General features: G+C 42.5%; 1 protein-coding gene across 1 annotated transcript; it reads right to left on the reverse strand.

Moving 5' to 3' along the window:
- Nucleotides 1-3,950: 3,950 nt before the first annotated feature.
- On the reverse strand, nucleotides 3,951-42,467 carry Cpo (carboxypeptidase O). The gene is given in 12 exon segments (XM_037210452.1): nucleotides 3,951-4,236; nucleotides 4,239-4,330; nucleotides 5,162-5,246; nucleotides 11,347-11,540; nucleotides 13,249-13,411; nucleotides 14,387-14,390; nucleotides 14,488-14,597; nucleotides 16,170-16,193; nucleotides 16,196-16,276; nucleotides 18,670-18,771; nucleotides 40,919-41,043; nucleotides 42,392-42,467. Coding segments are annotated over 12 exon segments (1,149 nt in total). The 3' UTR covers nucleotides 3,951-4,143.
- Nucleotides 42,468-58,382: the final 15,915 nt, after the last annotated feature.

Below are 58,382 nucleotides of genomic sequence, written 5' to 3' on the forward strand. Positions count from 1 at the left end.
AGAAGCTACTTTTTTTACAATGGGCATTGGTTAATGTAAACACTAATAATTGGTCACTGTGCTGAGAATAAGTCATTCATAGTGTTCAACCCTAAATGTTACAACTATATCACTCCTTCCAAGGCTCAGTGAACATTGTGGAAGAGGAAGCAGAAAGAATATAAGAGCTGGAGGACAGAAATGCGCCACAAACAATGGCTTCTAGATACGCCGTGCCATTTCACTCATGAACTCACCAGAACTGTGGTCACCTGCACAAGACTGGGCCTGTCAACATTTAATCATGTGTAGAGGAAGGGCTTGTGATGTCCCCTGGGGAACTATTAGTGGTTACCAGTCGCTGGGAGAAGGTATCATTTTTCTTTAGTCGTGTAACTGCTGATAAGTTGCCCATGCTTCAGTAAATAACCCCTCGACCCATGCTCATGCAAGCAATCCTAATTAAACTCAGTGGGCCATAAAAAAATTAAGTTTAAAGAAAAAAAAAAAACATGGGAGTAGGAGGGAACTTGTTGAGGATACTTTGAGAGGGGGAGGAGGGAGGATGAAAAGGGGGCATTAGGGAGTAAGAAAAAGAATAATAAAAGAAAGAAGGAAACAAAACAAAATCCTTGTTGGGAGGAGGGATTCTCCCAGAAAGGAACATGTTGACAAGATGGGGATGAACACATCCATAACTAAAGATTTCTTTACATTATTTTAAATGAATTAATCATTAGAAATAAGATTCCTTCTTCAGAAGAGTAAGAAAATACTACACAATCTCAATTACAGGAGAGCAGAAAATTGTGTGTGTGGCTATTATTGTCACATAATACCAATTACTTCAAAAATTCACTAATCCATAAATGTGAACCTTTCTTCCTGACAGTTTGGTGGGAAGAAATAGAAACAGGAAACATGGTACAGTCAAACATCCTAAAAAGAGAGAAGAAAAGTCATTAAGGAAATTGTTTTATTAGCATGGACATGACATTAAGTTGAAATGTGTTCAATTATCAATGCTCAAGTTTTTAAAACCTTTGAAAGCAGTAATTTCCTGTGATTCCATCTGCTGCATGAAGCCTCTTGGGAGACAGTCCTTTACTGACCTCTTTTTCTCTGACATCCTGTTGATGATGCTAAGAATGCTGGGAAGACCACTCCTTACTGGGTCAGCTGTCTGTCTGCAGTAAGCAAGCAACCCGGCAGTTAGTGTGATGAGGAAGGATCTGTGAGATGGAGATCAGACTCACTGGCTGCTTGGACCCAAGCTCAATGTGCCATCCCATAGCAAATCTCTCTGTATATGGCACTGGGCTTCCCTGCATCATCTCGTTGAGACTAGAATGCAAGACATGGATGTAAATATGCCTGTGTCTGTGTTCATGAATGTACTGTGAGAAAAAAAAAATGGCCTTGACTTTGACCCAGGAATTTCATGGTCTCTAACACCCAAGAAAATAACAAAATACTTTAACTGTAAAGTAGGGTCAAAATCAAATCCCAGTGTCAAAAAAAATAACATCGTACAGGCTATTCTTAAGATTATAGATTATCGGCACTAAACTATTGTATAGACCTCTCAATGATTATTTAGAACCAGGAGTCTGAAAACATCCTTAAGAAAAACTTTCTATCATCTCTCCAACCTTATACTTTAGGATCCTTTCACAAGAAGTGAAAAGCTGCAGGGAGAGACAAAAAACAGGCCATGGCCCCTGAGCTCCCCTCTTAGACACAATATCATTTTTTCTAGGCAAGGGATCCTACAGTATGCAGGCGTCCAAATCTTTTTATTTTTAAAAATCCCAGGCACTAACGCATGAGCTACATCTCAGGCAATGACCTGAGATTCTAAGCATGACTGCCTGCTTGCCTCTTGAATGTAGCATTGAGTGGGTCACATCAGCTTCCTTCTTTTCTAGGCTGACCATTGATGAAAACTAACTGGTCCTCCCATCCATCCCCACCCCCCCAACAATGCTGCCATTGTGGAGTTGGCGTTTTTATGTAAATCTCCGCTCCTTGATTCATGCAATGCCATTGCCCCTGACATTTCCTTTCTGACCCTTATCAGCCCCACACTAGGAAAACATGGAGAAATAAAGGAGACAAAGAAGGGTAACAAAGACATTACAACCGGGAAGTGGATTGTGACTGTGGCCAACAAGGAAATTTGGAAACGGGTGACTAAACACGGGGGACATCCTGTCAGCCCAGTCACAGCTGCATTTATTTGTTCAAAGCCTGTCAAATGCTTAGCACCATTTCAAGGTGTCACTTGGAGATACATAGGGAATGACAGTCTTGGAGGCTGCTTAAAGAGCACTTGAAATTTAATAGACGAACCAGGGCAGTTAAGTGCCTGGATAGCCTCAAACATACAAGCTGGCCCTTTTAGCTCTCCACTCTGTTTCTTCATAGCACGTGGAATATTTAGCTTATTTCTTTGTGTTTTTGCTGTATTGCTTCCACTAAGCTGGGATTTGCCCTGGATGAGACAGTGTGTCCATTCCAATTACTCATGGCTGCTATTTAGATCTCACTCACTGTAAAATGAAATCCAAACGCGTGTGGACCATGCCTGTCTTAGCCACCATTGTGAACTCCTCGCCATTCAAAACACACCTAGGAGATTCTAAAATAATAATAATTAATAAATAAACAGAACAATTAGATAAATATTTAAAGCTAGAAGCAACTCTAGAGACAAATTTTATAACCCATTTTCTAGATGCTGCTACTAACCCATGGATAAAAAGTACCAAAGGCACAAGCAGATTTCTAAAGCACTGAGATGGTACCGACTAAGACCAGGCCCAAGGAACTTCCTTGCACTTCCTTTCCTTAGTGAATATTGGGATCATAAATTCAAAATAATAAGAAGAGCACAGACCCTGGTCAGCTGGTTTCTAATTAGATTCCGAGCACAGTGGGGTTCTTCTGTACAGCACACAGAATCGTAAAACTCGGAGTTGAACGCGTCCCCGCTGATCTGTCTTACCTCCAAAGCTAAACAGCGAAGCTCAGGGCTGTGACACTCAGCACCAAGTAGAGTGCTTTCAATGAAGACCCCAGGTTTTCAGCATGCCTCACATTGTACTTGGCTCCACCCATTGACTCTTACTCAGACAAGTAACGTCCTTCATTCAATGGTGTCGTGGTTAGGTTTCTATTGCTGTGATAAAACACATGAGCAGAAGCAATGTTTCCCTCCTCATACTTCCATGTCACAGTCCATCACCGAAGGAAGTCAGAGCAGGAACTCAGGGCAGCAATCTGGAGGCAAGAGCTGGAGCAGAGAGCATAGAGGAATGCTGTTGACTGTCTTGCTTCGCCTAGCATATATATATATATATATATATATATATATATATATATATATATATATATATATTCCTATAGGACCACCTGCCCCAGGACAGCACTGCTCACAATGTCCTGGGCCATCCCCCTCAGTCATCAATCAAGAAAATGCCCTACAGACTTACCTACAGGCCAATCATACAGAGACATTTTCTCGATTAAGATTCCATCTTCTCAGATGACCCTACCATGTGTCTAGTTAACAGAAAAATCTAGCCAGCACAAATAGGATGTTAACAAGTGTGATGTAGTCAGAGGTTTGAATAGTATCTGTAGGCTGGGGCTTGATCCCCTCCTGTAGGTCAGGCCAAATGGGCTGAAAAAAAAAAAAGAAAGAAAGATAGGGGGTATGAATATAGCCCTCATCTAAGTTCAGACTGAGCCTGATCAACCAGCTGCCTGCCACTTAGCTCAGATGCATCAGTGAGCACCACCAGATCAGCAGAATTTTCTCACTGGTGTCCAGGTACACGCACCACTGAATTTTAAAAGGGTTTAGTTTATAGCTTTGTACTTGTAATAGCTAAGTAGTACAATATTCTTCTAGAGCAATAAAAATTAATTACCAGCAAAACAAATGTTTAAAATGCTAACATGACCCTTTATTAGAATAGAGTGTATTTTTAATTTCATGGTTTGGTTTCTGTACAACAACGTACACCTTCACCTCAACCATATTCCCATCACTGAGACTAAGCAGGCCAAGGCAGGCGGCACTTAGGGGAGAGCTGTGAAGAAGTACACCGTGGTCAGTGCCAAGATTGTGGTTGTCGCCTCCCTGGCACTGTGGGTGAGTCAGTAACTCTCACACACACCATCACGAAGTGTGAGCATAGCTTCCATGGTCTCCTCACGTGTGGGCTGGATCAGAGCTTCAGGCAGGAAGAAAACCCCTGGGTCCCATTGTCCCTCAGCTCAAATGTGTGTGCGAAGGGGATCCCAATGTCTCGAGCCCAGTCTTCTGAGGATCCTGACGTAGCATCTGTAAATGAAGAACAGGAGGGAAATGGAGAAATCAGGCTTTGAAAGGGCGGTTCCATCGCCATCCCAGGGAATAAAGGGGTCTTCGTAAAATGAAGGCATTGTCCCTGATCGGGACCCCTCTGTCCTGGGTAAACAGCCTGTATTGTATTTAGCGCCTTGCTTTTCTGTGTGTCTGGAACATAGCAAAGACTTAAAGTTTCTCAACAGATTTAAAATATATATATATATATATATATATATATATATATATATATGGCATCCTCAAATTGCAAGGCAAGAATGAATGGGCTAATTCTCACAAAGGAATTTCAAAAGAAAAACAAAACCCAAATGAATCACAGGAAAATTATGACACAAATATTAGGTAGGTGGACCCCAGGGGCTCCGGGGCTGGGGGAGGGATGCTCTAGGCTGGGAGAAGTACTGCATCCTCCTTCAGCTGAACTTTTTCTTTTGACTTTTTCCCTAGTCTTGCCCTGATCTGCCTTCCTGGCAGGTGGATCCTCTGGGACTGTAATCAACTGACCAAGACTTAAAGGACAATACCCTTCCTGTTAACTCCTGTGCCTTCTAACTAGCCAGCTCTTTTTAACTCAAGCCAGGGAAAAACTCTGGTTTGAGCCAGCGTATCAATTGTTTTTCCTTTGCACTCATACTTTATCCCTAGAGAGTACAGTACTGAATCACACAGTCTTCCTTTGATCCTTGGTCCTTTCGATTCGTCCAGCTCTCTGTGGGTCGCAGGAACTCCTGTTCTTGGGCCCATCTCACCATCTCGACTTCATTGATTTCTTCTGTGCCTTAGATACCATTAAAAAAGTAGTCTTACATAAACTATCTGCACTCGATCCAGCTCTATAATTGGTTCCATGCTTTGCTTTCAATACATCTGCCGCCTTCTGTCCAACTTGAATCTGTAGGTGGGAGATGCCGAGAGAGCTGGTTTTTATTTTAAAATAAACCCGACGATCCAAGGGTTTTGTGTCTCGTACAGATCTATCCCTGAGGTTTTTAGACTGTCTCTCTAACCTCCCATTGGGCATTCATGTCCAGGTAGCCTGTTGGCACCCCACACTAACCACACTCCCATTGCTTTTCCTTATGTCTTCCATCAATGAGGCTGTTGCTATTTCTGGTCTTGCATACGACTACAGCACACATGTAAAGTCCTGTAGATATCTTTGGCTCCTTTATTTCCCCTTCAAAGTCACCAACGTGGATTTTCGCTGCTGTTACTCCTTGTCAGACTCATTACCTCAGAATTGCGGTAATGTTGTGTCTTCTAACACACTTCCCTTCCTCCCACCCGTCTTTATGCCCGTTGATCCCACATGGCTTCCAGACGCATATATCTGTGTTCACCGTCCTGCTGAAAAGCTTTCAGTATCTGCTCATTGCCCTCAGAATGAAACACAGGTTGCCTAGCCTAAATTTTGAGATTCTCTACAATGTGGTCCTAATCTACCTTTCCAATACTCTATCCTACCCCCTTACCCTACATCGTAATGAAATGCGAGCTTCCTAACTGTCCTTTGGATGCGCACCATGTTCCACAGCTTCCCACTCTTTTCTCAAGATGTTCCCTCGACCTAGAATCTCTACCTATTGACCTAACCTTGAGGGACTTGCTCAAACGGCTTTTCTCCAACTTCTCCATCCATCCATCCTTTCCTGATGTCCCTCTACCGGATTCTCTTTCTTCCCGCCTTGTCTCTTCCACGGTCCTTTTTGTTCATAGCCTCTTACGGTTTTACCTCTTTGTTTTTTTTATGGATATTTAATACATCTCTCCACTTTCATGTCTCCTGATTCTACAGGAAACCTTTCCAAACTAGAAGATCTGTCAGGTCTCAGTCTTCCTTTCTGCGAATTTTTTCCTGAGACCAGTCATGATTGAAGGCCAACACTTATTGGACTTCTGCTAAGTCCTGTGTTTACGGTCCTCCTGATAAATCTTTTTAAATAGGTCTGTTGATAGACCTAAGTATTTCTGGTTCCAGACATCCCAACATGACAGTCTGTCCTCCAGGAACCACATCCCACAGCGTCTCCTCAGAGTCTACCCAGACACCACCAAAACCTCTTGTCCCCTGCCAGCACTGTGGCATTGGTCCTAGATATCAGGCTGCACTTAGAGGTGTATCCTGTCCCCTGACTCTCTCAGCTAGTAATGGCCTAATTTTAGACGCCCCCTTTCTCCTTTCCTTTTCTGTAATTCACAGCTGAGTGCTGAAATGCAGCAGAGAGGTGCTTGGACAGAGGTGGGAGGAGCCCGGAGGAATTCCAAAGAATTAACCCGGCAGCAAGTGGTGGTAGTGAGGTCACCGGCAGTATCCTTTAGGTACTTGGGACTTTCTGCATGTGACACACACACACACACACACACACACACACACACACACACACACACTTGAACACATTTGCTTCTTACTTCTCTCCCCTCACTACTGGGAATTCTGCCTCCCCCCCCCCCACTCACTGATTCTTTCTCTTTTCACTCAAAAACAGTTCTGAGTCTGTCTCAGTTCCTGACTTTGTGTGGCCCAGAACAGAGAAAGGGGTCGAAAACCGCTGACAAAATGCAAGGTGTAAAGCAGTCGCATTGTTGACACCAGGAAGAGGACATGGAGAGAGGAAAAGTTCTGCTAAGAAAGCGAGAGTGTCCAGGGGAAGGACTCAGGGAGCCGCTGTGTGTCACCCAGGAAGCTAAGAGCCGTTCTAGGGACAGGGACTTAGCGGCTACACTCACTTGTGAAAATCATCTAGCAAAGAAATAAATTGTTCCTAATCACTTTCAATTCAAATGTGCCCTTGTCCTTCGCTGGATGGAATTCCACGCCAACTGGTCTGAGAGGGTCCTATCCGCTATTTATGTCACATGAATCAGCTTTAAGCCACATTTTTCATCCAAATTACCCCTCATTTTTTTTTTTAATTTCTGAAGCTCACCCCAAACAACTATTTCATGAGTAGCCTTTACTTATTTTATTCTCTGTCATTCATTCTCTTCACATCTGAGCTGTGAGACAGGAAACTCATTTTCCCTAGGAATTTTCCTCACTATTAATTACTGTGAAGAAGTAGAAAAACAGAATTGTGATTCTCAGCTTATAGACAGATTTGGTCCTTTCTGAGAAGATAAAATAGAAATGCCACAGATTTCTTTGTGTTGTTTTGTTTAATTTTTGTTTGTGTGTTTTTATCTTTTTAAACTTTCTTTTTATTTATTCTTTGTGTCTTTCACATCGTTCATCTCCCTGTCCCCTTGTATCCATCCTCTGCCCCAGCAAACTCTCCCCCAAAATAAAATAAATAAAATTTAAGAGAAAAAAAAGAGAAATCTCATCATGGAAGCTGCAGTGTGACACATTGAATCATGCAGTATTCCCTTATATTCATACATCTTCACTTGCAAGTGTTCATTGCAAAGGGTCGTTGGTCTATTTGAGGCCTCTGGTTTCTGCTACTCTATCCATACTGGGTCCTCACTGGGACTCCTCTTGGACATCTTGTTGTTGCCCTGTGTCATGGAGGGAGACCCTGCAGCTCTGGGTCTGCAGGACCGGTCCCTTCACATTTAATATTTCTTTGAGACAGGGTCTTACTGTGTAATTCTAGTTGGCCTGGACTTGATTTATAAACCAAGCTGGCTTTGAACTCACAGAGATCCACCTGGCTCTGCCGCCTGAGTGTTAGAATTAAAGGTATGTGCCACCAGATCCAACCCTCCTTGGATTGCTTCATCTCAGGGTGGAGCTCTGGACCAGACTTTTCTCTTGAACTGCACTGAGGGGCCAGAGAAAGTTGTTATGTTTGTGTCCATCTTTTCTACTTAAAGATGCTCCCTAGGGAAAGTGATAAACCCTACTCCAAGTGGAAGATGATATATTGCTAAAGCTCTCTAGACCGCTCAGCAGCTCTTTCCTTGGGCTGTAAGGACATATTTACAGGCAGATGCACAAATTCTTTGATGGAAGGCCCTGACGTGTGGAAGAAGAGACAGCTTGAGATACAGGTTGATATGAAAGAGTTCGACTGTAAATAGTTCCAGCATGTAAAATAAAACATTAAAATTCTGATAGGTGTTCTAATTTCAAAAGCAGTTTATAAAGTGGATACACACACACACACACACACACACACACACACACACACACACTCCTGCTTCTTCTACATAGTGACTGCCAAGTTGTCCCTCATGCAGTATTATATTTACCATGGCTCTAAAAAGCTTTGGTTTTGTAAATATAGAGTCACTGTAAATAGTTCTAGAAATGGAAATCTCCTTGGATCAAGGGCCTTGGTTCAGTGCAGTGCACAGTGGTACAGCTTCTCCCCAGGAACCTGAAAACACTGCCAAGATTCAATAAAATTAACACAGAGTGCAAATTTTTCATATTTCCTATCAAAAAGTTTGAAGATGAATGCCTATGCTTACTCTTCAGCACCCAAGGCTGCAAAAGACACAGGAAAAGTGTACTGGTTTCTGTGTATGGAACCAATCCTTACCAATATTTTCATGTTAGAATCACTTTCCAGCAGTTCCTAGGCTACTGATCCAAGCCTCTCTCTCATACCCTCTTAGCCTGTGGCCACAGGGCTCTAACATGGGCAATCCACAAGAGACCCTCTGACTTTTGGGTACAGATCATATAATATCTGTATTCCTGCACCAAAGGGAATGACATTCCCATGAAAAAATATTGAGGTATTTATATTGAAAGACAATACCATCCATAAAGACCTTTCCATTGGTGGAAGACACCTTCCCACTAAAGACTTAAAATGTCCTAATGTCCCTGGAGATTCATCTGGCTTTATGACAATTCTCTCAAAGAAAGAAGTCTATAATGACTATCATAGAAGCTGGGGAATGAGTCTAGTTCTGGGCTTCATAACTAACACCCACATCTCTGCAAATTTCTCTATCAAAGGAAAAAGTACCAGGGATTGTGACTGAGGATGAAAGAGCACATGGTTGACTGAAAATCTAAATTGATTAATGGCTTCAAAAAGTCAGAAATCCTTTCTAAGCAGAGAGAGGCTTTGTGGGGATGATAGGAATGCTTCAAGCATGTGGAGGACCAACCCAGACTCCACCATGCTCTCCCGGGGGGGTTCTGGGAATGTAGCTAACTCAAGCTCTATTTATATATTCCCAAAGTGAGTTTATTACATCATCACAAGAATCAAATGAGATAATGGCTTTAAAATCCCTTTGTGAGTTGTAATAATCCAAGCAAATGTTAGGTATTTCTACATATTTCAAAATGATCATATAGTATGAATTTTTCTAACTGTGGAAGGAGAAAATGGCTTCAAGAAAGGTATTTGGGTATTGCTGGGTATTTTTGACTACTGGGGACTCTCTTCAGCAAAGGTCTTTAGGGGGTTATCTTTTAGTTCTTGCCTGTACCTTATGGATTGTGCTCCAGTGGGAAAAGGATAGGAGATGTAAAATAACCAAGAGGTCACCTGGTCTCTTTAATATCAACAGGGTATGACTTGCCCTCATCTACCCTGTCATCTGCACATGATGGGGACCTTCTTTTTAAAAGTAAAAAGTTTTTCTTTAAATAATAATAACAGACATTGGCAAGACTATGGAGCAGTGTGAGCTTGCGCACTGTGGGTAGATATTTTAAAGAGTACAACCAATATGGAAAGCAGTAGATCAAATTTCAAAATCAAAAGTAGAATTACCATGTCAGCCAGAAACTATACTTCTAGATATGTCCAGAAGAGATGACAGTGGTATCTTGGAGAGATACCTGGGCAGCCATATTCTTAGCAGCCCTGGGCAGAAAGGTAGAACAAACCCAAATGCCCACTGATGGGTAGACAAACAGAACATGATATATACCTACAGTGGAATATTACTTGCTCTTAAAAATGAAGGAAATGCTGATCTGGAGAGATGGTTTGGCCGTTAAAGGCTTGCAACCAAAAGGACAAGAAAGGAAAATTTGACATATCCTACAGGAGATGCACACCAAGGATATTGTGCCGAAGTGAATAATCTAGCCCTAAAAAGATAAATCCTTTGCTATTCCATGGATGTGAGGCATCTAATGAGCCATCTTCACAGGTTTGGAAAGAAAACTGGTGTTTGCCACAACTGGGCATAGAGGGAAATGGGGGATGTCATGTGATGGGTACCAGGTATGTGCAATAAGGCAGTCCTGGAGGTTGGTACACAACGCTGAAGATTCAGAACTCCATACCTCAAAATGGCTGCCATTGCACATTTATGCTAAGTGTATTTTACCATAATTAAAATAGAAAAAAACCCACCTCAGTTAATATTAGTCAATATTACAGCAATTCTGCATCCACTCTCCCTTCAATTTGCGACTCTGCTCCTCAGATTCACAAAAGGGCAAAGAGGCTAGTTCCTTGCAGTGAGCCTGCCCACCAGAGCTTCAGGGAAGAACCTGGAAAAAAAAAAACAAAAAACAAAAAACAGAGCACAAGCTCCTTGCCCTGGCTTGCATCCGCACGGCACTTCCTCTTACAAATTTTCCTGGGCAAATGGCGCAAGGAGAGTCGAGAAGAAAACACAGCATTGTGCTTAGTAGAAAAGAGAGCAGATATTATTTGGCCGTGTTATTTTAGACATGCCATATTCCACTAACAGCTGGCAAGTTGTTCAGGCCTGGTTCAAAAGCTGTAATAGCCGAGTGGAGCTTCGACAGAACGCACAGAAAGGAGAGCACAGTTCTGCAGATTATTAACATAATCATCTCATTTATATTATAGCCAAACACCTAAGATGTCTCCCAACTTGACACTTCATGAAACAGGTAGTTAATTAGCGTAGGTAAAGCAGCATTTAACCCAGAGTCTTCCCGGCAGGCATCTGGCAAGGTATGAAAAGCAGGAAAAAGAAAATAAGGATGGTGGGGGTGGGGGGAATGGAGAATGGAGCCAAAAACTCTTGGAAATGAAAATCAGAGGAAGGAAGGCAGTGGCCCTGTGGAGGTTTGTCTAGAGGCCTGGGCACTTTGGACTTACTAGTTCTTCGTCGTTACTTGGTTTATTTTTGGTGTAGCCATATGGTGTGAAGATGAGCTGCCCATAAGAGTGCACGGGATGTCTCTTTTTTTTCTTGCTTTCTCTATGGCTTGAGACTGTTTTAGTCTCTAGTTCTGACACCGGTTCTATCCCACAGAACGTTAAATCTTGGCAGTTTGTGATTGTGTCCATCCCTGGGAAATACAGGAGGTCACAGAAACACATTGCAATCTCAGTTTACAAATGAGCTATTCAGGATGAATAGCAAACCTTGCTCAGGGTATGCGAGGCCTGTCCGTGGCTGTCAAGTCCATCCCATAAGTTAATCAGCTGCATAGTCACTAAAGTGGCCACCTGATGAGGAGCTCAGAAAGGCACGAGGGCTGGCCTGAAGAGCTAGACTCCGACTGTGCAAACTCCATCCTTTCGTGGCTCAGAAGGGAAAATGCAAAATGAAATGGCAGTGTGCTAATCTATTCTTAAACCTGTGGTGAACCAGGGGGCCTCAGGGGCAGGGTGACTAGGAATCAAATATTAGATTTCTGCTGGGCGGTGGTGGCGCAGACCTTTAATCCCAGCACTCGGGAGGCAGAGGCAGGCGGATCTCTGAGTTTGAGGCCACCCTGGTCTACAGAGCGAGATCCAGGACGGGCGCCAAAACTACACAGAGAAACCCTGTCTGGAAAACAAAACAAAACAAAATCAGATTTCTATGGCAGCTTCTCACAGGTTTGTCAGCCACGTCTTCCTTACTGGTTTCTTTCCTGTCAGAGTTATTTTGTACGTACCCAGGCAGTCTGCCCACATTAATAATAGCAAAGTCCTCTACATGCTAGACCAGTGACCCTCCTATGTGGCATCACATTTAACCCACATAATGGACTTTGGTTAAAATGGGATTATGTGGCCAATGTTCTAAATACAACAAACAAACAAACAAACAAAACGCCACTGAGATGAGGCATTTTTTTTCAAGACCACCAAGCAATGGGGACCGCATCTTAATCCTTGCCGTTCAGTGAGGGCCAGTGTTCCTACCCACCCCCTGGTTCTTCATCTGCTTCCAGTGCTTTGAGCATATCTAGATTTGCAGACACAAAAGTGCTGCAAGGAGAAGGAAATGTTTACGCTGCTTGCTGTCTGCCTCCTGCTGTAAAAAATACCCAGAGACTCTGGCTTTAATCTGCTTGATGGTGAGCTATATATCTTAAAACCAAGTGATGGCTTAAAACATATCCTGGCTGTTTATGCTGTCTAGTTTTATGTCAATTTGATCTCAGCTAAAGTCATCTGAGAAGAGGGAACCTCAATTAAGAAAATGTCACCACAGGCTGGAGAGATGGCTCAGCAGTTAAGAAAATGCCTCTATAAGATCAGGCTGTAAGCAATCTTGTCGGGTATTTTCTCAATTAGTAATTGATGTGGAGGGTGCAGCCCATTGTGGGTGGTGTCATCCCTGGGCTGGTGGTCCTGGGTTCTATAAGAAAGCAGGCTGAGCAAGCCATGAGGAGCAAGCCAGTAAGCAGAATCCTTCCATGGCCTCTGCATCAGCTCCTGTTGGAGTTCCTGTTCTGACTTTCTTCCATGATGAACTGTGATATGAGAGCATAAGCCAAATAAACCGTTTCCTCTCCAACTTGCTTTTTTGTCATGGTGTTTCATTACAGCAATAGAAATAGACCTAAGACACTGGTCTAGGTCTCCTCTGTCCTGGTTTAGCCAATCTCATTTGAAGAGAGTTCTGCCCTTGAATACTGTATAGATGATACCATCTCTTTAAAGGAAATAAAAGTAGTCAGAATGCCCAAGAAGCTGTATGGGTTTTTCAAAGATGGTAAGCCACCATGATTCTCAGCCCTTGGTCGTAGCTGTCATCAGTTTATCTGCTGAGCAGGTACTTACCACACCAGGAGACACTGAGATTTCAATTGAGATTTGTTCCAAAGCATGCGCCATTATTACGGAGAGGATCCTGAAACAGAGGCACTGAGAGATGTTGACATGCAGAGGCTTCATAAATCAGTGTCAGTGAGGACAGGTGGCCCTCGAACATAGAAAACACTTCCTAGAACTATCTGGAAAAAAAAAAAAGCTTTTATCATTGTAAAATTTGTGCATAGGTGAATTTTAGTTTTGCAGAGAGGCCAGCAACACCCAATATTAGGAACATCTGTACAAACTGAAGTGAACAGATGTGTAAGCCATCCAACTGAGGGCTAGTTTGCCCTTCCATTTCTGAGTAGATAAGCTAGGTCTATGGACACGATCTTACCCATAGAAGCTTTGGTTACATTTTGAGACTGAGTTGTACCAAATGTCAGGCAAACAGCTTGACCAATGGGAAAGGCATTCCAGGTATAACAGAAATGTTTTTGTTTGTTTGTCTTGTTTTTTTGTTTTTGTTGTTGTTTGCTTTGTTTGCATTTTTAAAGAAGACTGCTAAGTGGAAATGCAGGTAAAGACAAGTGTCACCAGGAAAGTTTATGGGGGCGGGGGGACACTTAATTCACACACAAGGCCAGAATGACTGAAGGGGTCTAGAGAGCTTTGGAGAGGGATGGAGGAGGAGAAAGAGGGAGTGATTTTCTAGAAAGGGGGAACTCTGGGAAGTGATGGAGGAGAGGAAGAAAGTGTTCTCTAGAAAAGAGCTCTCATTCAGAGAGTAACGTGCTTTATCAACGCTGTATGGAGAAATTTTTCCACTATTTACGACATTAGAAGCCTGAGACATTTAACCTTCTGAATGATCACATTGAAAACCACAGGTTAGTTTAGTACTTAGACGCTGTTTGTTCCCCCCTCCTGCTTCTAGAACTGGTCTGAGGTATATGACTTATATATCGATACAATACTAATCAGGTAGTAGGCAAGTCATAAACACTAAGAAGATGCCAGAAGGAAGTCCAAATGGAGAACTGGGTAGATGGGAAACCATAAATGAGACCCAGCCTAGACTCTAATGCTAAGGAGGAATTTTAGGCTTCCACATCCTAACATTGACTTTGATTTAAAAATGATCAGATGGGGCGTCTTTCTATACATGGCTATAAAAGATTTTCATAGCTAGAATGGCTAACATCAGAACAACTGTAGTAGGGCTTCAGTACCTGAACACAGCCCCGGCCCCCACACACTGCTCACCCTGTTGTCCAAGTGTAGATTTAACTGCCAATGCTGAGGAGTGGAGGCACATAGAGGTCCAACTCCTCAAGGAGCCTGATCCTTGTGTTGTCTTTATCATTCTGTAGAATCTGGAAGTTAAAGCAGAAACATCTAGAATGACTCTTGTTGTGGGGTAATCTTTTTGGACACAGTGAAGATGTATCTCTGCTAAGGCACCTTCCGATTGATTTGATAAAGAGCTGAATGGCCAATAGCTAGGCAGGAGAAGATAGACACGGGACTTCCAGGAAGGGATAGGAACTCGGGGAAGTAGAGAGGCAGAAAATTCGACAGCTAGACACAGGGAAGTTGGATGTACAGTATGAAGTAGAGGTAACAGCAGAATGTAGATTAATATAAATGGGTTAATTTAAGTCATAAGAGCTAGTTGGGAACAAGCCTAAGCTAAGGCCAAACTTTCATAATTAATAAGAAGTCTCCAGGTCTTTATTTGGGAGCTGGCGGTCCAAAGAAAGTCCTGAGGGAAAAAAATCTTTATTTTCTAATTTTCTATAAATTTCAACTCAATTACAATAGATGACTTCCATCACAATTTCAGCCTCGAGCTCCTCCTTAACTGTCTTAGTCTTTTATAGTAGCGGCTCTCAAATTTGACTGCAAACAGAATCGCCTGACAGACCTGTTGATGCACTGGTGTGGGTGTGGAGGTACACCTGTAACCCCAGCACTCTGGAGACCGAGTAAGGCTTTTTAAGACCTTGAGTTCATGGACTACACAGTGAGTTTGGAATCACCCTGGGCTAAATAGTGAGACTTTGTCTCAAAACAACAACAAAACACTGACTGGCCTACTCCTCTGTCCTCCTCCCTGGCTCCTTGAAAGTTTATCATTCACTGGGTGTGAGATGGAGTTAATTTGTATTTCTCCCAGTTCACATTTCGGCTGTCGGTCTTAGGAATGACTCCTCCCGGGTTATTTCTTTGTATTTGTGTTTCCCAAAAGACTAACAAATATATATCACTTTTAAAGTTGTCTTATTCCCTAAAGGGAAGAGAAGAAATATATGAAAACTCAAAAACTCACCACACTATGTGTTTTCCATATGGAAATCTCTTGACCCACACAGCAGACACATGGGTTATTATTTCCAAGCTCCCTTAATAGAAGAGAAACTTGGTGAAATGTTTCTCTCAATGTTGGAAATTTTTCCCAATACTATTTGATAGGATTCAGTATTATCTCTGACTTCCAATATGCATCTTCTTCCAATAAAAATAATTTTTTACCTTCCAATAAAAATAATTTTGGAGCCAGGTGGTGGTGGCTCATGCCTTTAATCCCAGCACTCAGGTGGCAGAGCCAGGCAGATCTTTGTGAGTTCGAAGCTAGCCTGGGCTACAGAGTGAGTTCCAGGAAAGGTGCAAAGCTACACAGAGAAACCTTGTCTTGAAAAATAAAAAAATAATAATAGTAAAATAAAATAAATAAAAAATAAAAATAAAAAAATTGGATGCAGCAGAATGGAGTTAAGATATTCGGTTTTTGGCAAGGCTACTCACTAATTCCATTTCACTCAAAGTGAGGGACGGATTCAGTACAGTCAACAGTTAACGGGAAAGAAGCGTTCTGCTAACGAGCTCGGCAGTGACAGGTACTCAATGGCGTGATTTAGCATTATGAGGAAACTAAAGACACTTACCTCTTTCACAAACCACTGGCAAAAGAGCAAAGGGCAATCCATTCTCTGGCATGAATTCCACAGTCCATCCAAACGATCTCCTTGGGACTGTTGGATGGTTTGCTGATCTGGGGTGGGGGGACATTCAGGCTCCAAAACCAAATGATCACTATTGTAAGAAACTGTAAAGCCACCTTGTCTCATCCCCCCACGGTGCCCTTTCTTACTTCCCGCTGGGGTTCGGGGATGGTGGCAAGGATTCTAGTGAAGATACCCACCAGTGTGGTCCTTTCCTCTCCTCCCTTGTTCTCCTGCCCATTGCCTTGATGGTTGTTCTTAGGACTGGACACTGATTCCCCATCCAAAGAATCATTTCCCCCTGCATCCTAAAGTATCCCATGGTTGCAAATAAAAGTGATGTAAATAGTGGTCTCACCTGACAGACACGTTTAAACACTGGGTGTGGTGACACAGGCCCCTAATCCCAGCACTCTGGAGAAAGGACCTCAAGTTCAAGGCAACTGCCCCATAAGCTAAGAGGCTAAATGTATACATGCTTCTACGCTTCTAGGCTTTATACGCATAGTTCACCCAGACAGGCAAAGCATGTATCAGCTGTGATGTTCAAGAATCAAAAGTATTTCTAAATGAATCAAACCTTCACTCAAACTTCCCCAAACTATAGGCAGATCAAAGTTCATGCGCTGTGCTGTGCTTATTAAATTCTCCAGCTACTCCTCCACCCATAGCCACCCCCATCTTCTTCCTTCCCTGCCCATCTGCCCTCTTCCTAGAGGTGGGTGGGGATTACACTGACTATTTTTAGGTTCTCTTTGGCAGAGAAGGGCTCTAAACAGTCCCAGGCTATAACAGCTGTATCTGTCTTGGATTTGTTAATGGCCTACCCCAGGCTATATGTCAGTCTTGGGAACTGAATTGACTTTCCCTCTGTCTGGTGGAAGATCCACCTCAACTTCCCTCCCCCATCTCTTTCCCTAAACCCACCCCTTCAAAGCCCACCAAACACAGCTCTTCCCCAGAGAGGCTCAAGACCACTCCCACAGGGTATATAAGCTGCATCCCGGAAAACAGACATGTGGTTCTTCCATTCTCTCATCCCATCTCCTCTCTGCAGGCCAGGGAATCACCCGGGAACGCCTCACGAATTAAACCAGGCCTTTTCCTAATTTGGTCTGGTTTGGATTGTTGCATCGGTGGAGAGGCCTATCAGGGTGCAAAAACTTGTCACCCTCCACATAAGATACTTACAAGCTGAGGCAAAGGCATGTCTGGGGTTGTCAGAGTCAAGGGACTTTCTTCCTGTGGCCTCCCAAGGTTTCCAGGACACTTCCTGACGGCCCCCTCACCCCCAATTTTCTTCTAAAAGTACCCTTTGAAGACCATTGTTTTGTCAAGGATGATGGCATGGGCATATAGTCCAAGTTATCTGTGAGAATATGTCTGACATAAAACATAGTCAAAAGGGATGGAGATGTAGCTTGGTGGTAGACAGCTTGCTTAGTGTGTAAAAGACGGCAGCTATGTCCCCTGTGTGACAGAAATGGGGGAGGGGAATAAGGGGAGAAGGGGAAAAAGAAAGGTTACTGTTTTCGTGCAGTTAGGCTGACCTGGGAGCTTTCAAAGCATGTCATGCCCTATCTTAGAACAATCAGGCCATCTGCTTGGGAGGGACTGAGATACAGGGGTCATTTGGCCGCACTCCACAGGTGATTTCAATGTCCAGTCAGGATAGAAATTCCCTGGTCCGGACCTAAAAGCTTAGAAATTCTTGCCCTATGAAAGAGTGACAGACCCCAGACATTATTTACTTATTTATTTATATTTATTTATTTTTACCACACAAAGAAGTAAGAGAACTGGGGCACTAACTACCTCTTTGGTTATACAATTATCTGGTTACCGAACCTTGACCTTGTATAAATCACCTTACTTCTGTAGGGTTGTTTCCTCTGTGGTAAAGCCACAGAATAATAAATGAAGGTTTTCTGTGTTTTAAAACATTTTTAGGAGTGGGGGGTGTTTCTCTTTCTAAAACAAAACATTTGGACTAACAAGATGGCTCTGCAGGAAGACACTTGCCCCCCACCCCGATAACCTGTCTGATCTCCAAAACTTACATACATAGGGGAAGAAGAGAACCAGGTCCTGGAAGTTGTCCTTGGTGGTCTACAAGCATGCCCAGGCACATGAAGGGGAGGGGAGGGGAGAGGAGGGGAAGGGAGGGGAGAAGGTAAAAAACTACCACCAACAACAAAGAACAGAGGAGATGAAAAATGAGCCAATTCTAATGAATCCTCATGGGGTGATCTGCTCATGGGTTCTCCTCCGCGTTTGGGTCCCGTCATGCCTCAGAACAGGAGCTTTATGAAGCAGGCATGGGCAAAAGCCCACTTTGGTGGAAAAGGCTCTTTGAACTCTCCCGCAGTTCTGACAGAGCCCCTGCAGTGCCTTCTGACTGGGCAGATTCTGCCCTAAGGTCAGGCTCAGTCTCGGCACTCACCTTCAGTTAGGACGTGGGCCAGGTCTCAGAGGTCATTCCCAGGAAACGCTGCGTCGCCACTTCCGCATACTTCTGGCTGACCTGGCTCGTCCACTGATAGATCTAAATTGATCCAAAGGACCACGCTGTGACCAGGCTCACGAGGCAGGTTGCTTGATTGCCTCCAGTTGAGATAAACATTCTTTCACTCTGACCCAGAACTCTGCACGCTGCTCTAGACTGCGAAAGCCACGTGACAAACAAACCAGAGAACTAAAGCCATGATTTATGATCTCGCACCTCCCCCTTCCTTTCAAGACCTCCTGGGCCACCAAGGACCGCTCCCCCAACCCACCCCATGGACCTTTACAAACAAGCAATTGAGAATGAACAGTTTTGATAATCCGCCAGTGATCCTTCAGAGCACACTCCTCACACAGCCATCAGAATTAGCCTTCCTGCGTCACACACACACACACACACACACACACACACACATTTTTTTTTTTTAAGTAGGATCGTCTTTCCTCCTTAGGAGCATAAGAGCTATGGACAGATGTTCTTTCTGTCATAAAAGTTCATTTGTCTTGGTCCCTAGTATAGCAATGTGGAGGGTTACAGAACCTTGAAGAAGTGTGTGTGTGTGGATGGGTGGTGGTGGTGGTGGTGGTGGTGGTGGTGGTGGTAGGTCCTTAGGTCATTTGAATCCCTGTCTTACACAGGGAATACTGGTCTCCTGGAGTAAGTGTTCTTTAGAGTGAACTGAGATAAGGTTTGGAGCCTGACCCCTGCAGTTCCCTCTGGCTTCCTGATGATGTCTTTGCCATCCACCCGAGTCATTGCAGCTGAGGTGGGTGGTCCTCACCAGAGGGTGACCCAAACTGTTTGGACTTTCAACTTCCCAAACTGTGAGTTAATTAAACCTCTTTTACTTATAAAGTTATCCTGCTTTGGGTATTTCATTATAGTAATGAAAAGTAGATTAATAGACCAATAGCATCCTTTATTAATGTTCTAAGATTGGACAACACCCATGTATGCCCTTCCCAGAATTTGCTTACTGAAGTTTCTAGTCAGATCCATGTTAATAATTTTGATTAAACTTAATAGCCCTGAATAGGTCTGATTTAATTATAGATCATATATATCAAGCTTTGAAGGAATCTTATACCGTGACTAATAAATCCATAACTGGGGTTCCATAAGAGCAAATGCAGTGAAAAATGAAGACATATTAAGGCAGCCATTATCATGTCTCAGGACACATGACACCTGAGTTTTTATGTAGCTGACCTTGGACAATTCAGAACTACAGGAAATAGTAGTTAACTGGAGAAAACACATTATTTTTAAAATTTAAATCTTAATTGGCATAGAGACTATGGAGAAAACTTGTTAGTACCTTAACAAATGCTTGACTAAGGGCAGTTTCAGTTCAATCTGTCCACTATGGAAGGTTATAAAATACTTCAAAAAGATGGCAGGAGCCCACAATGATGATTCCACATGGACTATGGTAAAGCCATTAAGCTGATTAACACCAAGGAAAGATCGACTCTGGACTACAAATGACTCAGGACAATTTTGAGATGGCTAGCTGAGATGATCCCACCTGACAGACTACTTGAACCAGGACTTGAAACAAGCCCTGCACTTTCTCATTATGCAGCGACTGGACAAATGATACAGGACTTGACAATTAACCCAAAGATTTTCTTTTCAGGATTCCTTAAAGATGTCTTTGCCCCTAGAAAACAGGAAGTAATTTTAAGAAAAAGATGCCCACATTCCCAAGAAGTGGGGTGGGTAGTTTTTGGTCGTTTAATGAGTTTTGGATATTGTCATTGTTTATGATGGTTTTTTTTATGGCACAGGTACTGTGGGCATCTGTGATGGGCCAGAGAAGGACACAGATAGCCCAAATCTCAATAAAGCTACAAATAGCAACAACAGGAAATGGCAGGTGCATGTTTACTTATTGCCTAGTTGGTGGTAATGCAATCAACTTTATGTATCACCATCACAATGCTTTAAGATAGACATTACTATTACAGTCTCACAGATGAAGAAACTAAGAATTGAAGAGATTAAGTAAGTGCCTTTATCAAGGTCCCACAGTCAGCAAGAGGCCAAGCCAGTGTGATCCTATCATGGAAACCAGATGTCTTCATTACTCTTCCTGTTACTGTGATAAAAACAAGCAAGCAAGCAAACAAACACCACTCAGACAAGAGCAATTTAAGGGAGAAAGGACTTATTTGGGTCACAGTTTGAAGTCCATTCCATAGTGACGGAGAAGTACTGAAGGTAAGGCTTGGTAGCTGGCTACCTTGTGTCCACAATCAGGAGGAAGAGGGTGATGAATGCTGTGTTCCTGTTCCATACACTCCAGGACTCAAGACCAGGAACTGCTGTCTTCCCCTAGGGTGGATCCTCCCACCTCAGTTAATCCAGTTAAGGCCCCCAGGCATGCCCAGAGGCTAGCCTAATCTAAATAACCCCTCACAGGCATGCCCAGAGACTAACTTAGTCTTAATAACCCTCACAGGTATGGCGGCGGCTTGTTTCCCAGGTGACTCCTACCAAGTTGTCAACACTGACCCTCACACCAGATCATCAGGTTTCCATGGGCATACAGCATCTTGTTCAAAGCCACAGAGCCAACGGTTCTTTGAGGTAATGTCTACAGGGGAAAGTGTAAGTTCTTTTCAGCATTCTGAACAATTATTCTGGAAAAAATAATACTATATCCTCAAATGCAGAGAGTATAAATTGGTAAAGATCTATTTGGAAGGCAGTTTGTGCATTTATGTACACCTTTTAGATCCAACCACTCTAGCTTTAGAAGTCTATACCAAAAAAGAAATGTGTGTGGTATCATTATAGGCATACATACAAAAGTCATTCCTTTTCCACTATCTATTCTCAGGAGCCCCTAAGCATCTTCACAGCATTACAAATGTGTCTTTGCAGAAGGCTTTCACTCTAAGAACTACTGTGGAACCTCCGGATCCAGCAAGAAAAAACAACATTTTCAGCTAAACAGGAGCCACTGAAGACCCAACTCTCCTTGTGTCCCACACTCACACAGGCGCCAACTCTGTGCTTCTCAAATCTGCTAAGGACACGGCAAACCCAAAAAAAGTGTTCGTTACGTTTCATGTTCAAATTAGGTGCCTGGGACTGTTCCCTTCCCTTTTCTTTGTGTTATTAATTTGTCTTTTTATTTCATTTACCAGGTTTTTGTAGTTTCTGTGGCGGCACTAATGGTGGAGGGAGAGATGTTTGGAAATCCCTTCAACTCAGCAAACAGGCAAATCTTCGGCTCACAGTTTGAGCCAATCTAGTTTGTGAATATTAATATTAAAAGTAACCCATCCTGATATATCCTAAAGCAACACTATCCTTCATACTGTGTGTCCTCACTCACCTCTCCCATGGGGAAATATCTCTCATAAAAATAGGTCTCAAGGCTCCTCTGTGGACAGACAACCTCTTATCTGTGCTGTGCTGAGGATCTTGAATGGAAGAAAGATATGAAATAGTGAAGACATCAGGACTTCCCGAAGAATAGAAGATTGATTTAAAAGGTCACAAAGGGCTGGAGAGATGGCTATTAGGTCAGAAGCATTTAATTCTCTAGCAAAAGACCAGAGTTCAATGCCCAGCACTCACATCAGATAGCTCACAATTGACTTACAACTTCAGTGCTAGGTCACCTGACTCCCTCTTCTGGCTTCCATGAGCACTTACACACATGCACATGTGTGCATGTACACACACACACACACACACACACACACACACACAATTTTATTTTTGAATATTAAAATTCAAATGTCATAGAAGGCAGTGCACACAGGATTTGTAGTTCCAAAGCCAATGTTGAAATTATAACTCTGTGATTTACCTGCTATGATATCTCGGGCAACTATTTAGCCACTGTGAAATGCGATTTCTCTGTCTACAGAGTGAGGACAATCATGTCAACCTTGCAGGGAGGCTAGAACAACTCAATAAGGCATTGCAGATAAAAAACACTTGTATGTTTGTAAAAGGTGTAATAGCTAAGATTTATTGAGCTGAAACTTTTTATGAGACAAGCACCACTCTACATAATCTAATTACCATTTACTCCTCTCTAAAATGTTGAGATAGATTTCTTTTTAACCTCTGTTTCAGAGACAAGGAAACCAGATCCCAAGGAAAGTGTTAACTGGACCCGAACCCTGGCAAGCTGATTTAAGAGCCTCTAATATTAACCACTGCTGTAAATGTGTGGGGAGAATGAATCCCTATGCGGCAGCTGCAGCCAATGACTCTCCATTGAGACATCATCACCCAAAGTCATATTAGGATTCGTTCCTAGTGTTGTATATTCTATGGGGATTGACAGATGTTTGATGTCCAGTATAAACCAGTCTAGTATCATACAGAATGATTTTAGATCATAACTGTCCTCTGGACTCTGCTCATCCATCCTTCCATTTTCCAGCCCTTGGTAATTACTTCTCATCACTTAATCTGCATCGTTCTACATTTTCCAGAATATTTATAGCTGAGGTCACACTGTGCAGGCTTTCCAGACTAATTTTTTTCACTTACTAATAGGTGTCTTAGTTACTTTTCTATTGTGATGAGACACTGTGACCAAGGCAACTTATAAAAGGAAGCATTTAATTGGGTGCTTGTTTACAGTTTCAGAGGGTGAGTCCATGACCACCATGGCAGCAGGCAGGCAGGCCTGGTGCTGGAGCAGTGGCTGAGAGCTTACATGTGACAACAACCACAAGGCAGAGAGTAAGCCGACTAAAATGGCGTGGTCTTTTGAATCCCAAAGCCTACCCCTTCTGGCACACCTCCTCCAATAAGGATGTACCTCCTCCATTAAGGCCACACCTCCTAATCCTTCCCAAACAGTTCCACCAACCAGGAAACAAGCATTCACATATATGAGCCTTTGGGGGCCATTCTCATTCAAACCACCACAATATGCTTAAGTTTCTTCCGTATCTTTTCACAGCTTTGGCAGCTCATTTCTCAGTGCTGGACAACATTCCCTTCTCTGGATATGCCACAGTTTGCCCATTCATATGTTGAAAGACACCATGGCTGCTTCCTATATTGGCAGTTATGAACAAAGCTGCCATAAACACACACGTGACTGATTTTGTGCAGATGTGTTCCTAGTTCATTTGGGTAAGAACTAAGGAGTACAATTGTTGAGCCATATGATAAACATTTTTTTTTTCTGTAAGAAACTGATAAACCACTGTCCAAAATTGGTGGAGACAGTTTTGCATTTCCATCAGCAACAAGTGAGTTCTGGTTATTCTACATCCTCACTAGCCTTTGATGCTGGCCTTCTAGATGTGGGCTGCTGTAGCAGACTGTAGTGCATCTGGTAGTTTGAATTTTCAATTTTCTGGTGACAGACGAGATAGAGCATCTTTTTCTAGGTTCCTCAACTCATTGTGTTTTCTTTGATGAGGCATCATTAGGGCCACATTATACGTACATGTCCTTTTATTAATGTTTGAGTTTCAGTGTTCTTTATATATTTTGGATCACATTCTTTTTTTCAGATGTCCCTTTCACAAATATTTTATCTTCTGGTTTTCTTGACACTTTCTTTCAAAGTTAGAAGCTTACACATTTACTAAAGTTTGGCTTATCAATTTTTTTCATGGGTTGAGCCTTTCCTGCTGTGTCTAAAATGTCAACGTCATACTTAGAGACATCTAAATTTTCTAGCCCATCTTCTAGAATTTTATAGTTTTGTATTTAAAAGTTCAGTAAAGTGCTTTGCGTGTGTGTGCACCTGTGTGTGTGTGTGTGCACATGTAGATGAAATGAGAGTACATGTGTGTGTATACATGTGCACGAAGACCAAAGGACAACCTTGGCTGTCATTCTCAATAATATTGTCCTCCACCTTGGAGATGAGACAAGGTCTGTCATTGGCCTAGAGATTTCCAGTTAGGATAGATAGGCAAGCGAGTCCCAGAGACCTGTCTGTCTCTGTCTTCCCAGAGCTGGGATGGCAGGGCCTTGCCACCATCCAGCATTTTGGGCTAGGTTCTGAGGATCAAACTAAGGTCCTCATGCATGGCAAGCACTTTACAGACAGAGCCACCCTCCCAGCCCGGGGATAGAATTTTGAGTTACTCTCTGTGCTCTCTCTGTTCTGTATGTGAGTGTCTGGTTCTTCTAGCACTCTCTGTTGCAAAGAGTATTTTTGCTTTGTTGCATTATCTTTCTCCTTTGTCCAGATCAATTGGCTATGTGCACGTGGGCCTGTGTCTGGGCTCCCTGTTCTCTTCTCCTGATCTATTTGTTTATTCTTTCATCAATACCACACTGTCTGACGACGATAAGGTTACAGTAAATCTGAACGAAGGTAATGTCAGGCTTCTGACTTCATTCTCCTGCAATACTGGCTTGGCTATTCAGTGTCTTTTATTTGTCCACAAATCTTTAGAATCAGTTTGTCAATAATCACAAAATAACTCCCTAGGATTTTGTTTGGGGTTGCATGGTGTATATGAATAAAATGCGGAAAAGCTGATATCCAGACAATACTGGGTCTTCCTTCATGTGACCATAAATATTCTCCAATTCATTTACTTCTTTGATGCCTTTCATTTAAGTTCCTTACATCTCCCTGAAGAGATGTATCACACGTATTTCATTCTGGGCACACTGTGTGTGTGTGTGTGTGTGTGTGTGTGTGTGTGTGTGTGTGTGTGTTTAATTTCAAATTCTACTCGCTCCTTACTATGTATAGGAAATCAATGGACTTTCCTATGTCAGCCAGTTGGCTCTGATGGGTTCTTGGTTCCAGGATGATTGTTGTTGATTCTGTTTTTCTACCTGTATATTCACGTTCCCTTTAAACATGTGCAGTTTTATGTATACCTTCCTAAGCTATATGCCATTTGCTGCCTTTTCTTGTTTTATTGCTTTAGCTAGACCTGCGAGAGCTCTATTGGAAAAGAGGAGTGAGTGTAGACCCTGGGTAGAAAGGACTGATCTCTCTCTGTGCAAGCTCCCAGGTCCTTGCCTTTAAGGATAACATTAGCTGAAGATGTGTGCTGGGTGCTGTAAAAACTTTGTAGACCTATTAATATGATGCTATGACCTCCCTTCGTCAGCCTGTGGAGGTGATGGAATGTTGAACCAGCTGTGTATGATTGGGCTAAACCCCCTTCAGCCAGGATATACAGTTTGTTTTATCCAAAGCTAGGCTGCATTTGTCAGTATTTTTTGAGGATTCTCCTGAGTTTTTGAAGGCTACCAATCTGTACTTTTCTTCCCTTGCAAGGTCTTTGTCTGACTTAGGTATTAGATAAATGTTGTCCTTGTTGGCTGGGTTAGGAAATATTCTCTCTACCCCTAACTTCTAGAAATAATTGTGAAGAACTGGTATAACTTCTGCTTAAATGTTTGCTAGGAACCAGTAAGCCACCCAGGGCTGCTGTTTTCTGCTGTGGGTTAATCATAATTTCAGGGTTTTGTTGTTGTTGTTGCTTTGTGTTTTGTTGTTGTTGTTTTTTTTAACAGATATAGTATTGTTTTAACTGTCTACTTAGGATTTATCCTTCAGCAAACAGTTTATTAACACCATTCGGTGCTCACTTTATTTCAGCCATTAGGCTAGCACCTACAAAACCAAACACATGTACAGCTTATAATTCAGTTTTCATTTTAACCCTATGAAGTGTGATCCATAGCAAACAAGAAAATAGAGCAGGAGAAGAAAGTAAGTCACTTGCAAAGTGACTCATTAGCTAATAAGAAGCTGATAAGTCATGGAGTTAGTCATTTGGTGAATGTTCCTAGCTAAAAGGCTTTATTGAACAAAGACCAGGGGTTTGACTATTCATTGGAGATCACACTGATAATCCATTTACTTAATAAATATGTATGGGACAAATACTTTGTTGATAGCACTGATGTGTCAGCTTGAGGAGATGCTATGATGCAAATTTCTGCCTAGGGATGGCGAGTACAGGGGAACTTGGACAGCTAATTAACCAGTATTCTGATGACTTTCATCTTTTCCCCACATTCTTGAACTTCTATATTATTGTGTCTCTTCCTTCTTGAGCCTTTGTTTCTTTCTCTGTAAAGTGAGAAGAATAACAGCACTATTTCAAAGGACTCTTATGAGGAATACGTAAGTTAATCCGTGTTTAGCAATGAGAACACTCTCTTGTTGTAGGACACCCCTAACAACCAAATGTAAGCACACAGGAGTTCAAATGAAACAGCACTTGCCGTATTTAGCTGCCATAATATTAAAAGCAAAAAGCACAAAGACTAATTTAGCCATTCAATAGGTATTCTTCTTCTTTTTTAAATGTTTTTAATTGAAATAGAATTACATCACTTCCTCCTCCCTTTCCTCGCTCTAGCTCTTCCTCCTCCCTTTCCTCCTCTAGCTCTTCCTCTTCCTTTTTCTCCTCTAGCTCTTCTTTGTCTCCCTACCTTGAATCTCTCCCATGCCCCCACTCTCAAGTTGATAGCCTCTTTTTCTCTGGTTGTATTTGTTACATTTATGTATACACACACACACACACACACACACACACACACACACACACACACACGCGCACCTATATACAAACAGAAGCTGCTGAGTCCATTTTTGTTGTTTGTGTGTATATTATTTCAAGGCTGACTTCTCTGCACTGGACAACCACGTCACAGATCAAAACTTTTCTCCTAGACTCATGGGGATGCAGGAGAGAGCTGCTTGTCCTCACTACACCATTGTCAGATCCTCACGTTCTGTTCTTTTCTTTCTCTCTTATCAGTATTGGGGGTTTGCTGGTATTCTTAAACAATGAAAAAAACCAATTTTTTTAAAAAGGCAATGCTTCTCTAAATAACTCTGGCTGTCCTGGAACTCACTATGTAGACCAGGCTGGATTCGAACTTACAGAGATCTGCCTGCCTCTGCCTCCCAAATGCTGGGATCAAAGGTGTGTGCCACCACCATCACCCTGCTACAAAATATCTTGGTATGATTAATTAAAGCACAGATTTCAAGCTGGTACATTTTTGGCTAGGTTCTGAGTGTCAAACTGGTGAGCATACACCTATGATTCCAGAACTCAAGAGACTGAGGCAGGAGGATCATAAATTCAAGGCCAGCCTGTGTTACCCAGAAAGAGCCTGAATAAAAATAAAAAGCAACAAAGATAAATAAACAAATAAAACAAAGGTCCACTGCTATCATGTACTAACAATCAACTACCAAATAGAATTCAGTTTCTGCACCTAATTACACTACTCAAAAATGTAGTTACATTTATTATCATTAATTATTATCAATACAACTATTAATAGTTTGGATTTAGCAGCTCCTTATCTTCAAAATTATAAATGTTTTATCAGATGTTGAATGAATTTTGTCATATTTGGCTTGAACAAATGAGAAGCCTGTAAGACTGTTTAAAGAATTACCCAAAATAAAGCGGTGGTGGTGCACCTTTAATCCCAGCACTCGGGAGGCAGAGCCAGGCAGATCTCTGTGAGTTCGAGGCCAGCCTGGTCTACAGAGCAAGATCCAGGACAGGCTCCAAAGATACACAGAGAAACCCTGTCTTGAAAAACCAAAAAAAAAAAAAAAAAAGCAAACAAAAAAAAAACAACAAACAACAAAATAACCCCAAAATAATGGAAAGGAGGTTCAAAAGTAGATTAAAAGAAACAAATGTTATTTAAATTGTAGTAGATGAAGACCAATATATCTCTTCAAGTTATCTTAGAATATCTACCATGCGTTGTGTTTTTTATAAGCAATAATGCCTCAGAGTGAAAATTTTCAATATAAAATGTATATTGGTATAAGTAATATATGGAAGTTGAATGCTTTATGGAACATACTGTCATTTTATAAAGAAAGAAACACATATCCTGTAGTGTGTTTAAATTCATATATATACATTTTCAGAAACACATGCTATGTTGTTATTAACAAGTCCGCAAATAGCCTCTGTAAGAGCACTAGTTAATCCTCATTGAAGAGTCCGGGCTCGCATCTCCCAGTGCTTGATGTAGATATAAAACGGCCCAGCGTGTATGCAGTCTAGCCACTTTATACATAGCAGTGACAGGTAACAGTAGTAAGAAGATTTATTTGTTTATTTTCTTCATTTAAAAAATCTCCTCAACACATGAACATATGAAAAGCCAAAGGGCACCGCCTTTAAATAACCAAGTGTAAGGTTCGTGATGATCTTGTGGCTGACTACCAGCTTAATGGCATGCAAAGTATGTCGAAGCCCGGAAAGGGAGAATTTGAACTCACATCTGGCTAGCAATAACCAACACTCCATTAGCAATTGTGTAGGCTGACTTCCATATTCATATGCATGCTGTTTCTTTCCTTGTGATAACAATGGTCTTTAGAACAAACGCTATCGATGCTTTATTTCCCTGAAGACTTAGTTACATAGATTAAACATTTTCTAAGTAGCTGCTGCTGATTTGGACAACAAAGACATCAGCCATAAAGATCAGTATCGAGGAAGTTATTTTAAAAAATGTAATTATTCTTTAGCAAGGGGAGGAGAGGGGCAAATGAAGAGAAAGCCTTCTGGGTCTCCTCTCATGTTTACTCACATCGTTCATTCTGCCTGTGGAGCCCCACCGGGAAAGGAGACCTCTGAGGGTATTTTACAGCAGCAGCGGGGATAGGGGTGGTGGATGGCCATCCTCCCTTCAGGTACTTCAGCAAATGTTTGGGCTTTGCCTTGCCAGTCATCTGTTTGGGAGTAGGACACAAGTCCATCCCTGGGTATCCATGGAGATAGTTCTAGGAGGACCGCATACAGTGCTATTGTGCTTTCATGTAACCTACCCACCTCCTCCTGAACACTTTAACTCATCTCATCTTTAGATTACCCCTAACACCAAATACAATGTTAAAGGAGTTTATATGGTGCTGTTTATGTTTTTAGACATGCTCAGTATAAAATAAATCCTCTTTCGTGGATATCTTAGCTAGAGTTTCTATTGTTGCGAGAAAACACCACGACCAAAAGCAACTTGAGGAGGAAAGGGTTTATTTCATCTCATAGTTTGTAGTTCATCATTCAGGAAGTCAGGACAGGAACTCAGGGCAGGAACCTGGAGGCAGGTGCTAATGCAGAGGCTATAGAGAGGAGCTGCTTACTGGCTTGCTCCCCATGACATGACTTGCTTAGCCTGCTTTCTTATAGAACCCAGGACCACCAGTCCAGTGGTGGCCACAGCTACTGTGAGCTGGGCCCTCCCCCATCAATCATCACGAAAACGCACCACAGGTTTTCCCACAGGCCAATCTTTTTTTTTTTTTTTATTATTATTCTCTTAAACGTGAATTCATTTTAATTATTTGTAATTTTTGAAGGACTGCACACAATTCAAATTTATGCATGTAGTAGTATGCATCTCAGCATTTCCTTATCCTTTTAACACATGTGGAAAATGTAGCCATACCTATTACATTCTTTTTTTTTTTTTGTGATATATATTTTTTATTTTACAATACCATTCAGTTCTACATATCAGCCATGGGTTCCCCTATTCTCCCCCCTCCCACGCCCTCCCCTTACCCCCAGCCCACCCTCCATTCCCACCTCCTCCAGGACAAGTCCTCCCCCGAGGACTGTGATCAACTTGGTAGACTCAGTCCAGGGAGGTCCAGTCCCTTCCTCCCAGACTAAGCCAAGTGTCCCTGCATAAGTTCCTGGTTTCAAACAGCCAATTCATGCAATGAGCACAGGACTTGGTCCCACTGCCTAGATGCCTCCCAAACTGATCAAGCCAATCAACTGTCTCACCTATTCAGAGGGCCTGATCCAGCTGTGAGCCCCTCAGCCTTTGGTTCATAGTTCATGTGTTTCCATTCATTTGGCTATTTTTTTTCAATAATTGAGTAAAACTGAAATTTATTATATGCCACAGTCGTCCTAGAGACCTCCATGCTATATATATATAGCCTTTATGGTTCTATGGGTTGTGGTCTGATTGTTCATTTTATATCTAGAATCCACCAATGAGTGAGTACATACCATAACTGTCTTTCTGGGTTTGGGTTACCTCACTCAGTATGATTTTTTCTAGTTCCATCCATTTGCCTGCAAATTTCATGCTTTCATTGTTTTTCTCTGCTGAGTAGTACTCCATTGTGTATATGTACCACATTTTTTTCATCCATTCTTCCGTTGATGGGCATCTAGGTTGTTTCCAGGTTCTGGCTATTACAAATAGTGCTGCTATGAACATAGCTGAGCATGTATCTTTATGGTATGTATCAGCATTCTTTGGGTATATGCCCAAGAGTGGTATGGCTGGGTCTTGAGGTAGTTCGATTCCTAATTTTCTGAGAAACCGCCATACTGATTTCCACAGTGGTTGTACAAGTTTACATTCCCACCAACAGTGGAGGAGTGTTCCCTTTGCTCCACATCCTCTCCAACATTGGTTGTCATTGGTGTTTTTGATCTTAGCCATTCTAACAGGTGTAAGGTGGTATCTCAGAGTCGTTTTGATTTGCATTTCTCTGATGATTAAGGATGTTGAGCATTTCTTTAAATGTCTTTCAGCCATTTGTAGTTCTTATTTTGTGAATTCTGTTTAGCTCTTTAGCCCATTTTTTAATTGGACTGTTCAGTGCTTTGATGTCTAGTTTCTTGAGTTCTTTATATATTGTGGAGATCAATCCTCTGTCAGATGTGGGGTTGGTGAAGATCTTTTCCCAATCTGTTGGCTGTCTTTTTGTCTTATTGACTGTGTCTTTTGCCCTGCAAAAGCTTCTCAGTTTTGAGAGGTCCCATTTATTAATGGTTGTGCTCAGGGTCCACAGGCCAATCTTGAGGGAGTCTTTTCTCAGTTGAGGTTCCCTCTTCCAAATGACTCTAGCCTGTGTCATGTTGACATAAAACTAGCCAGCACACTGGATATTTTCAATCCAAGGTTAGGAGTCTCACTATGTGTATCCACGGATACACTAAAGAGCAGGACTCACATTGTTAATGTGCTGTGCTTTGAGTGGCTGTAATCCTCTAAAAATGTCACAGCACACACAATCATTCATTTGAATAAAGGCAAACAAACCCCTCCAGCCCCAACATTCAGCTTTCCACCCACTGAGGTCAGCAAACATCTATTGCTTCTGGAACCCAGCACTTAATAGGGGGGTTCATCTAATATGTAAAACACAATGGTCTGTAATTTCAATGACAGCCTCTGATGAATAGTTATTATGATCTTTATGTGAAAGAAACAAAAACTCCAGACTTAAAACTGAAAAACTTTAACAGTGTGTTTAAGTGAATGTTTATCGAGTTTCTTGCATGACACCTAACACATGTCAACAGAGATGGGAAAAGTTGATTACCACCACCCACCCCACCCACCCCCATACACCCCCACACCCCCACTTACCCACCCCCCAAACCCACCATTCTCCTCTCACTGAGCAAATGAAAAGGTAATTGTACTTTATGTACTCTATGTATTCTTTTTGAGGAGACATTCACCAAATGCTTAACAGAGACAACAGTCCTTTGGGGTACGTTATTAATAAGCACTGAATCAAAGAAGGGGCTGATGGAATTCCAACTGGAATGTAAAAAGAGGTAAAAATAACAAATGTTGAGGCAAATTTCATACTTTAAATACTTAGTGAAGAAACAGTAGCATGAATATTTCATGTAGTAAAGTATTTTCAGGTTTTTTTCCTTATGAAATTAACATATATTAAAATGGAGAAATTAGAAAGTATGGAGAAAAAGGAACAGAAAAAAATTGTAAAAAATGATAGAATAAATCTCAATACTCCCATGCTCCCAAACTAAATAGCGTTGATGTTTTTGGCACATTTCCTGTCAACCTTTGGTCTATGCACCTATTTCAACTGGTTATATTTATGTATGACATGTGTACTCACTCCATTATATTCTATGTCCTACCAGAAGCATTTCTTTACGTTGACAAACTCTTTTAAAATATTATTTTCAATGGCCATATAACACTTGAAAGTAAATATCTATTTATGTACTATTATTTATTGAAATCCTTTCTTCTGTGCAGGATAGAACTGTTTCTCACTGTAGAGGTGGTGGGTGAGTGGGAGCTATTGTACGTAGTCCTATGGCAAATAAGTTATGCCAATTTCTGCTCTCATTTCTGATGGTTTCCTTGAGTATATCCCAAGAAGAGGAGTGAGGTCAAATAGGGAGAATACTTTCAAGCCATTTGGTTTAAATCACAAAATTCCAATGATTTTTACAAAGGTACACTTTAGAGAGGAAGTGTGTGTGTGTGTGTGTGTGTGTGTGTGTGTGTGTGTGTGTGTGTATGAAAATTTAACATTAGGGTTTTTAAACTGTTGTTTAGTGTATTCTAGAGAAGAGAGTTTCAAAAGTTATACTCATCTATGTTTAAAGAGGGAAGTCAAATAAAAGCAAATTTTAAAAAAAAATTTAGACAAAAAAACACACATCTAGTTGAATATCCCAACCAGATACCACATATTAACAAATAAAAACTCCAGTACTAGGGATGGGTTATCTCTTTTTGAGTTGCCCAGTGTGGTTCCACAGACACCCAAACATTATAGGCTATTGTCAATGTTATTGATTACTCTCGCGAACCTGAGCCTATTGCTGAAGATACCACCTACTTGAGTCAAAGAATACGGAAACATCTGAAACTCACTTGGAAGCTTCCTCCCTACTGGCTAGATTTCATGGGGTTGGAAGGTGCTCTGCATGCTACGGAAGGAGAAAAGTAATCAACAGTCTCACTCAACTATGAAAACTGCAAACTACAACAGTGACCGGTCTGACAAGATATACCCATTGGTGCAATAGTGGCACAAATGTGGAAGAAACCAACCACTTCTGGTTGACCCTATGACCTGGTCCGTGAGATGAAATCCATTCTTGGCACTCTTAATAGGGCCAAGAACCTGTGGCTAGATAGGTCACAGTCCCTAATACTATTATTCTGCTAAATTGGTATAGTGTGAAAATGACTCCTATTGATTTATGGCTATACTCATAGATCAATATATTTCTTAACTATCTTCAGAAAAGCTTCTTTTTATAGTAGATGGTAAATGTGGGTTTGAAAGAAAATGGCCCCCAAAGGGAGTGGCACTAATGGGAGGTGTGGCCTTGTTTGAGTAGGTGTGGCCTTGTTAGAGTAGGTGTGGTCTTGTCAGAAGAAGTGTTTCGCTTCACTGTGGGGGAAGGCTTTGAGGTCCCCAATGCTCAAGATACTGCCCTGTGTCTATGACAGTTCACTTCCTCTTACCTTCAAATCAAGACATAGGACTCTCAGCTCCTTCTCCAGTACCATGTCTGCCTGCATGCAGCCATGTTGCACTATGATGATAATGGACTGACCCTCTGAAAATATAAGCCAATTTAATCAAATGTTTTTCCTATACAAGAGTTGCTGTGGTCATGATGTCTCTTTACAACAGAAACCCTAACTAAGACATAAACTAACACAGAGACCTTCAACTAGCCAATGTGCAGGGAGTAAGAGATTGAAGGGTACCTGACCCTAAATGTGACATATAATATCATAACTTCCAGAGCTCTGCAATTTCACAAAGAGGGGCCAGAAATATAAGAAAATATAATATATAATTTCAAGCAAACAATAGCTGCACATATAAATTCACAATGATTATGGCTGTATACATGAGGCTTGGGCAAGCTCAAGTCAGACAAAACCCCAGCAAAGATGGGGGAAGGTAAGCATGGAATCCTGCTACTAGCTGAGGAGATGTTGGCATTTGATAGCATTTGGAGAGTTAGTTTTCTTGAATGATGTGAGTCCTGGTAGGTTGACCACATGCTAGGATAGACTCTGCTCCCAAGACTAGTTGAGCACCACAAATTGAACTCAATAAAAAAAATGGGGACTAAACTAAAAGTTAGGTGGGTGGTGAGGTGAAAAGTTAGGGGAGGGGGCAGATATGATCAAAATATGTTATATGGAAGTCTCAAAGATTTAGTAAAAGTGTTACTAAACTTTTTTTTCAGACAGGGTTTTACATGTAGCCCAGGCTGACCTCAAACACATGATTCCCTAGCCTCAACCTCTTAAATGTTGGTATTATAGGGGTACACCATCATGTCCAGTTTGAGTATTAGTTTAGATCAGCAGGTACTAATGAAAATAAAAACACCCCAAAGGACAAGGTCAAGAGGCTTTGAACTGCTTTCCTCATATGCAGTCTGTCCACTGGCTGGCCTATTCTCTTAGTTTGCTACCTGAGCCTAATCACTTCCAAATGGACCCTGGGCATAGCAGGCAATCTTTCCCTTTTATATATGTTATATATAAGTTTTATATATGTCATAAGTGTTACAAGTTTTATAAATGTTATATATGTTATTGTAGAATATTTGCAAGATGAAAAATAGCAAACAAAAGAGGAAAAGAAACCATTAACCAAAGGTTGTTTTCGCCATTTTGGTATAATTTTTTCCACTTATTTTTCTAAGTGTGTCATTATCTTTTATATTACGCATTTATCCTGTGGTGTGAAACATGATTTTTCAATGTTACTAAAGTTTTTCACAGTTACTGTTTTAATGAGTGAATATCTGTCTTAGTTGCCTTCCTTATTGCTGTATCAAAATGCCTGACAACCCAACTGAAGAAAGACAGCTTTCTTTCAACCCAGAGTTTGAGCATATATTCCATTCACATACACAGAAACGGATACAGACACCCCCTTTTACCTCTATATTACAAATATATAGATATAAGATAGATAGATAGATAGATAGATAGGTAGGTAGGTAGATAGATAGACAGATAGATAGATTCCATCCATTGAGCGATGGAGAATGTGTGATGGTAGAGAGTAAGGTGGCAGGTCACATCGCAACCACACTCAGGAAGCAGACACAGGTGAGTGCTAGTGCTTAGGTGGGTCCTCCCTTTATGTTCTAGGGCCCTGGGGATGCTACCCTAGCACTCATGTTCAGAGGGGAACCACTCCTTCATTAAACATCTCTGAAAGCACCTCCATAAACACATCCAGAGATGCGTTTCCATGGTGATTTTAATTCAGGCAAGTTAATTAAAAATTAACTAATTCAATATCCAAGTGTCATACATTACCCATGAAATTTACATAGCCTAATATGGGACACTGATTTCCTAATACTGTAATATTTATATTGTAAATAAAGCTGTATCCCAATGCATAACACTATTCCACACTTCATTTTCTCAGTATAGATTTCCAGAGGCAGGGATTCTGTATCAAAAGATGTGTAAGAGCCAAGACTCTCTATCATTTATCTATCATGTATCAATCAATCTATGTATGTATGTATGTATATATGTATCTATCTATCTATCTATCTATCTATTTATCATTTATCTATCATATATCAATCAATCTATGTATCTATGTATCTATGTATCATTTATCTATATATTTGTAATGCAGAGGTAAATGGGGGTGTATGATCTGTTTCTATGTACATGAAGATATGCATGTGGATGTATATAAGTCCATGTGTATGTGTGTCTAGAGGTCAGAGATTGATATCAAGTGTCTTCAATATCTTTCCACCTTATTTTTTTTTAATTTTTGAGATTATAGTATAATTACATTATTTTCTCCTTCCCTTTCTTTCCTCTTAACCCTCTCAAACCTACGGCTTCATTTTTCATTAATTGTTGTTACATGCATGTATGTATATACATAGGTTATTCGTATGTACATTTTCATGGCTGAGTGTTTGGAACTGGGTAATCAATTGGTGTGCTCTTCTCTGGAGAAGACTATTTCTCCCACTCTCAGAATCTCCTAGTTGTCTATAGTTCTTTGTGTAGAGTTGAGGCCTCATGGGCTTTCCCTTGTCCGCTTTAGTATGTCTTTAGTATGTCTTTAGTATGTCTTTAGTATGTTCTTGTTCAGCTCACATGTAGGCAGTCATGTTGGTGAGCTTGTATGGATGTAGCTTTTAATATTACTGGAAGACACAATCTCACAGCAAAATCCCTTCTCCTTTCTGAACCTTACAATCTTTCTGCCTCCTCTTCCTCAGTGTTCCCTGAACCTTAGGTGTGAGGGCATTTTGTATATGTATCCCGTGGGACTGGACTCCACAACTTTGCATTTGTTTGGTTGTGGTTTTCTGGAATGGTCTCCATCTGTTGCACCAAGAATTTTCCTTGATATGAGGTGAGGGCTACACTTATTTTTTGAGATAGGCTCTCACAGAACCCAGAGCTTGCCAACTCAGCTAGGCTTGGTGACTGGTGACATCCAGAGATCCACCTCTCATCACCTCTTAGCACCAGGATCACAAACACATGCTACCACACCCATACGCCTCCACATCCAGCTTTTCACATGGATATCCTTAACTAAAGTCCTCATACTGGAGCAGCAAGTACTTTACCTACTAAGCCATCTTCCCAGTCCTACCTCTTGATGTTTTTAAGCAGCTTCTTCAATTCCATATTTTCCCTGTGAGATATGTATATGTTGTCTCTAATTTATGGATGAGGAATCTCAGAAATGAAGATAAATGACCTATTTGTACTAAACCACACAAATAAAAGGTAAGAATAAGAAAGAAAATTCTACATTGTTTTACAGGTTTAATAGTGTTCAGATTCCAGTAGTGAAACTCAAGGTGGATCTTTCCAGTCAGTGAGAGTAGACTTGTTGCTCAACTGGTTTAACCATGAAGCAAAAGAGGAAACAGCAGTTAAACCGCACATATTTCACAAAAATACACCAAGGATGGAAATAATGAGCTAGGCATGATCAAGGATGATTTGTATCTTATAAGACAACTGCACACAAACACACACAGTTGAATGTATATTGTAAGTTTAGAGAAGTTATGATCCTCTGAGAATAGGAAAAATCACCAAAACGTGGGTAAATGAACAGGCAATATATAAAAATATTAAACTGAGTACAAAGGGAGATAAACTGTTTAACCTTATCATAAACCACTGAAATGTAAAGAGTGTGAATAGTGGGGAGTTTTTACATACCAAGTTGGCAAATACTTAAATAAAATGCTTGCATACCCGACTGTTGAATGTATGAACTGGCATTTAGCCTTTAGTCAAGCCTTTAGTCAAGCCACTTTAGAGTAAGATGCTTAAACGTATTTTCCTAACCCAGTAATTGCACTTCCTATAACTTATACTGGAGTATGCTATTCAAAGATTTGAAAAAAATTGGCTGGCTGTTCATCATAATATTATTTGTAAAATTGTGAAAATAGAAGTTAACTAAACGATGGAATGTTATTAAGAATTGCAATATGCTTTAAATGGATCGTGACTGCCATAGGAAAATTACTGTGATTTAACTGAAAAAATCCAAGCAATAGTATTCTAAACATAATTAGCTATCTATCAGAAACATTAACAATGACTATTGCTAAGTGAAATTATTTGACAATTTTAAACATTTTCCTCATAACTAGAACCATATGATTTACTAATTGAGAAACTGTGAAAATAAGAGAGATAAAAATTTTTATTATAATTTCCTTTTCCTACTCATAAAATAGTGGTATTTGTGGGTTTTGGTCACAAATTATACTAGAAAATGCTTGTTAGAAATTTATTCAAGGATCCTAAGGGTAATGCTCAATGATGGACCTTTAGTGCTCGTAGCTAGTCCCATCTCAAGGTGATATACATGGGTTAGGAACCAGCTCTGCTGGTCATGAAGTAAATATTCCATTTAAGTAACTGAAATCACAAGTTGGCCCATCTTCCCATTTCTCACTCACCTATCACATCCTAATCTTCCAGGAACCAGCAGACCTAAAAGATAAAGGTATACTCACCCCTCCAAAGTCCATTGCGTTCTCTGAGCCTCATACTTTTTATTGCTGTGATGTATCACATCATTTTCTTAAACCCAGCTCTTTTCATATCCGAGCATTGGAAATATCCCTTTCTAAATGGGTTTCCCCCAACACCTGGTCTTATATAAATGACTAGCTCAAGTCCTAAGGATTTAGCTTAGTGAAAGAGCACTTGTCTAGCATACAGGAGGTTCCAAGGTCCCCAGCACCGACAAATGGAACAAAATCCTATCAGACACCCTACCATGTTTTCTGACCTGGAGACATAGCAGAGTCTCAGTGACCAGTAAAAGTAAAGTGTCTACTACAGGTCAAATTCAGCAAGACTAAGAAGAGTATGAAACACAGAGAAGATTGAAGGAGCTATTACACAAGAAGCTGTGTTAGGAAAACATTTTCAGACTGTGGGACTTAATAACTAGGTCAAATATTTAAAAAGTAGAGTCATACAAAGACTGGATAAGAAAAAACCTTCAGATCCACGTTGTTGGTTGTTTTTTTACTCTTTGGGGCGGGGGTCTGCCACCCAGCTCCCAAATAAATCACATACGGAGGTTTACTATTACTTACAAATGCCTGGCCTTAACTTAGCTTGTTTCTTGCCAGCTTTCTTTAACTTAACTTATCCCGTCTACCTTCTGCCTCTGGGCTTTTCCCATTCTCTTACTTCTGTAACTCTTACTCTTACCCCTTGGCTTGCTGTGTGGCTGCGTGGCTGACCCCTGGAGTCCTCTTCTCCTTCTCTGGCTCCTTCTTTCTCCTCCCAGATTTCTCCTTCTATTTATCTTCTCTGCCTGCCAGCCCTGCCTATTTCTCTCTCAAGCCTTGCTATTGGCCATTCAGCTCTTTATTGGACCCTTAGGTGTTTTAGACAGGCACAGTAATGCAGCTTCACAGAGTTAAACAAATGCAACATAATATTCCCCAACAGATCCAATGAGAGGAGGGTCCTGGGAAGAGTAAGGTTTGGGCAGGGGCAAAAGCCTAACCTTAGAGGAGTAATGGGCTCTGTGTGGTGACGATCGTCCACATTTCCTTAATACAGTTAACTCAAAAGTCTGGGATCTAAATTTTGACACTCAGAACAAGGATAAAATGGATCACCCACAGCATTCCTGCCCTCACCTGAGGAAAGGCACTGTTGGACGGGACCATTGGAGTTGCGAATGCTGGAGTACATGTTTTAATGGGGCTGTCAGCTCCGCAGATGATTGGGCCCAGAACCTGAGGGTCTTCTTTTCATTCTGTGCACACTTGGATGGGATGAAGATGCACACAGGGCAAAAGGTGCACAGGCATTGTATATAAAAAGCAAGCTCACAGCGCTCCCCCACACCCCAAATACAATTCTACTCAGTTATTCTGAAATAATATAAATAAAACATTTCAAATACATGAAAACACAGAGTCAAATAATACAGAAAACTGTCAGTAGAAACCTGTAAACATTTCTTTTTCAGTGCCTTGTGAGGCCGTTTGGCATTACTACACAGGGTTTTCCTAACACTTGCTGATAATTGGATTTTCCCCAATCCCTATGTCCAATTTTACTTTAATATATGGGCTCCTGCCAACCCCACTGGCCAAAGATTATCTTTCTGTAACATTATGGAATGCGGGCAGTAACCCAGAGCCTCAAGGCCAGTGAGCTGGAACCCCAGGCTTCGTGCTAACAGGGGTGAATTATTATCACATCTTTCCTGGTGATTAGATTATCCCTTATTGTCGTGTTTTATAGCTTTCTAGTTAGTCATCTCAATACAATTTATTCACAATAATAGTGTTTTTATTATTGCTGTTTTATAGTTCCTATAGCAGTAAAATTTATTCTCAACTCTATTATCACAATATTCAACTACTAATGGAATTCTTGCTTTTATTTGATTGTATTTTAAAGCCATAACAATAAAATTTACTCCCAAAATTATGACTGCAAGTTTTATGCTCTTTAAACCACTTGATAAAATGCCTACAAACACATGTGATTTCTTAAGCCCCATGAAAGAAAGCGTGCCAAAAAATAAACACTGTTGGGAAGTGGATATGTGTGTGGCAGGGGAATTGGTTCCTACAGTGCCGATATGTGTTCTTTGATTGATTAAATAATGGGATGAAAAAAATGAAAAGACCTTACAAACACCTTATTTAAAGGACTACTAAATTCTAATTGGCAGAAATATTTGTTAATACTCCTAATAAAAAATAATAATAACGATTTTTATTACCTGCCAAACCCTACACATATCTAACATCTCTATTCTCCAAAATTATGTGCTCTCAAAATACTGTTTGTGATTTCCCTGAACTCCACAATGCATGGCAGGTTGCCATATAAGTTGGAGAAAAGCGGTTATGAAATATTACCAAAGGCCAGGGTCACTTTGAAAGCAAACCAGCTTCAGTGGCTTAGGAATTGCAAGGCACGTAGCCAAGTCAGCGGGCCACTTCTGCCACAACTTAGTGGCTATTTTGACCCTGAACACAAGGACATTGTAGTAAACCTCATCATTTACTGCACCTGGACCATGGAATCAAAGAGGTTAGAACATGGATTTGACAGTAATGTAAAGCACTAGCAAGAATCAAGCAAGAGCTATGGCAGGCTGGTGGCAATCCAGGTGTGGTTAGAGGCTTGAATGAATGAGCTCACTTCAACATTTGCTGCTATCATCTCAAGTAGCAACTACATCGATGAGTGGATGGACAGATGGATGCATGGAGAAATCTGTATCTCTGCTCTTGCCAGAGAGGCTTGACCCTCTCCAAACACAAGGTAAGAGTTTACCTTGTTGCGAGGGACCACTTGCTTCTGCCTACTGCTAAGCATATGATAAGCGCATAACTCAGATCTTCGTTCAAGAGAGAAACCGTTTCTGGTCTCCGGTGATGGGAGTCTTGAAAATGTGAGTCAGTATGCAGGCTGAGACTGTGAACCACGTGAAGAGCCCCCAACAATGACCAAGCACAGCGTGGAACAGGGGTCACCATTGCAGCTACCAAGGCAGGCTGCCTCTAGGAGCATCTTGTCAGAGCCAAGCCACAGATGGGACCCCTTCGTAACCTTATGTCTTAGTTCTGTTGTAGTAATGAACACCACAACCAAAATCAACTTGGAGAGGAATGGGTTTTACACTTTCCTGTCCCAGTCCATCACTAAGGGAGGTCACAGGGAGAACTTAATACTAGAACCTGGAAGCAGGGACTGAAGGTGGAGACACAGGAACTCTGCTTACTGGCTTGCTCAGCTACCTTTGTTAGATAACCTAGAACTACCTTCCCAGGGGTGGGATTGCCCCAGTGGCCTGGGCTCCCCCATATTCATCTTTAATCAAGAAAATACCTCCACAGACTTGCCCACAGGCCAGTTTGATAGAGGCATGACTTAGGGTTTCTATGGCTGCAATGAAACACCATGACCAAAAAGCAAGTCGGGGAGGAAAGGGTTTATTTGGCTTATACTTCCATATCGCTGTTCATCATGGAAGGAAGTCAGGACAGGAACTCAAACAGGGCAGGAACCCAGAGGCAGAAACTGAGGCAGAGGCCGCCACTTGCAGGGTGCTGCTTACTGGCTTGCTCAGCCTGCTTTCTTAAAGAACCCAAGACCACCAGCCTAGGGATGGCACCACCCACAATGGGCTGGGCCCTCTCCACCAATAACTGATTAAGAAAATGCCCTACAGGCTTGCCTCTAGCCTGATCTTATGGAGGCATTTTCTCAGTTGAGGCTCCTTTCTCTCTGATGACTCTAGCTTGCATCAAGTTGACAGAAAACTAGCCAGCATAAGGCATTTCTCAATTGAGGTTCCTTTCCCCAGATGATTCTGGCTTATTGACAAAAAAAAAACACTAGCCAGGACACTTACTACCCAATTCTCCTTTCTTCTTCCCGTTCACATCTGACACATCTGCATCGTGGATAGAAGGTTCTCTTGACCACATTCTGCTTTCTATCTGGTCATTGTCTTTGATAATGATTTTAACCTACTCCTCACTATAAGTCTTTTCCACGTTTAATACTGTCTTGGCATTTGATTCTCCCATGGTCTAATCAACACATCAGCCGGATTCTAGGACAAGGGGAAAAATTAATGAATACAATTCACCAGGAGCCACAGGGGCCTTTGTGGACTGTGTGGGCAATTACATGCAGAAACAAAAGTGAATCACTGAGAGCATTCTACATGGCCAAGCAAGCTACTGAAAGTCATACTCTAACTAGGTAGAGCAGCACACTAGTTGGTTTAAGAAAAGGTAAGACAAGAAAAGAAAATATGTTCCCCAAGTCGTTTGCTCACTTGCCCTTTTTTTTTTTTTCCCAGTTTACGATGTGGCAAAGGCAAAGCCATCAACCTTTTATGAAGACAGACTTGGCTCCCTGTTGGCCTTGACATATCTTCTGTTCGGATCATCAGAAAGCAGGAGGTGCAGGGAAGAAGTGTGGGCTAACAATGGAGGGACAGGAGCTCAGAAGGAGGATTCCCAGAGGAGCTTGGCTCTCTGCAGGCCCCTCGGCAACCTGCCTAGGCTTGGAGTGGCAATAATGGCAATCACTTGGGAATCAGCTGCTGGGTGTGTTTCCCGTTGCTTTCCCAGCTGGACAGCATTTCAGTCAGCATCAGCCATCGCCTGCTTTTCCAACAGAACCTTCTGCTCCACCACCCAAGGTGAAGCTTGATAAAGATCATCATTCCGGGGCTCTGTTTCTGTCCATCGTTTAGCCGATTAACAGAAAGACATCCCAACTACAAATTCCCTTCCTTACCTTTGCCTCAGGTTCATTGTCCCGTATCATGTCTGTTGATATAATTCAGCAGGGTCATTACAGATTATGACAGACAAGCACGGTCATGTACATGCACGGTCCAGTATTAGAGAGGCCAAGTACCGAGCCCCAGGTTAGGAATCACGAGCCTTGGGTTCTGGTTCCACTATTTTACCAGCCATGCGATGTGTGGCAAGTTTCACCTGTCTTCCTCTGTAAAGAAAAGGAAAATGATTCTTGTCTTGCTTCACACTTGTATCCGCGGAGCAAATTATAAGCGGTGATGCCGGGGAAAGCCCGCCAAAGCCTGGAAAACCATCAGCATGCATGGTGTAATTATCCCCGACACTAATAACAACGGGCGGCAATTGGATTATGGGTCCGTGCAGGGTAATTCCAACAGGAGGCCACACAATACAGAAGAGAAAAACCAAACTCCCACGGGCAGATTTCCTGGAACTGCTTTCTCTTTCACCACAATGGAGCTTATTTCAGCGCCCATCCAAAGATTTTCCTTAAAAAAAAGGGGGGGGGAGAATGGGTGGGGGCTCCCAGACACACACAGACACACAACACATACACAGGAAGAGTGGGGGAGGGGAGGGGGGAGGGAGAGTGGGGGGAGGGAGACGGAGAGAGATTTTAAATGCAGTGTGTATTTGGAATGAGCCAGACATTAGCTACTAAAATCAGCCATGTATGCGCCACTTCATCTTAGCTCTGTTTAGAAAGTAACAGCGCTCCAGCGTAATTGACTTTTTCTACAAAAATATCCTTAATCTGATGTAATTCATATACTCCTTTTTTCTGTGAATTTACCCTATAATCGCTAAAATGATTTCTATAAAAGGAGAGAAAATGAGACTCCTACTTTATCCGATAAATTGAGAATTAATTTTATACACAGACAAATAACTGCTGTTGAAACCATTATGGGTTTTAATAAGCACAAACACACTTAAGAAGTTCAACTCCACACCCGGAGACAACACAGATCTCACAAACTCCGGGCTCGCTGCCTTTATTTCTGGCCATGGGGGAGTGACCATCCTCTGCTTGTTCCTATGTCCGGCTTGCTTCGGTTTACACCCCTGAGCTCCCGTCATTTAAAAGAACCCACAGCATTCTAAAAGGCTGGTAGCCTTGTTACGGAGCAGGCGCTGACTATTATGTTGGTTCCTCCAACTCTCAAATTCCTATCCTAAAAATCCTGTGTAAAGATCCTCGGAAATGAGACGTTTGGCAGGGGGAGGATCGGGTCATGAGGATAGAACCTTCTGGAATGTGATTACTGATCTTATAACTCAGTTCGAGGGGATGAGTTTGCCTCGTCTGCCATGTGTGGACTCGGCAGGAAAGCGCCGTCTGTGAAGCAGAGGATCTCAGGCCGTCCACATGTGGAATCTGCTGGTGCTCTGGTCTTGGACTTCCCGGTAAACTCCTGGTGTCTGTAAGTCACCTAGTTTGAGGTATTTTCTCACAGCAATAAGGGAGGCACCCATGTGTGAGTGTGGTGGCCAGAGAACAACCTCAGCTGTCATTTCTCAAATGCCATATACCTTGTGATCTTTCTTTAAAAAAAAGTATTTTTATTAATTAAATTTATTCATCTATTTTACATCCAGACCACAGTTTCCTTTCCCTACTCTCCTCACAAGCCCTCCCCTCAACTCCCCTCTGTACTCCCCCCACCCCAAAATCTATTCCCCCGTTTCTGTTCACAAAAGGACAGGCCTCTCATGGGTATCAACCAAGCATGGTGTATAAAGTCACAGTAGGGCCGAAGCTCCTCCCCTTGTATTAAGGCTGCCGGGTCTCTCATGGTCCTGGGATTTGCTGAGTTGGTCAGGCTGGCTGACCAGGGAGTCCCCAGGTACACTCCCCTCCCTGGCTCCCTAATGCGAGGATTACAAAGCACCTGGTTTTTTGTGTTGTTTTGTTTTAATGTGCTTTCTGGGGGAATCCAGCTCGGTTTCTCATGCTCATGGACTGAGCTACCACTCCAGCCTCAATTTCATCATTTTAACAAGACCCTTGGACCGCTTCCTTTTTGTTAGTGTGCAGTGCTGCTTATGTGGGTCTTATTTGGTCTCATTAACAATTCTTTTCCACCGGGTGGTAGTGGCGGCAGGGCGGCGGCGGCGGCGGCGGCGGCGGCGGCGCACGCCTTTAATCCCAACACTCGGGAGGCAGAGCCAGGCGGATCTCTGTGAGTTCAAGGCCAGCCTGGGCTACCAAGTGAGTTCCAGGAAAGGCGCAAAGCTACACAGAGAAATCCTGTCTCGAAAAACCAAAACCATAAAGTAGATTTAAAAACAAAACAAAAAACAAAAAACAAAACAATTCATTTCCTCTGCACTCACTGTTCTCAGCCTGGAGCTCCCCTCTCTCTCCTTTCTACTGTTTTCCTCTATCATTTTTTTTTTTCAGAACCGGGGATAGACCCCAGGCTCCCCCACCGAATGACACCCCGAGTTACACATTTCTTTGTCGAGGAAGCAGAAGGGACGCGCGCCGTGTGCCTGAGTTCATCAGAAGAAGGCTGGAGACTTGGGAACACCGTTTTAATTCTCAGTCCCTGGGAAGAGTGCGGCATGGCAGGCACCTGGTAAACATTTGCTGCATGAGTGAACTCTATTTCCATAATCATAATGTCACTGTTAAAAATTACCCCCAAGCCCTTCAGCGCTAATCCAGCTTTCCCTCCTTTGAATTCTCCCACCAGCAAGTCACAGAAGCCCCTCTAGAGAGATCACCCGCTCTCACTGAGCCTTTGTGCCCTCATCTGTATAACACGGGTGGGACGCCTCCTCTCTCACAGGGCTACCAGGAGGCCTAAATTAAGCCAGACTACATGCATTGCACAGCTCAGTAGTTCACTAACTTGTTTCATTTTAGAGTCGTGTGAGAAGCTTTCCCTGTCTCCCTGCTCCTCAGACCAATTACAGCAGAGTTTGCTTGGGTTGGAGCCCTGGAATCAGTGTTTCTGATCGTTCCGTAGCTGTTTCTAATGTGTGATTGGGTATAAGACCCATTGGCACCCATTGCATTGTGCTGTGCATGCCAGATAAAGTTTAACTGTGATGCTTTTCTCATCCAGGCTTTGTTGACGAGTAAACCACTCTGAGCGCGCCATGCTGACTCCCACCACAGTTTTCCTCAGATTCAATCCCTCCCGTAGACAGCGTAAGTTCTGGTTCATCTCCCCGGGGTTCTCTGGAGTAGTAGCTGAGAAGTTAACACATCCCTGTCCATCATCCCAATCCTGATTTCCTTTCCAATTCAATAGCCACCTGAAGACTCTGATATGAAATCCACCCACTGGCCTGATTCATATGTAGCTTGCAGCAGGTCCCTGTGTGTTCAAGCCACACATCCCTTATGTCTCTGGCCCAGTGCGGGGTGAAGCTCAAACTACATGCTGTCAAAGGATCTTTGGTTTTTAAAAAAAAAAATGTAAAATTGGGACGCTCATATAAAATGAACATGGATCAAAGACTTTTATTTACTGCATCAATTAGTGAGAGAGCCAATGAGATGTTACAACCACTTCAAAGGAGAAATCAAAGAGCCACATGTATATAGGCAACAGGAGGCTTTGAAGTGAATTTACAAATAGATAGGAGGGGAGTCCAGTGCGTTCCACTGCGCACTTCCCATTTGTATTTCCATGGCAAAGAATCATTTGGATTACTGTTTATTTTCTGCAATGTGCACAGTTTAGAAATAGATCAAAGATAATGAGAGAGAGAGAGAGAGAGAGAGAGAAGAGGCCCACAAATGCTGCCTTGAAAGACAGTGTCTTCTTAGTTTGTCCATGGCATAAATACTGTAGCTTTTGTGCTCCGTTTCCAGCTTCTCTCTCTCTTCCCCAACAGCAATCAGAATTATAGCCTGTCGATAGACTCTTGTTGGGAAGAATAGATAGGGTGGCACAGTGAACACACGCTAAGACATCTCAGGAATCTGAATGAGAAGCATTCGGTTAATGGTGCCCCCAAACCTGCACCATGATGAAGCAATTAGAGCAAGTGTATAAATTTCACTGATTAAGATGTCACTGGAATGAGTTCTAATTATTACTAAACTAATGAACTCAAGGTTTGGGAATGATTTGGAACACGTCAACCTGCTGGACAGAACCTCCATGCGACAATGATGATTTCAGTGTGGACCTACATCCAAAATCAGGATAATAATTCTGACCCAAAGCTATAAGAATTGAAAAGTTTAACCACAGGATTGTGTAAATGTCACTCAGTGACTGCATTAGTTATTTTCTCATTGCCGTGATAAAATACCTCAAAGTAGTGGCTTAGGAAAGGAGAGATTTACCTCTGCTTGAAGACCAAGAGCACAGTCCATCATGGTAGGGACGACTTGGCTGGAACAGTCTGTCACAAGGGCAGCTCATTGCAGCAGCAGAAGGAATCTATGGGGTGGCTGGTTGAGTCATATTGGCTGGAATCAGAACTTGCCAGCTATAATGACCAAGGAAGACACTGTCTACATATGGGCTCCACACACATGTGCCACACATGCACACACCACATGTGTACAAACACATACATCATATGAGAGGGAGACAGAGACACATATATGTCATATATACATACATATGAGAGAGAGACAGAGACATAGAGAGAGACGAAGAACTTACCAGGAACTGGCCTGGGTAGACACTAACCCATAAACTCTGTCCCTGTTTATAAACCTTGACCTCGTGATTAAAATGTTCCACAACCCTGCCAAACAATGCCCCGACTCAGGGCCAAATGTTCAAACACGTGAGCCTGTAGGGGACATTACATTCAAACCATAACAATCACTTTTGAGAAAAGTTTTCTGTAAACATTTAATGTTGATAGTGCAGCTTGACAGCCAAGTTCTAGTGTCTGTTCCTTGTGTCTCCAAGACTGTTTTCCAAATAGAATCTACTCACTATCTAGATCTTTCCTCTCCTCACCCTGAACTATGGGAGTGCCCATTGGATTGTGAGGAATTCATTAGAAGTAGACCTCAGGGACCAGGGGATATTTGGGCCTGGCAGAGGTCACATCTCAGCCTTGCCTCAACCCTAACACTTCCTTTTAGTATTTCCCTCCCAAGGCCTCACCCTAGACTGGCTCCTCATCTGGACCAGGGCCACCTTTCACTTGCTGCCCAACCCAACCCTGCTGGAGCATCTTGTCAACAAGGCTCTCTGGTCAACACCCTTCATGGCTATACCCTTTGCCTCCTGTTACACCCACCCTACAAATCCACAAATCACCTTGGGTCATTTACACCATCTCTCTTGTCTTCTCTCCCCAGGCTTCTGAGAGCTTCGGAAGCCAGATCACAGCTACCATATGCGTAGCCGATGCATTTCTAGCTGGTATTTACTGAGTATCCACTATACTGTGGGTTATAAATAATAGAAGAAACAGGTTCAGAAGGACAGAGGCATTGTTTAATGAACCTGGGGAGATTTCAGCCATGCCTGTCAACCCTAGATAGGAACCATGACAGAGCAAAGTAATGATCCCACCAGACTGACTTGGTGAACCAGTGAGTTTATTGGGGTCACTTACAGGAACTGAAAAGTTCACCCCACCATGGTGACAACTTACAAAATCTGCACCCCAGGAGCTCCCTACCAGTTATCTGGTTTCAAGAGCTTCCTCCTCTCAACCATACTTACACTTATCCAACCTCGGAGAAGGCCTGGGCAGTCTTGTTTCAGGAGCTTTCTGGGCATCTGAGGTTGAGGAGCCTCCTGCATCTCATGAGCCTCTCTTCCTGGAGAGCACGATGCACTTGAGGGGAGCTGCACCCCAACAACAGCAAGCAAGAGCAGAGTCTCTTCTCAGGTCTCAGAGACTGATTGGTGGTAGGAAGGCTAGAATTCAAGAGTGGACCACAACACGGATCAAACTAACCAGAGTAGGAGCGCTGAGTGTCAAGGAAGTCCAATGCAGGGTTCCTCAGTCCAAGACTCAGGAAAGCAGAGAAGGCTTTGCCACCTCATTAGTCACGACCTTCAGTTCAACTTCAGCTGAGCCGAGCCCCTGGCAGAACTTCACAAGCCTTTCATAGCTGTCTAGTCAGCTCCAGAAGGATGGACACACTGTTGCTCTCCTCAGACCACCGCTCCCACTGTTGTTATTTATCTTAATCATCTCTCAGCGGATGACGGACTCTGACCGTAGTGAGGAAGTCTAGCCTCACGTGAAATCCCTCTTCATTTCAGTCCCATCCCTCCTGCCTCAGAAGAAGAGGTGTCTTTCTTTCATTTTATCTTCCCACCCAGTCCCTGTTGTTACTCTGGGACCAGGAGTCTCACAGCTTATCCTGTTTTCTCCGTGACTTACTGTTTTCTTAGGTTGAAGTTTTTCCTCTTAACTCTGCTAATAGATAAGCCTGTCTTATACAAAAAAACAAACTACGAATAATTAAGGCAACATAAAGATTTCTAGGCCTCATTAGCTTCCATGTTAAGTAATAATAATAATAATAACTAATAACACAAGGCAAGAGATTACAAATGTTATCCAGAACTTTGTAGGTTATTCTGAGTCAACCTCCACCCACACCTGCCTCCACTTATCTGAGATTCCCAAGGGAAAGTGAGCCATGTGCTCACAGAAAAGGCTAAGTGCGTTGCTTGCTGGGCTGCCTCTCTAGCCACTGGCCTCTTCCAGCCCGCTCTGGCCCTCTCTGCCCCATGGTGAAGTTCCATCATTCACCGCTTGCACCAATGCCCATAAACATCCCAGAGGAGTGGGCAGCATTCCTCACTGCCAGCTTTGCCTCGGCTGAGCTAGGGCACCAGACTTTCCAGCAGAGTCTTGCTGACAGCTCTGGCCACCAGGGTTTGCCATCGTACGGGGTGGTGTCCATTGATCTCCACCTTCGTGTGCCTGGAAAACGGAGCGGTGCAGATGGAAGTGAAAGTCAGATCCCCTTCCCCTCTGGCTTGTTCTTCATTAAGACACCCTATAGCAAACATGGCCCGGCACAGCCCCAGGGAACATGGCACACACTCTTTTCTACATGAAAAACGTATCAAAGACTCTCTCTCTCTCTCTTTTTCTTTCTCTCTCTCCCCCCCCTCTCTCTCCCTCCCTCTCTGTCTTTCTGTCTCTCTCTGTCTCTGTCTGTCTCCCCCCACACACACACACACCCTGTCAGAAGCAATCTCATCTCTACAAATTTCACCAGGTAGACATGACACATATATCTGGACCCATTTGCAGCTACAGCCCTAGGTTTCCCAGGCAAATCCTCAATCTCCTGTAAACAAACCGGTGGGTGTCAACAGAAATTTGCGGTGACAAGGGTGTCTCAGCCTGATATACTAGACTTCCACAAACTGGAATAGCCATGACTCTGCCAGAAGGACCATGAAGCATCTCTCCTCAGAATTGAATCCAGGCCAGCTCCCGTTCCTCCCTGCACCATCAAGCTTTCTCAAAAGACACAATCAGGGCGGGACCTGGGATTAGGAAGTCTTTTGGAACATCAGTGGACCGCATCTATCTTTAGGGGAGCACTGAGTGTCTATAACCACCATGTCATGAAAAAGAAAAGGATTCCAAGATAAATATCCTTGAAAGATTTTCAATGTTGACCTGGAATTTGGAATCCATTTAACTCATCTGGAAAAACTGAAGGAAGGATATTTGCTGAGCTGCTTCAAAAGTGAATAGAGGCAGTCCCAGGAAAACCAGCTCTCTTGGTGTTGTTAGAGCAAAGGATGTGTAAGTATTTCTTTGGCCTTGGATGAAAATTTTGTAGCTGGAGAGTTTTCTCTCTGGGACCCACCAAACCCTGGCAGTCCGACAGTCCACTTACAAAATAAACACACAGACGTTTATATTATTTAAAATGTTTGGCCTAATGGCTCAGGATTCTAGCTATCTAGTTCTTACATCTTAAATTAATCCATTTCTATAAATCTATACCTTGCCACGTGGCTCGTGGCTTACCAGAGTCTTCACATGCTGCTTGTCATGCGGCAGCTGGCAGTGTCTCCCTCGGCCTTCCTGTTCTCTCAATTCTCCTCTCTGTTAGTCCTGCCTATACTTCCTGCCTGGCCACTGGCCAATCAGTGTTTTATTTATTGACCAATCAGAGCAACACATTTGACATATAGACTATCCCACAGCACTATACCAAGCAAAGAAAGTATAGATGGTCTTAATTTCTCCTTGAGGAAGATCTTGGAAAATCTGAAGCAAAACACACCAGCAGGTGAGTGAGGACTAAAGGTAACATAAAGGCCAGTTATCATAGAGATGAGTCTACCTTCATGGAGAAGTCAGATTCAATCAGTGGGGTAATATGGACACTGATTTTTAAGAATGCATGGAGGAACTCAAAAGAGATCAGAACACACACACACACACACATACACACACACACACACACACACACACCAAATCTCAGTTGGTCCAAGAAGCCATTTTCTCATCTCCTCTCTTTCCCATGTCTTCCACCTTAGAAAGATCTAGTAACAAACTGGAGGATGAATAACGGCACACAAATACACATTTGAAGATAAATCATTTAAGCACATGGTATACAAAGGATTGTGTGGCTAGAGTATTATCATGCAGAGACTATTTGGAGGTCAAGAACACTAAAAGAGTTGAAGGGGAACCTTACTTAGTGATTAAAAGGTTATATCATGCAGAAGACATAGGAACCATCTCCTGGGCATGCACCTGCTAAGAAAGTTTCAAAATAAAAAAAGCTGTTAAGTAAGAGAATGAAAAGAAAAAATGTTTATGAAGCCACAAATTTGAAAAATTTAGCACCTCTCTGAGTAATTGATAAAACAAATAGACAAAACAGAAACGATACAAAAAGTATAAATTTACTAACCATCACTAATTGACATTTCAGAAAAAATACCCACTGTCTACAACATCAAAAATATATGGATTATTTTCAAATGTCTAGGCACTTGCTGAAGTGGATATAAGACATATGTTCTCAGACTACAATAATATAAAATTAAACACGGACCACAGTAAAACATGTTAGAAGTCTTCAAGTACTTGGAAAATTAACTACACGTTGGACAGCCAATGGGTCAAAGAGGAAAGCAAAGAGAAAATAGAAAATATGAAGTGAATGATAATGAAACTATAACATCACACGTCTCAAGAGATGTTAGAACAGTGTATGCTAGGGTATAATTCATTACTTAAATATCTCTGTTAGAAAATTAGAATGGTGTGATCCTCCAATAATCCAAGTTACTTTTAAGAAGCCAGCTGTGGTGGCCCTTGGTGATAGGATATACTGAAGAAGCCATGACAAGAAGAAAAAATAAAAATAAGCCCAAAGCAAAAGATCGGAAATAATATCAGAACAGAACGAACGAAACAGGAAACAGGCAGAGAGAGGGGAAATCAATAGTCCACAGCTGTCATTTAAAAGAAAATCATTAAAATTGATAAATACTTAGCAAAGCTGAGCAAAGAATGTATAACTTGAAGGGAGATGATAAAGCCTTAGACAGAGAAAATGGCGCATGTTCTTCCTCGTATGCAGATCTATAATGTACATGTTTCTATGTAAACAGCTGTAAGTATGGGCTTAGTATAACATCTGGAGAAAAGACAGAGAGAAGGTAACATTAGATAATGAAGGAAGGGATGCAGGCAAAAGGGCTCATGAGTCCTGAAAGAGGATGTAAACCTGTTTTCCTAGATACAGCCCTGTCAACTCCCCCTTCCCTGTGGTGGACAAATGCATACATATGTAGCTGAGAGAGAAAGTGTGAACCCGTGGCTTCGGAATGGCCATTCTAAGTGGACAGAAGTTCCTGGAAATGCAGGGTCTGGGAACAGGCATGAGTTTGAGTGGCTAGCTTGATCTAGCAGTGCGCTGCCTTTTATTTGTGCATTAACTCCAATAAAGTGATTTTTAAAAAATTGGTCAAAGAAAGGAGGAAGATAGAGTGGGGGGGAGGAGGGAGAGGAAGGGGAAGAAGGGGGAGGGACAGGAGTGTAGCAAGAGATTTCACTACAGATCTACAAGTGTAATAGACGAGGGATTTTAGCAGCGACTTTTCAAAATGTTCACTCATAGGCATTTGCTATTTTGTTATATTTATTTTTTGAGATATAATTACATTGTTTTCCCCTTCCCTTTCCTCCCCATAAACCCTTCCATGTTCTCACTCTTGCTTTCTTTCCAACTCCTTTCCTCAGTTGTTGCTACATATTACCTGCGTGTGTGTGTGTGTGTGTGTGTGTGTGTGTGTGTGTGTGTGTGTGTGTTCAACTATACAAATACAACCGGCTCAGTCCCTATAATGTTACTTGAATGTGTATGTTTCCAGGGCTCACCATTTGGTATTGGATAACCAATTGGTGTGCTCTTCCCTGGGGATGACTGTTTCTCCAGCTCACGGGCGTTCCTGGCTTGTCTGTAGTTCTTTGTCTACGGTTGAGGCCTCCTGAGGGCCACTCCCACCTTGTCCACATTAGCACGTCTCTTGGTATTACCCCTGCTTTAGCAGCAACTTTTGCTGCTTATTAAGAACTGTGGAGGGTCTGGCAGGTCAGGAGCGGTGAAAAGTTACTTCCAAGTTAGGCCTACAGACTGGTCAGTCTGCTCCTTGTGTGCTAGGCAGAGACATGAGACGTCTGTGACTCATCTTCTCACGTTCCATGGTGACACTGCTCAGGTGGCTGTTATGTAAGAATTGAACTTAGAGCTGGGCGGTGGTGGTGCAGGCCTTTAATTCCAGCACTCGGGAGGCAGAGGCAGGTCGATTGATCTCTGTGAGTTCGAGGCCAGCCTGGGCTACAGAGTGAGATCCAGGAGAGGCTCCAAAGCTACACAGAGAAACCCTGTGTTTAGACCTGAGAGACTCCAGGGACTGCAAACAAACCTTCCTGCGGGGCCGGGGGGGGGGGCGGGTATGCCTTTATTATCCTAAACAGCAAATAAACCTTCCCTCAGCACTAGACAGAGCAAACTACCTCTGTCATCAAGAGCACTCCCTACCCAAAGATCCTGAAAAGACCATCCTGGGAGAGGGTAGTCAATCATGTCATCTGGACTAATTCCTTAAAACATATAATTTACAAAAAGTGACACAAAACTTAAAATAACAAAAAAAATGAAATAACTAGTTACCAAGTGAGTAAATCTATCAGTTGTCAAGGATCTACATACGGAAACCACAATGAGGAGTTCTTTTACAATCATTTTGAATGGGCAAAACTTTAAAGTCGGTCAGTACAAGCCAAGCCATAGACTATCTGGAAATTCCAAATAAAGCATACAGCCAGCATTTGGGGTGGGGAGAACTCCATTACGTGTCCAGTGCTTAACAGAGCTACTTCAGGGGAGGAAAACCAGCCTCCTCAGACAATTACACATCCAAGTTCATCACGTACCTGCCAAACTCATTGTAAAATGTAAGAATTACTTTTTGCTAGGTAGTGAGGAGAAATAGAGTTTCAGACTTTATTGATTTGGCCAGACCTAACCAGAATATTCCGTTGGTGATTTTTCTTGTATTTTGTTTTGATTTATCACAGGATGCAAGCCCTGCTAGGCTAGAACGCACATCCTTGAGCATGCTGAGCCAGGACTTTTCCACTGAGCTACACACTAGTCCTTGACATTTGAGACAGTGTCTCCCTGTGCAGCTTAGACAGGCTTTGAACTCACTATTTGAGTGCCACCATGATGGTGCGTCTTGTTTTTTTAATGACACATGGTGCGTTAGTCGATTATAAAAAGACAAGGGACCTAGCTTCCTGCAAAGACACTATTCCGGTGCTGTAGCTTGTTGGTGAGGAGATTGGGGTCAGTGCTGCTGTTACAGCACATGCCTGACCCACAGGGAGTGGGAGCCTTCCCCCATGGTCACTAAGACACCAGAGAAACAAAGGCGAATCCTATTTTAGCTGTCCCCTGCTTACAGGCTTTTTTTTTTTTTTTTTTTTTGCACCTTCTACTGGGACAGGAAGTACTGGTCCACCTGAAGGCACATTTAGAGACGTGAGGGGAAATGTCACATGACAGAATAATCCTCCTGGCATCTCATAGTTGCATAGCAGAGACACTAAGTATCCTGTAGTATATGGAAGACCCCCACGACAAATGATTGTTCCAACCCAGATGGTAGCAGCACTCTGCCTGAATCCCTCTGGTTACCATAGCAAAGTACCTTAGACTGGGTGCTGGAAGTAACAGCGATTTATTTTCTCCAGTTCTGAAGGCTGGGAAGTCCGAGCTCAAGGTTCTGTCAGGGTTCTGCTTCTGGAGAGGGCTCACTTTCTGGCTCATAGATGGTGGCCTTCTCTGTCATCAGGGACCTGATAGGAAAGAAAACCCGTGGTTCTTCTTACCAGTGCAATAATCCCACTCTTGTGTCCTCCCTCACCTGATTGATTCCTTAGTTATGTGGTAACAGTGGGGGCTCAGAGCCCCATATATGATGAATTGGAAAGGGGGACACAAGTCAGTACCCAGTTTGTGACTATTAAGATCAGCAAAGGATGGACCCTTGCAGGTAAGAACTAAACCAGGACAGTGAAAACAGCGCTGGTCCTTGGGGATGTAAATGATACCCTAGGATCAATCTAGCCGCCTGACCACGGTATGGGAATCATTTGGTTATTTTTTTCCTGCTTCATTCTGACCAGATTCCCCAAATGACTTGGTCTTTCCCCAATTCCATTTCTGCTTCAACCTCTATGTATTGCATGTTAAGAAGTCTCTTTTCTTTTCAGTCTAAGAATTGACTGCTTGCCCTTAGAAGGTTCAGCTCCCATGAGTCTTTGCAACATTTCCCCACTACCCTCATCACTGTCATAATTAGTTCACTCCTGTTTTGAATTGTAAGGAAATAACAGCTCACCTCTTCCGGTGGGTCTTGAGCTCTTCGTTAGTAGCCTTTTACAATCACAAACTATGTGCTCAGCAAATACTTCATCAGTTTCATTAAAATCCAACTAATGTCCATTGTGACGTCATGTACTTTTTTATTTAATTTTTTTCATTTTACATGCTAACCACAGTTCCCCCTCCCTCCTCTCCTCCTGCTTCCCCCACATCCCCCACCATCCACTCCTCAGAGAGGTTAAGGCTTCCTCCCCTGGGGAGTCAACAAAGTCTGGTGCATCAAGTTGAGGCAGGTCCAAGCCCCTCCCCCTTGCATTAAGGCTGAGCAAGGTGTCTCACCATAAGGAATGAATGCCAAAAAGCCAGTTCATGCACCAAAGACAAATCCTGGTCCCACTGCTAGGGGCCCACAGACAGTCACCCAACTGTCACCCACATTCAGAGGGCCTAGTTTGGTCCCATTCAGATTCCCCAGCCATCAGTCCAGAGTCGGTGAGTTCCCACTAGCTCTGGCCAGCTGTCTCTGTGGATTTCCCCGTCATGATCTTGACCTCCCCCCCTCGCTCATACAATCCCTCCTCCCTCTTTTTGACTGGACTCCAGTTGCTTGGCTCTGGATCTCTGCATCTGCTTCTGTCACTCACTGTATGAAGGCTCTATGATGATAATTAGAGTAGTCACCAATCTGATTACAGGGGAAGACCAGTCAGGTACTCGTTCCTCTATTGCTAGTAGTCTTAGCTGGGGTCATCCTTGCAGATTCCTGGGAATTTCCCTAGCACCAGGTTTCTCCTTAACTCCTTAACGGCTCTCTCTATTAATATATCTCTTTCCTATTCTCATGTGATCTTCATTTACCATGGTCTCCTATTCCTTGTTCTTCCTCTCTGTTCTTGATCTAGCTGGAATCTTCCACTCCCCACAAGCTGTTTTTCCCTCGACCCTTGCCCTTCATTACCCCCACTCATGTCCAGGCTGTTCATGTAGATCTCATCCATTTCTCCGTCATTGGGCGATCCCCGTGTCTTTCTTGGGGTCCTGTTTTCCAGGTAGCCTCCCTGGTGTTGTGAGTAGCAGTCCAGTGATCCTTGTTCCACATCTAGTATCTTCCTATGAGTGAGTACATACCATGTTTTTCTTTCTGAGTCTGGGTTACCTCACTCAGGATGGATTTTTTTCTATATCCATCCATTTGCCTGCAAACCTCAGGATGTCATTGTTTTTCTCTTCTGAGTAGTATTCCATTGTGTATATGTACCACATTATTTTTTTATCCATTCTTCAGTTGAAGGGCATCTAGGTTGTTTCCAGGTTCTGGCTATTACAAACAATGCTGATATGAACATAGCTGAGCAAGTGTCCTTGTGATGATTGAGCATTCCTTGGGTATATGCCCAAGAGTGGTATAGCTGGATCTTGGGGGAGATTAATTCCCAATTTTCTAAGAAAGCACCATATTGATTTCCAAAGTGGTTGTACAAGCTTACATTCCCACCAGCAGTGGAGGAGAGTTCCCCTAGCCCACAGAAATCCACAAAGATGCCCCCACAATAGACTGCTGGCAATGGTCGAGAGACATCCTGAACTGACCTACTCTGGTGATGGGATGGCCAAACACCCTAATTGTCATGCTAGAAACCCCATCCAATGACTGAGGGAACTGGATGCAGAGATCCACAGCTAGACCCTGGGTGGAGCTCCGGGAGTCCAATTGGCGAGAAAGAGGAGGGTTTATATGAGCAAGAATTGTTGAAATCAAGGTTGAATAAAGCACAGGGACAAATAGTCAAATGAATGGAAACATATGAACTATGAACCAATGGCTGAGGGGCCCCCAACTGGATCAGGCCCTCTGAATAGGTGAGACGGTTGATTGGCTTGATCTATTTGGGAGGCATCTAGGCAGTGGGACCGGTTCCTGTGCTCAGTGCACGAGTTGGCTGTTTGAAACCTGGAGCTTATGCAGGGACACTTGACTCAGCCTGGGAGGAGGGGACTGGACCTGCCTGGACTGAGTCTACCAGGTTGATCTCAGTCCTCGAGGGGGAGGCTTTGCCCTGGTGGAGGTGGGAATGGGGGTGGGCTGGGGAAAGGGGAAGGGGCAGGAGGGGGGAGAACAAGGGAATCCATGGCTGGTATGTAGAATTAAATTATATTGTAAAATTAAATTAAATTAAATTAAAAAAAGGTGTCTCTCTCATTGCTCTCCCTCTTCATCCCTCCCCCTACTCCAC

This window comes from Peromyscus leucopus, chromosome 13, assembly GCF_004664715.2.
Source record: "Peromyscus leucopus breed LL Stock chromosome 13, UCI_PerLeu_2.1, whole genome shotgun sequence".
NCBI classification, from domain to species: Eukaryota; Metazoa; Chordata; class Mammalia; order Rodentia; family Cricetidae; genus Peromyscus; species Peromyscus leucopus.